Source organism: Salmo salar, chromosome 15, assembly GCF_965601325.2.
Source record: "Salmo salar chromosome 15, fSalSal1, whole genome shotgun sequence".
Lineage (NCBI taxonomy): Eukaryota > Metazoa > Chordata > Actinopteri > Salmoniformes > Salmonidae > Salmo > Salmo salar.
In genome coordinates, this window is record NC_138305.1 from 60,739,007 (window position 1) to 60,811,095 (window position 72,089).

Sequence of the window (72,089 nt, forward strand, 5' to 3'; positions counted from 1 at the left end):
TTACAGACTGAATTCAAAATGGATCTTGCATCTACACACAACACCCCATCATGACAAAGTGAAAACATGTTTTTAGAAATGTTACAGCTGTGTCTTTTCTAGGTAAGTCTCTAAGAGCTTTCCACACCTGGATTGTGCAACATTTGCCTATTATTATTTTCTCAATACTAACACTCTGTCAAATTGGTTGTTGATCAATGCTAGCGTCTATGGGCTAGGTGGGACGCTAGCGTCCCCCCCGTGGTGCACTCCATCAACAGCAGGTGCATTTCAAGAGCGGCAAATTTGAATCCAAATAAATGTCAAAATTCAAATTTTTCAAACATACAACTATTTTACACCCTTTGAAAGATAAACATCTCCTTAATCTAACCACGTTTTACGATTTCAAAAAGGTTTTACGGCGAAAGCATAAATTTAGAGTATGTTAGGACAGTACATTTACAAGAGTTGTGTGTAATGTTTTGTCAATTCAAAGACAGGGTCACCAAAACCATAAAACCAGCTAAAATGATGCAGTAACCTTTTACAATCTCCATCAGATGACACTCCTAGGACATTATGTTAGACAATGCATGCATTTTTAGTTCTATCAAGTTCATATTTATATCCAAAAACAGCGTTTTACTATGGCATTGATGTTGAGGAAATCGTTTCCCTCCAATAACCGGCAGTCAAGTCAACAACACAAATTAAATAATTAAAATTAGAAAACATTGGTAAAATATTATATTGTCATTTAAAGAATTATAGATTTACATCTCTTGAACGCAATCAACTTGCCAGATTTAAAAAATAACCTTACTGGGAAATCACACTTTGCAATAATCTGAGCACTGCGCCCATAAAAATACGCGTTTCGATACAGACTAGACGTCATGTTGGGGAGATCTAAAATCGAAAATACTATGTAAATAAACCATTACCTTTGATTCTCTTCATCAGATGTCACTTCCAGGTATCACAGGTCCATAACGAATGTAGTTTTGTTCAAAAAAGCTCATCATTTATGTCCAAAAATCTCCGTCTTGTTAGCACATGATCTAAGCCAGCCGGACTTCTCGTCATGAACGAGGGGAAAAAATATATTTCCGTTCGTTCAAACATGTCAAACGTTGTATAGCATAAATCATTAGGGCCTTTTTTAACCAGAACATGAATAATATTCAAGGTGGACGAATGCATACTCTTTTATAACGTATTGGAACGAGGGTACCCAACATGAACTCGCGCGCCAGGTGTCTAATGGGCCATCATCGTTCCATGGCTCTTGTTCGGTCAGATCTCCCTCCAGAAGACTCAAAACACTTTGTAAAGGCTGGTGACATCTAGTGGAAGCAATAGGAAGTGCCAAAATATTCCTCAGCCCCTGTGTTTTTCAATGGGATAGGTTTAAAGGTAATACAACACATCAGGTATCCACTTCCTGTCAGAAAATGTCTCAGGGTTTTGCTTGCCAAATGAGTTCTGTTATACTCACAGACACCATTCAAACAGTTTTAGAAACTTTAGAGTGTTTTCTATCCATATATAATAAGTATATGCATATTCTAGTTACTGGGTAGGATTAGTAACCAGATTAAATCGGGTACATTTTTTTTATCCAGCCGTGCAAATACTGCCCCCTAGCCCTAACAGGCTGGACAACCATTTTCAGGTTTTTCCATAGATTTTCAAGTTGATTTAAGTCAAAACTGTAGCATGGCCACTCAGGAACATTCACTGTCGTATTGATAAGCAACTCCAGTGTAGACTTGGCCTTGTGGTTTATCTTATAGTCCTGCTGACAGGTGAATACCCATAAGCATACCCATAACATGATGCAGCCACCACTATGCTTGAAAATATGGAGAGTGGTACTCAGTAATGTGTTGTATTGGATTTGCCCCAAACATAACACTTTGTATTCGAGACAAAAAGTGAATTGCTTTGCTGCATTTCTTGCAATGTGTCACGTCCTGACCAGTAAAAGAGGTTAGTTTGTTATTGTAGTTTGGTCAGGGCGTGGCAGGGGGTGTTTTTTATGTGGTTCGGTGTTTTTGGTTTATGTTCTATATTTTCTATTTCTATGTGTATATCTAGTTTTCTATTTCTATGTTGGGTTTTTGGCAATGACCTCCAATTAGAGACAGCTGGTTGTCATCGTCTCTAATTGGAGGCCCTTTTAGTTGGGTTTGTTTTCACTTGTGTTTTGTGGGTGGTTATTTTTTGTATAGCCTGGGAGCCTTATGGAACTGTTTTTCATCGTTTGTTTAAGTGTTTTCTTTAAATAAATTAAGAAGATGAGCACTTTACCAGCTGCGCCTTGGTCCAATCCTTACGACGCCTATGACACAATGTTACTTTAGTGCCTTGTTGCAAACAGGATGCATGTTTTGGAATATTTGTATTCTGTAAAGGCTTCCATCTTTACACTCTGTCAATTAGGTTAGTATTGTGGAGGTACTCCACTCCAATGTTGTTGAGCTATCTTCAGTTTTCTCCTATCACAGCCATTCAACTCAGTAACTGTTTTAAAGTCACCATTGGCCTCTTTCTCTCCGGCAACTGAGTTAGGAAGGACGCCTCTATCTTTGTAGTGACTGGGTGTGTTGATACACCATCCAACGTGTAATTAATAACTTCACCATGACTAAAGGGATATTCAGTCTGCTTTTTAAAAATTCTACCAAAAGGTGCCCTTCTTTGCAAGGCGTTGTTTAACCTCTTACATCTAGACGTTCCGCTAGCGGAACACCTGCTCCAATATCCAATGATCGGTGTGGCGCGAATTACAAATTCCTCAAAAATACAAAAACTAAAATTTTTCAAACATATGACTATTTTACAGCATTTTAAAGACAAGACTCTCCTTTATCTAACCACACTGTCCGATTTCAAAAAGGCTTTACAATGGAAGCAAAACATTAGATTATGTCAGCAGAGTACCCAGCCAGAAATAATCAGACACCCATTTTTCAAGCTAGCATATAATGTCACAAAAAACAAAACCACAGCTAAATGCAGCACTAACCTTTGATGATCTTCATCAGATGACACACCTAGGACATTATGTTATACAATACATGCATGTTTTGTTCAATCAAGTTCATATTTATATAAAAAAACAGCTTTTTACATTAGCATGTGACGTTCAGAACTAGCATACCCCCCGCAAACCTCCGGTGAATTTACTAAATTACTCACGATAAACGTTCACAAAAAACATAACAATTATTTTAAGAATTATAGATACAGAACTCCTTTGTGCAATCGAGGTGTCCGATTTTAAAATAGCTTTTCGGTGAAAGCACATTTTGCAATATTCTGAGTAGATAGCCCAGCCATCACGGCTAGCTATTTAGTCACCCACCAAGTTTAGCCCTGACCAAACTCCGATTTACTATTAGAAAAGTTTGATTACCTTTGGTGTTCTTCGTCAGAATGCACTCCCAGGACTGCTACTTCAATAACAAATGTTGGTTAGGTTCAAAATAATCCATTGTTATATCCAAATAGCGACGTTTTGTTTGTGCGTTCAAGACACTATCCGAAGTGTAAATAAGGGTCACGAGCATGGCGCATTTCGTGATAAAAGATTTCTAAATATTCCATTACCGTACTTCGAAGCATGTCAACCGCTGTTTAAAATCAATTTTTATGCCATTTTTCTCGTAAAAAAGCGATAATATTCCGACCGGGAATCTGCGTTTAGGTAAAAAGACGAAAGAAAATAAAGCATGTGGTCGACTCGGGCACGCGCCTGAGTCTCACAGTACTGTGAGCAGACACTATCCAAACGCGCTACTTTTTTTCAGCCAGAGCCTGCAAAGCCACAATTCAGCTTTTTGCCGCCTTCTGAGAGCCCATGGGAGCCGTAGGAAGTGTCACGTAACAGCCGAGATCCCCTGTATTGGATAGAGATAATCAAGAAGGGCAAGAAATTGTCAGACAGGGCACTTCCTGCATGGAATCTTCTCAGGTTTTGGCCTGCCAAATGAGTTCTGTTATACTCAATGACACCATTCAAACAGTTTTAGAAACGTTCGAGTGTTTTCTATCCAAAGCTAATAATGATATGCATATTCTAGTTTCTGGGCAGGAGTAATAATCAGATTAAATCGGGTATGTTTTTTATCCGGCCGTGAAAATACTGCCCCCTAGCCATAACAGGTTAATCTGTGTTTGAAATTCACTGCTCAACTGAGAGACCTTACAGATATTAGGTAGTCATAAAAAAATCATGTTTAACACTATTATTGAACAGAGGCTTATTATGTGACTTGTTAAGCTCTTTTCTCCTTAACTTATTTAGGCTTGCCATAACAAAAGGGTTGAATACTTATTAACTCAAGACATTTATAAAACGTAATTCCATTTTTACATTATGGGGTATTGTGTGTAGACCAGTGACAAAAAATCTAAATGTAATGATTTATAAATTCAGGCTGTAACACAACAAAATGTGGAAAAAGTCAAGGAGTGTGAATACTTTCTGAAGGTACTTCTTCCACATCCACTTCCAAATGTGTCAGGTGTAGTGTTTTGTCAAAGCTGCTAATTGCTTAGGCTTGACATTTACTTCAGTTCGCATCAACGCTCAGGGAAACAAATACACATATAATTTCCTGCTCTTCTTCTGCCCATCCCTGAACACGTCCCCAGAGCAAGTAAAGTTGTCAATCTTCAGACAATTTACATTTTAGTCAACACATACGTTGTTATCCTTATTCAAGCATACATATCCAGGCATATCTGAGTCTGAATAGGTCTTAAGGTGTTAGTTTAACTTATCTATCTGTGGCTTATTAAATAGAGTCTTCTAAAATTATTTTCAGCCAGTTTTATGCTGAATGAAATGGAGGCATGAGGTACATCTGCCATAAGAGCAGACTCATGCACACAGACATGTTCTACTACACACACACACACACACACACACACACACACACACACACACACACACACACACACACACACACACACACACACACACACACACACACACACACACACACACACACAGGAGTGGTATTAAGAGGTATTATCCTAGTTGAGTGGAGTAGGTTTATATGAATGTTTTTGTAAGCGTATTTATGTGACCCTTAACCATAAACACCTGTTCTCTGTCCAGCAAGTGGTCTCTGCAATCAAATGCTAGAATTTTCTCCATCTCCTCCTGATTTCAAAACTCAGTCCTCCAGAAAGTGGAGAAAAACAGTTTTCAGTTCTACTTCGGGATATCTTTAAAAAAAGCTGCGTTAGAAAGGATTACCTAGATATACTGACCAGCTCATGTTATAGGCAGAAGCGTGCTACGTGGCAGACCAATCCAAACTCATACCTCGGCATGTCAAGCCCATCAATTATCTCAGCCAGTCATGACTAGCGGGAAGGTTCCTGTTTTTTTCCCGTGGCTAAACCAACAAGTTTCGTAATTTAACAATTTTATTCTTATTTACAGATTGCATACACGCTTGTTACTAAGCCACATGAAAGTTCACGTTCCAGTCGGCATTTCTGGCAAAAAAACGCATTTTGATAAAAAATAAAACAGTTTAGTTAAGTTCAAATGGCTCTCCTGTGATGCGTGACATATGCCTAGTTTTATGTTTTTTGAAGCTAGTAGCATCCCACAACTGTCCCAGACTATGGAATATTTCTTTCTCACACAGGACAAGTTGACCAATAGAATGGGTCAACTTCTGTATTATGAGGGATAGGAGATTGACATAGGCTAGTGCTTTTGCTGTTCGTTAGGCCTACTCATCTTGTTGGCTGACGAAAAGTAAATGTGGACAGTTCTTACAACATCTTCATTATACGCCTCAGAATTCCATAAGGATGTGTATGTCGTTGGGGATGTGAGAAGGACCCGATCATGTGACAGTCATTGGCTAATAAGATGTGATGGGATTTGGCTAATAAGAATTGAGATATCTAAGAGAGTCGAGTGTGTATGAGTGTGTGGGTGTATTTGCGTATCCTACAACTGTTGACAAGAAGTAAAAGATGTTAGGGACAATATAGGATGATTCACAATAATGGTTTGCTAATATAATAATTTCTTGTAATAATGTAATTTTGGTAATGGCGAGATTGGTGAGAGGTAAAATCCTTTGCATAAATTGCCTACGTTACTACAAATATGAATAGCAAATGATGGAACTATAAAATATGAAATATAAAATATATATATTATTTTTTGATGGCTATATATAATACAAATCGAGGTGAGGGCGATGGAAATGCATTTGGCGGTTGATCTACTTCTGTTCTGTAAATGGCACTGAGTGCTCTTTTCGAAGGATGGATCCCAGTCTGTTCAGGGCTATGGGATACGGGGGATCAGGGGTGGTCTGCCGGGCATTGGGATGACAACCCAACTCGGGATGAGGAGAGCTTTTAGCGGGTGGAATAGTGGGGACCAATTGGAGGTTTACTTAGTAGCAATGCAAATATCATGGTACAGCTATATAGACACTCAATCATCATGTTACTTTTTACTGGTACATTTACAAACATATATTTGATAAATAGAATTGAAAGTTGTGTCTCATTATGGTAAGTGGTGAAATAAGTATAGCCAGTAACAATTGTAATGGCCTAGCAGATAATAAGAAAAGACAATCAGTATTTACCTGGATAAAAGAGAAGGAATATAATATCTATTGTTTACAGGAAACTCATTCAACAATTTGAGATTAAGTTTTGTGGAAAAAGGACTGTGGGGGTGCAATATATTTCTCCCATGGGCAAAGAAATTCAAAAGGGGTGATGGTTTTAATTAAAAGTAATTTGGATCCAAATGTACAAATTGTCCAAACAGATCATCAAGGTAGATGGATTATTTTAAATATGTTATTGGAGAATAAACCAATATGGCTTATTAACCTATACGGTTCAAATAATGATGATCCAAGCTTCTTTGAAAATATATAGAAGAATTTATCAACTCTACAAGCAACACTAGACTCTGTTATTATGGTGGAAGATTTTAATACGGTCTTAAATACCTCTATGGACCGGAAAGGAAATCACACTACAAACTATCACCCTCAGGCACTTAAGGAAATCATGAATGTCATGGATATATTGGAATTAGTGGATATATGGAGACTTAGATACCATGACCTAGTGAGATATACATGGCGAAGGCTTAATCAAGCTAGTCGTCTTGACAACATTCTTATGCCATTCTCTCTGACACCAAAAGTTAAAAAAGTGTTGATAGGGGACAGAAGGCGGTCGGATCATCACATAATTGGCATATATATTACTCTTACAGAATTTCCACGTGGGCGAGGATATTGGAAATTGAATCAAAGCCTACTAGATGATAAATTGTTTAGAACTAGGACAGAAGAATTCATACTGACCTTTTCAGACATAACATAGGTACAGCAGATCCCCTCACTGTGATGATCAATTTGAAGAAAGTTCAATAGCAGTATATAACATGGTCGTTGTGGATGTTGTTTCAAAGTCTAACACAACGAAATATATCTTTTCTATTTCATTCAGCAAAGTGAATTATATTCTTCTTACTATAAAATCATATAATATAAAATAATGGCACGGGACTTATAAGCATATCTTGTCAGCTAAATGAACAAGCTTACAGCCTATGACATGGAGCATAGTTAGATAACATACAGTCGTAAATATATTGTAAATATATTGTTTAAATTACCACAGTGTGGCAGGGCCTTGTGAGATGCGACTGCCAATGGACCAGAGCTAGGAGGGGAGTCACGGTACACAGGCTCATTGATGCAGGATTAAGGTCCTACATTTTTTACTCATTACTAAATATCAAATCCAGATTTTACATGTAATATTTCACAAAGACCCAAGTAATGAGTAAAAATGTAGGACCTTAATTCTGCATCACTGAGCCTGTGTACCGTGACACCCCTCCTAGCTCTGGTCCGTTGGCAGTCGCATCTCACAAGGCCCTGCCACACTGTGGTCATTTAACCTCTCTTGGGTAGGGGGCAGTATTTTCACGGCCGGACTAAAAATATACCCAAATTAAACAGCCTACTACTCGGGCCCAGGAACTAGAATATGCATATTATTAGTAGATTTGGATAGAAAACACTCTGAAGTTTCTAAAACTGTTTGAATGATGTCTGTGAGTATAACAGAACTCATATGGCAGGCAAAAACCTGAGAAAAAAATCCAACCAGGATGTGGAGGATCTGAGGCTGTAGTTTTTTCAAGTGATTGCCTATCTAACACACAGTGACTTAGGGTTCATTTTGCACTTCCTAAGGCTTCCACTTGATGTCAACAGTCTTTAGAAAGTTGTTTGAGGCGTCTATGGTGAACAGAGAGCCAACAAAGGAAGTTGGAAGTTGTTGACTCAGGAAAGCACATGAGTTCATTGGCGTGCATTCACGAGAGGGGTAGCTGTGTTCCAAAACATTTTTCAAGACATTGGAATCGTCCGGTTGGAATATTATTGAAGTTCTAAGTTAAAAAGGCCCTAAAGATTGATGCTATACAACGTTTGACATGTTTGAACGAATGTAAATATAACTTTTTTAAACTTTTTGTCGTGACATTTTGGCCGTGCTTCCTACACTTGGAGTAGCTTACTGAACGCGCAAACAACAAGGAGCTATTTGGACATAAATTATGGACTTTATCGAACAAAACAACATTTATTGTGTACCTGGGATTCCTTGAAGTTCCTTCTGATGAAGATCATCAAAGCTAAGTGAATATTTCTAATGCTATTTATGATTTTAGATGACTCCAAAATGGCGGGTATCTGTATTGCTTGATGTCTTTTTCTGAGAGCAGTACTCAGATTATTGCAAAGTGTGCTTTACCCGTGAAGCTTTTTTGAAATCTGTCACAGCGGTTGCATAAAGGAGATGTTCATCTATAATTCTTTGAATAACAGTTTAATATTTTATCAACGTTTATGATGAGTATTTTTGTAAATTGTAGTGCTGATTCACGGACAGTATTGGAGGCAAAATATTTTCTGAACATCACGCGCCAATGTAAAAGTCTGTTTTTGGATATAAATATCAACTTGATTGAACAAAAAATGCATGTATTGTGTAACATGATGTCCTAGGAGTGTCATCTGATGAAGATCGTCAAAGGTTAGTGCATAATTTTAGCTGGTTTTCTGGTTTTTGTGACGCCTGTCCTTGCTAGGAAAATGGCTGTGTGGTTTAGCTAGCGTCCCACCTCCCCAAGAGAGGTTAAACAATATATTTACCTTTTTTTTATTAGAGTCAGCGACTATCCATTGAAGAGCACTGTATCCCATTGTTTATTGGACCCTAACTGTGTCCTCCTCTCTTGCAGGCAGGCAGGATGCGGGACAGGCTGTGTCACATGCAGACTATCAGCAAGTAGCAGGATGACTTTGAACCTGAGACAGAGCTGTATGGACCAGAATATGACGTGAACAAGGTGGAGATCACCCAGGAGGCTGTGGTCTTCCAGGCCTCTTTCTTTTCCTCCCCCACCATGGACAGTATCCTGGAGGAGGCCCACTCCATACGCCAGGAGATCTCCCTGCTCCACCTGGAGGTGGAGAGCCTGGTCAAGCACAATGAGCGCATTGGCACCACAGTCCACAGTCTGACCATCATCAAGCATGACTCCAACTCCATCACCAGGGGGATCCACCAGCATGGCGAAGCCCTGTACGTCAGACTCCAGGCCCTGGGGGTGCAGAGCTGTGAGCTGGAGGAGAAACACGGACCCAATGCCGCCATGTCCCGCATCGCCAACACCCAGCACGCCAACCTCACCCAGGCCTTCCATGCCACCATAGCAGGATACAACCAGGTCGAGGAGGCCCAAAGAGAAATGTGGAGCTCACGCTTCCAGAGACAGGCCTCTATCATGGGCAAGGAGGTGACCGAGAAGCAGCTGGACACGCTGACAGAGAATGGGGGTGAAGGCTGGGGGGAGCTGTCCCAGAGCCTGCAGACCGAGGGGCAGTCATCCCGCTGGGCTCTGTGTGAGATAAAAGGAAGGCAAAAGGAGTTGGTAGAGCTAGAGACCAGGCTGAGGGAAGTGCATGATCTGTTCCAGCAGATGGCCATGTTGGGAGGGTTGGGGGGGCACACAATGCAAATAGTCGGCTACAGTAAAAACTGTTGAGAAGCCTTTTATTCCTAGACTTGGCACTCTGGTACCGCTTGGCATGCGGTAGTAGAGAGAACATTCTGTGACTGGGATGGCTGGGGTCTTTGACAATTTTTTAGGGCCTTCCTCTGACACCGCCTGGTGTAGAGGTCCTGGATAGCAGGCAGCTTAGCCCCAATGATGTACTGGGCCGTACTCACTACCCTCTGTAGTGCCTTGCGGTCAGAGGCCGAGCAATTGCCATACCAGGCAGTGATGCAACCAGTCAGGATGCTCTCGATGTAGCAGCTGTAGAACCTTTTCAGGATCTCAGGACCATGCCAAATCTTTTTAGTTTCCTGAGGGGGAATAGGCTTTGTTGTGCCCTCTTAACCACTGTCTTGGTGTGTTTGGACCATTCTAGTTTGTTGTTGATGTGGACACCAAGGAACTTGAAGCTCTCAACCTGCTCCACTACAGCCCTGTCGATGAGAATGGGGGCGTGCTCGGTCCTCCTTTTCCTGTAGTCCACAATCACCTCCTTAGTCTTGATTACTTTGAGGGATAGGTTGTTATTCTGGCACAACCCGGCCAGGTCTCTGACCTCCTCCCTATAGGCTGTCTTGTCATTGTCGGTGATCAGGCCTACCACTGTTGTGTCGTCTGCAAACTTAATGATGGTGTTGGAGTCGTGCCTGGCCATGCAGTCATGGGTGAACAGGGAGTACAGGAGGGGACTGAGCACACACCCCTGTGGAGCTCCAGTGTTGAGATCAGCGTGGCAGATGTGTTGCTACCGACCCTCACCACCTGGGGGCAGCCCGTCAGGAAGTCCAGGATCCAGTTACAGAGGGAGGTGTTTAGCCCCAGGATCCTTAGCTTAGTGAGGATCTTTGAGGGTACTATGGCGTTGAACGCTGAGCTGTAGTCAATGAATTGCATTCTCACATAATTGTTCCTTTTGTCCAGGTGGGAAAGGGCAGTGTGGAGTGCAATAGAGATTGCATCATCTGTGGATCTGTTTGGGCGGTATGCAAATTGGAGTGGGTCTGGGGTGTCTGTGATAATGGTGTTGATGAGAGCCATTACCAACCTTTCAAAGCACTTCATGTCTACGGATGTGAGTGCTACAGGTCTGTAGTCATTTAGGCAGGTTCCCTTTGTGTTCTTAGGCACAGGGACTATGGTGGTCTGCTTGAAACATGTTGGTATTACAGACTCAATCAGGGACATGTTGAAAATATCAATGAAGACACCTGCCAGTTGGTCAGCACATGCCCAGAGCACACGTCCTGGTAATCCGTCTGGCCACGCAGCCTTGTGTATGTTGACCTGTTTAAAGGTCTTACTCATGTCAGCTGCAGAGAGCATGATCATACAGTCGTCTGGAACAGCTGATGCTCTCATGCATGCCTCAGTGTTGCTTGCCTCGAAGCGAGCATAGAAGTGATTTAGCTCGTCTGATAGGCTTGTGTCACTGAGCAGCTCGTGGCTGTGCTTCCCTTTGTAGTCTGTAATAGTTTGCAAGCACTGCCAGATAAGACAAGCATCGGAGCCGGTTTAGTATGATTCAATCTTATCCCTGTATTGACGCTCTGCTTGTTTGATGGTTCGTCGCAGGGCATAGCAGGATTTCTTCGAAGCTTCCGGGTTAGAGTCCCCCACCTTGAAATCGGCAGCTCTACCTTTTAGTTCAGTGCGAACGTTGCCTGTAATCCATGGCTTCTGGTTGGGGTATGTACGTACAGTCACTGTGGGGACAACATCCTCGATGCACTTATTGATAAAGCCAGTGACTGATGTGGTGTACTCCTCAATGCCATCAGAAGAATCCCGGAACATGTTCCAGTCTGTGATAGCAAAACAGTCCTGTAGTTTAGCATCTGCTTCATCTGACCACTTTTATATAGACCAAGTCACTGGTGCTTCCTGCTTTAATTTTTGCTTGTAAGCAGGAATCAGGAGGATAGATTTGTGGTCGGATTTACCAAATGGAGGGCGAGGGAGAGCTTTGGAGTACAGGTGATCTCAATTTTTTTTCCCTCTGGTTGCACATTTAACATGAGGGGTTCTTGGCTGAGATGAGATAAACTGCCAGAAGGAAAACCGGGTCTACAGCGCTTCACAAATCTGGGCTTCATGGGAGAGTGGCGTCTCGGAAGCCTCTGCTGCCAAACAGGCAAATGACAGCATGCCTGGAGTATGCAAAAAGGCATGTGAAAGACACTGAGATCATAGGGCAAAATATTATGTGGTCTGATGAGACAAAATTTGAACTTTTTGGCCTGAATGCAAAGCACTATGTCTGGAGAAAACCAGGCACAGCTCTAACACCATCCTTACTGTGGTGCATGGTGGTGGCAGTATCATGCTATGGGGATGCTTTCAACAGTATGGACTGGGAGACTGTTAAGGATAGAGGGAACAATGAATGGAGTTAAATAAATGCAACTCCTTGATGAGAACCTGCTTCGACCTTACCCTTTGAACACACCGACTGCTTCATTGCATCACTGCTGCATAACATTTTGCGCAGCTAGGCAACTATACTGATGCAGGTACCTTTTGCAGCTGGTCACATGCAGTTGGACACATGGAGGAGAGAATCATTTTCGCAGTATCCTCAAAACCGTGTCTTTTTGACACAATTGCTGACAGCTACAGGGGCATAAACACAAAAAATGCTGCTTGGAGGCAAGTGTCCACGATAGTAGGATTGTCAGGTCAGTTTAGTAGTGAGCTTGTGCTAGATGTGGCTAGTTAGCTAGCTAGCTAACCTAGCTTGCTAACCTAGCCAATGAGGTGTGTGTGTGAAAGAAATAGTCCAATAAATTATGCTAGTTACTACCCCTGATAACTTTACCAAATAATCATGTTTGGAAGAGTTTTACTTACACTTGTATGTTTACTTCTCAATATTAATGTTGGTTTTAATTTGGAGTTTTCTTAGCAGTTGTACAATCATCACGAATTGAATTCTGGGGTGTTACAGGCTCTGGAGTGAACATAATTGTACACTCGCAAACTCAATCAAAATGAGGGCTGAGAGGCTTACATTGATAACTTCCCTTGCTTGGCTAATCATTTGGCCCAACAACAAAGATGGCCGCGGGGATTCCCCCTAGGGCACAAGGCTAGGGTAAGTGGAGGGTGTGTTTTGTTATGAGTTTGAAACGCAGCCCTGGAATGTCTTAATGAACAAGAATGTGAAAGTCCTTAAGTCGCCCAGCAAAAGCCCAGATTTGAATCCCTTTGAAAATCTGAGGAAAGACGCTCCCGATTTAACGTTAAGATAGATCGGGAGTGGTGGTTCACAGCAATCTTCAAGTCTTTCCACAAAAGAAAAGATCTGCAAGGAGTAATTGGAGAAAATCCCCAAATCTAGATGTGCAAAGCTCATACAGACATACCTAAAATGACTCAAAGCTGTAATCAGCGCCAAAGGTGCTTCTAAAAGTATTGACAAAGGGCCATAAATAATTATGTAAATTAGATATTTCTGAATTTCATTTTCCAAAAATGTGCAAACGTTTCACTTTGTCAGTATTGGGTATTGTGTGTAGACGGGTGAGAAAAAAAATCTATTTAATCCATTTTGAATGCAGGCTGTAACACAACAACATGTGGAATTAAGTCAAGTGGTATGAATACATTCTGAATGCCCTGTATTTATTTATTTAACCTTTATTTATATATGCATAGTCACTTTAACTATACATTCATGTACATACTACCTCAATTGGACCGACCAACCAGTGCTCCCGCACATTGGCTAACCGAGCTATCTGCATTGTATCCCGCCACCCGCCAACCCCTCTATGCTTCTGCTACTCTCTGTTCATCATATATGCATACATCTAGACGTTCCGCTAGCGGAACACCTGCTCCAATATCCAATGATAGGCGTGGCGCGAATTAAAAATTCCTAAAAAATACAAAAACTTCAATTTTTCAAACATATGACTATTTCACAGCATTTTAAAGACAAGACTCTCCTTTATCTAACCACATTGTCCGATTTCAAAAAGGCTTTACAGCGAAAGCAAAACATTAGATTATATCAGCAGACTACCCAGCCAGAAATAATCAGACACCCATTTTTCAAGCTAGCATATAATGTCACAAAAACCCAGAAGACAGCTAAATGCAGCACTAACCTTTGATGATCTTCATCAGATGACACACCTAGGACATTATGTTATACAATACATGCATGTTTTGTTCAATCAAGTTCATATTTATTTCAAAAAACAGCTTTTTACATTAGCATGTGACGTTCAGAACTAGCATACCCCCCGCAAACTTCCGGGGAATTTACTAACAATTTACTAAATTACTCACGATAAATGTTCACAAAAAGCATAACAATTACTTTAAGAATTATAGATACAGAACTCCTCTATGCACTCGATATGTCCGATTTTAAAATAGCTTTTTGGTGAAAGCACATTTTGCAATATTCTAAGTACATAGCCCAGCCATCATGGGCTAGCTATTTAGACACCCGGCAAGTTTAGCCTTCACCAAAATCAGATTTACTATAGCAAAAATGTTATTACCTTTGTTGTCTTCGTCAGAATGCACTCCCAGGACTGCTACTTCAATAACAAATGTTGGTTTGGTCCCAAATAATCCATCGTTATATCCGAATAGCGGCGTTTTGTTCGTGCGTTCCAGAAACTATCTGAAATGGTAAATCAGGGTCGTGCGCATGGCGCAATTCGTGACAAAAAAATTCTAAATATTCCATTACCGTACTTCGAAGCATGTCAACCGCTGTTTAAAATCAATTTTTATGCAATTTATCTCGTAAAAAAGCGATAATACTCTGACCGGGAATCTCCTTTTCGGCAAACAGAGGAAAAATCACAAAGACGGGGGCGGCCAGGGCACGCGCCTAAGCCCACTGTCCCTTGATCGGCCACTTGAGAAAGGCGATAATGTGTTTCAGCCTGGGGCTGGTATGACGACATTCAGGTTTTTCCCGGGCTCTGAGCGCCCATGGAAGACGTAGGAAGTGTCACGTTAGAGCAGAGATCCTTTGTAAAAGAAGTTCAAGAAATGGTCAGACAGGCCACTTCCTGTAAAGGAATCTCTCAGGTTTTGACCTGCCATTTGAGTTCTGTTATACTCACAGACACCATTCAAACAGTTTTAGAAACTTTGGAGTGTTTTCTATCCAAAGCCAATAATTATATGCATATTCTAGTTACTGGGCAGGAGTAGTAACCAGATTAAATCGGGTACGTTTTTTATCCAGCCGTGAAAATACTGCCCCCTAGCCATAACAGGTTAACCATATCTACATGTGCATACTACCTCAATCAGCCTGACTAACCGGTGTCTGTATGTAGCCTTGCTACTTTTATAGCCTCGCTACTGTATATAGCCTGTCTTTTTACAGTTGTTTTACTTCTTTACTTACCTAATGTTCACCTAACACCTATTTTGCACTATTGGTTAGAGCCTGTAAGTAAGTATTTCACTGTTAGGTCTACACCTGTTGTATTCGGAGCGCGTTACAAATAAACTTTGATTTGATTTGATTTAACCAGCCGAGTCTTAAGAACAAAATACACTGCTCAAAAAAATAAATGGAACACTTAAACAACACAATGTAACTCCAAGTCAACCACACTTCTGTGAAATCAAACTGTCCACTTAGGAAGCAACACTGATTGACAATAAATTTCATATGCTGTTGTGCAAATGGAATAGACAACAGGTGGAAATTATAGGTAATTAGCAAGACATCCCCAATAAAGGAGTGGTTCTGCAGGTGGGGACCACAGACCACTTCTCAGTTCCTATGCTTCCTGGCTGATGTTTTGGCCACTTTTGAATGCTGGCGGTGCTTTCACTCTAGTGGTAGCATGAGAAGGAGTATACAACCCACACAAGTGGCTCAGGTAGTGGAGCTCATCCAGGATGGCACATCAATGCGAGCTGTGTCAAGAAGGTTTGCTGTGTCTGTCAGCGTAGTGTCCAGAGCATGGAGGCGCTACCAGGAGACAGGCCAGTACATCAGGAGACGTGGAGGAGGCCGTAGGAGGGCAACAACCCAGCAGCAGGACCGCTACCTCCGCCTTTTTGCAAGGAGGAGCAGGAGGAGAACTGCCAGAGCCCTGCAAAATGACCTCCAGCAGGCCACAAATGTGCATGTGTCTGCTCAAACGGTCAGAAACAGACTCCATGAGGGTGGTATGAGGGCCCGACGTCCACAGGTGGGGGTTGTGCTTACAGCCCAACACCGTGCAGGACGTTTGGCATTTGCCAGAGAACACCAAGATTGGCAAATTCGCCACTGGCGCCATGTGCTCTTCACAGATGAAAGCAGGTTCACACTGAGCACATGTGACAGACGTGACAGTCTGGAGATGCCGTGGAGAACGTTCTGCTGCCTGCAACATCCTCCAGCATGACCGGTTTGGCGGTGGGTCAGTCATGGTGTGGGGTGGCATTTCTTTGGGGGGCCGCACAGCCCTCCATGTGCTCGCCAGAGGTAGCCTGACTGCCATTAGGTACCGAGATGAGATCCTCAGACCCCTTGTGAGACCATATGCTGGTGCGGTTGGCCCTGGGTTCCTCCTAATGCAAACAATGCTAGACCTCATGTGGCTGGAGTGTGTCAGCAGTTCCTGCCAGAGGAAGGCATTGATGCTATGGACTGGCCTGCCCGTTCCCCAGACCTGAATCCAATTGAGCACATCTGGGACATCATGTCTCGCTCCATCCACCAACGCCACGTGGCACCACAGACTGTCCAGGAGTTGGCGGATGCTTTAGTCCAGGTCTGGGAGGAGATCCCTCAGGAGACCATCCGCCACCTCATCAGGAGCATGCCCAGGCGTTGTAGGGAGGTCATACAGGCACGTGGAGGCCACACACACTACTGAGCCTCATTTTGACTTGTTTTAAGGACATTACATCAAAGTTGGATCAGCCTGTAGTGTGGTTTTCCACTTTAATTTTGAGTGTGACTCCAAATCCAGACCTCCATGGGTTGATAAATTGGATTTCCATTGATTATTTTTGTGTGATTTTGTTGTCAGCACATTCAACTATGTAAAGAAAAAAGTATTTAATAAGATTATTTCATTCATTCAGATCTAGGATGTGTTGTTTTAGTGTTCCCTTTATTTTTTTGAGCAGTATATAAACGCAACATGCAACAATTTCACAGGTTTTACTGAGTTACAGTTCATATAAGGAAATCAGTCAATTGAAATAAATTCATTAGGCCCTAATCTATGGATTTCACGTGACTGTGAATACAGATATGCATCTGTTGGTCACAGATACCTTAAAAAAAAGGTAGGGGCGTGGATCAGAAAACCCGACACATCTCCTTTGCATAGAGTTGATCAGGCTATTGATTGTGGCCTGTGGAATGTTTTCCCACTCTTCTTCAATGGCTATGCGAAGTTGCAGGATATTGCTGGGAACTGGAACACGCTGCCATACACGTCGATCCAGAGCATCCCAAACATGCTCAATGGGTGACATGTCTGGTGATTATGCAGGCCATGGAAGAACTGGGACACTTTCAGCTTTCAGGAATTGTGTAAAGATCCTTGCGACATGGGGCTGTGTATTATCATGCTGAAACGAGGTGATTGAGGCGGATGAATGGCTAGACAATGAGCCTCAGGATCTCATCACAGTATCTCTGTGCATTCAAATTGCCATCAGCAAACCACTCGCCCACACGACGCCATACACGTGGTCTGCGGTTGTGAGGCCGGTTGGACATACTGCCAAATTCTCTAAAACAACATTGGAGGCAGCTTATGGTAGACAAATGAACATTTAATTCTCTGGCAACAGCTCTGGTAGAATTCCTACAGTCAGCATGCCAATTGCACTCTCCCTCAAAACGTGAGACATCTGTGGCATTGTGTTCTGTGACAAAACTGCACATTTTAGAATGGCCTTTCATTGTCCCCAGCACAAGGTGCACCTTTGTAATGATCATGCTGTTTAATTAGCTTCTTGATGTGCCATACTTGTCAGGTGGATGGATTTCCTTGGCAAAGGAGAAATACCCACTAATAGGGATGTAAACAAATTTGTGCGTATGGAACATTAATGGGATCTTTTATTTGAGTTCATGAAACATGAAACCAACACTGTTTCGTTTATATTTTTGTTCAGTATACAAAGATGGCCTGGCAGATATACACAAATAAAAAACAGTAGTAACAAACACTGGAAGCTGTCCTTGGCAGCATATAAAAAATATTATTAATCATAATAGTAGTATTGTCAATGGCAATTTGTACGCCCCTTGGACCAAACATGTTGATCAATCACCCAGTTCCTTTTTAATCCAATATAAATCAGATGTACTTCAGACCACCATCACAGATTAGGCATATTGATTTGTTGTTTTGTTATTCCCTCCTGATAAGAGTTGTTTGTCCTTAGAGGTCTGATGACTTAATTGATTCATCACAGTCAAGTAAAATAGCTTTTGTCAAGCTAACAGACACTGAGGAAGTGTGTAATGATGTTCAAATACTACATAGTACTTGACTTCATATCAAACCTGTGCTCTGTACCAAACTACACTATAGGATTCCATTTAGAACAGACTCTGCATTCCTGTTCAGCCTCCACCCCCCAGTGTTGACATGCACTAAAGCACCTTTTCTCCTCTATGTATACATTTAAGGGTCATTGGTGACGTATACATTTATTGTAAAGTGAAACACATACATTGAGTATTCTATACAGACAGTATATGTTACAAGGAATAGAGACTAACAATAATGCCATCCTAAATTACAAAATACAATAAGGGTCAATGGTAAAACCATATCTTTGTCCAGCATGAGACATTGCATCCAACATTTTTTATTAATTAATCTTTATTTTGGGCACAACACACACATACAGCTTTCAATGAGCACACGTGTCAAGTTACACAGGTGTGTGTGTAGGAGAGTCTGTTCATATTCACACGTTTCCTTCATGCCTCTCTGTGTTGTACAGTATTTCTTACTTTATTAAAGTGCCAGAGCAGCCACCAGAGGATTCTGTGAAGCCAGCATGGAGAAATCAGAGCCTTAGTAAAAAGTAGTCAGAATCTGACCATGTGTATTAATGGCTTTGGGCATAGTCTCATCCCTACCCCTACATTGCTTTCAGAGTCTTAAAGGTAAGGGGTAAACCAAGGTCACCAAGAAGTACTCTGATCTGGATAAATATATCAGTGAACCCGTGACCTCTGACTCACTTGGTCTGGTTCAGGTTCTGGTTCAAGTCAGAGGTTTTTGTCCCAGCCGGAGAACTCCTCATCAGCCAGAGCCTGGTCGAAGGGGAAGCGATCAAAGTTGATGTAGCACGGACCCTGGAGGAAAAGAGGGGGGGAAGGGGAGCTCATATCATTGGCTGCCTGGGAATGACGGTCACACTGGATATGACAGTTAACAAATGGCAGCTACTTAAGGACAAAACACATTTACTGAGGTCCAAAATAGGGGAGGGTTATCAAACATATTTTTTTTGCTTTGGGGAGGGTTGTGTTTTTTTTATTGGGCACAGGGGAGGGTAGTGTGTTTTTTCCCTGGTTTACATTAGCTCTTTTGCAGATTTCTTATATAATTTCTTCCATCCTAGCCAAATTTCCTTATCTGCTTGCATGCGCCTCCCATACATTAATGTACACTATGCTTTTCCACGCGCTAACTTTTACTATACCATAATATTGTCAACCAGTCTAACTGTCTATCCTGCCCTCTATCCACCATTCATAGTGTCACACCCTGATCTGTTTCAACTGTCTTTGTGCTTGTCTCCAACCCCTCCAGGTGTCACCTATCTTCCCCATTATCCACAGTGTATTTATACCGGTGTTCTCTTTTTGTTTGTTGCCAGTTAGTTTTGTACGTCAAGCCTACCAGCAGTTTTCCCCTTGCTCCTGTCTTTTTCGAGTTTTCACGGTTTTGACCATTCTGCCTGCCCTGACCCTGAGCCTGCCTGCCATTCTGTACCTTGTCACACCACCCTGGATTATTGACCTCTGCCTGCCCTGACCCCGAGACTGCCTGTCGTTCTGTACATTTTGGACTCTGATCTGAATTACTGATCTATTCCTGCCCTTGACCTGTCGTTTTGCCAGCCCCCTGTTCTATTAATAAACTTTTGTTACTTCGACACTGTCTGCATCTGGGTCTTCTCCTGAAACGTGATACATAGTGACAATAGTGGTAGGTGGATCATTTGTCCAGACCTGCGGTAGGCTAACTAGCGATCATACCACGCATAAAAGCATTCAAAGCTGCATCAATTATCATTATGAATCCACAAGAACAAATAGGAATAACTGATATCCACCTGAGAGGCCAGGTGCATCATTGTGCATAAAAGAACAGTGAAGACATGCAGCTGAAAAAGCTCCCCTATTGATCTTGTTTAGAGCCAGTACAATTATCCTGCCTAGACAAGCCTTCCACACCAAAATGCTATGAATAATTGCATTGTTGTTTTCAAGTGAGTACAAAATTCTACTCTTGGTTGCAGTGAAAATGCCATTTGAATAACGACGCAAAAGCCATGTGATTTGAATATTTCACTACATTTCTACTGTGTGATTTTAGGTATGCTCCTTCTAATTCTCTCTCTCTCTCTCTCTCTCTCCCTTCCCCCCCCCCCCCCCCCCCCAGGGGACCTGAGCCCTAGCACCATGGCCTGATGACTCCTGGCTGTCCCCGTCCCCAGTCTAACTGGTCCATCTGGTCGTGCTGCTGATCCAGTTTCTGCACTTCTGCCATTGGCTATGGAACCCTGACCTGTTTCTCTCTAGGTTTATTCCTAGGTTGCTGCCTTTCTAGGAAATGTTTTCTAGCCACCGTTCTCCTACATCTGCATTGCTTGCTCTTTGTGGTTTTAGGCTGGGTTTCTGTATAAGCACAACTGCTGCTGATGTAAAAAGAGATTTAAAAATACATTGATTGATTCACCAGCAGCCCCAAACATCTAAAGAATAAACTACAGACCAGCCAAAACAAGCTTGTAAGAATTGTACTCCCCCCTCATAGTCATAAGGAAGTCGGGCACATTTTTGTCTGTATATCTGTAATGTGTCTGCATGTCATTGTATATTTATCTAACAAATATGGACCACAATAGACATAAGTCCCTGAATGTATTGTGCAATCCCAGTCACTTTTAAACATCTTTGTAATGTGTGTATATGTATTTCTTTAGGACAAATAAAATCTATCAATCCAAATTTGATGAATGGCAAGAGACATCTGTTACAAAATAACAAAACGTTTAATGACATTCAGAGATTGTCAAGCCAAGTCTTGGATACTAGGTAGGCCTACAAGGTAGGGAGGGAAGTATTTTCTGTTTGTCGAGATTTACATAGTCTATTTCAAATCAAATCAGATTTTACTTGTCACATACACATGGTTAGCAGATGTTAATGTGAGTGTAGCAAAATCCTTGTGCTTCTAGTTCCGACAGTGCAGTAATATCTAACAAGTAATCTAACTATTCACCAACAACAACCTAATACACACATCTAAATGGGTGAATGAGAATCTGAACATTTATGTATAAGCAATGGCCGAGCGGCATAGGCAAGGTGCAATAGATGGTATAAAATACAGTATATACATGTGATATGAGTAATATAAGATATGTAAACATTATTAAAGTGGCATTATTTAGAGTGACATTGTATAAAGTGACTAGCGATCCATTTATTGAAGTGGCATTGTTTGGGTCACAATATAGGCAGCAGCCTCTCTGAGTTGGTGAATGCTGTTTAGCAGTCTGATGGCCTTGAGACAGAAGCTGTTTTTCAGTCTCTCAGTCCCAGCTTTGATGCACCTGTACTGACCTAGCCTTCTGGATGGTAGCGGTGTGAACAGGCAGTGGCTCGGGTGGTTGATGTCCTTGATGATCTTTTTGGCCTTCCTGTGACATCGGGTGCTGTAGGTATCATGGAGGGTAGTTTGCCCCCGGTGATGCGTTGTGCAGACAGCACCACCCTCTGGAGAGCCTTGCGGTTGAGGGTGGTGCAGTTGCTGTACCAGGCTGTGATATAGCCTGACAGGATGCTCTCGATTGTGCATCTGTAAAAGTTGGCAGGGTATTGGGGGACAAGCCAAATTTCTTCAGCCTCCTGAGGTTGAAGCGGTGCAGGTGCGCCTTCTTCACCACACTGTCTGTGTGGGTGGACCATTTCAGTTTGTCTGTGATGTGTACACTTAGGAACTTTCCACCTTCTCCACTGCTGTCCCTTCGATGTGGATAGAAAGGGTGCTCCCTCTGCTGTTTTCTGAAGTCCATGATTGATTTAAATGTTTTACTCACATCAGCCAGGGAGAAGTAGAGGTGGGGGCGCAGTCCTTGTTAGCGGGCCGCGATGGTGGCACTGTATTATCCTCAAAGTGGGCAAAGAAGGTGTTTAGTTTGTCTGGAAGTGTGACGTTGGTGTCCGTGACGTGGCTGGTTTTCTTTTTGTTGTCCGTGATTTCCTGTAGACCCTGCCACATGCGTCTCGTGTCCGAGCAGTTGAATTGTGACTCCGCCTTGTTCCTGTACTGGCAGTTCGCTTGTTTGATTGCCTTGCGGAGAGAATAACTACACTATTTATATTTAGTCATATTTCCAGACCTCTTTCCATGGTTAAAAGAGGTGGATCGCGCTTTCAGTTTTGCGTGAATGCTGCCATCCATCCACGGTTTCTGGTTAGGGTAGGATTTAACAGTCAGAGTGGGCACAACATCTCCAATGCACTTCCTTATAAAAGCACTCACCGAGTCAGCGTATAGGTCGATGGAAAAGCACGGTGGCGGAAATGATTCCGACAACATATCGCGAGAGAGACATTTTTCCGTGAAGCAGAGAATGTTACAATCTCTGATATCTCTATGGAAGGCAACCCTTGCTCGAATTTGTGGTGTTGAAAACGCAAACCAATATTAAAGTCCTCGAAGACGGTATGCTTAGTTTATTGTTTGTGCATTGGCACAGAAATCTGTTGGTGAAAAATGAATTTCATATATTTTATATAATTATAAACATGGCATCAAAATCATTGTCTGCTGCCGGCTCTGATCGTAGTGTAATGAAACAGGCAGGGACAGTGAGCCCGTCTGTGGTGGTCGGTGAACCCTCAACCTTCTGGCTTGTAGCCCTGCATGGCATCGACTGTGCCACAAAAGCATGCTGAAGTGGCAAAGTCAATATTCATGTTTATAAACACAGGCTCGATACTGTTATTTGTATTTGTGGTCACCGCCCCCCACCAGTACATTTCTGACTATCCCTTACCAATCAATCTGTAAGATCAATGTTACTTGATCTTTAGAAAGTGTGAAAACCTATTGCAGGAAAAATGTGTTCACTAAAAAGACAACAGCTGTTGAAAATAAATTTGGGTTGACTCGTGGCCTTTGGGAAACCGTAGGTGTAAGAGTCCGCTGTGGTGTTAATACGTCGCTGCATCAAAACCTTTCTTGTGGTGGTGGACTGCTATGTTATAGGGGCAAAAAACCCTGGTTCGAATCCAGCCTGTATCACAACCAGCTGTGATCGTGGAAGCAGAACAACTCTGTCTCTATATAGGCAGGCCTTTTTTTACCATTCATCCAGAATGAGCAGCAGCAATGTTTAGCTACATACAGACCATTATTGGATTTCCCACAAGAGAGTAACAGTTAATTTATTTAACCAGGCAAGTCAGTTAAGAACACATTCTTATTTTCAATGACAGCCTAGAAACAGTGGGTTAACTGTTCAGGAGCAGAACTACAGATATTTACCTTGTCAGCTCAGGGATTTGAACTTGCAACCTTTTGGTTACTAGTCCTGCGATCTAACCATTAGGCTACCCTGCCACAATGTGATTGGATGTTAATTACTTGACTAGGCTACATATTTGACATAGATGGTTTATTTTTATTTTTTTTGGCAGTGAAACGAGGCTACTAAGGTGAGAAAAACAAATCTAAATAGACTATTTGAAAATGTCAATCACATTTTTATTTGGCATACCCCGACTATTGCGTGTAACCCAGTTTAGGAATAGCCATTATAGACCATATACTGTATAAACTAATGTCCCTATAAATTATAAAGTATTCATACCCATTTATAAATCCTTCGAAGGACACCTTTAAAGTTACCTGCTGTGGCTAGACTGACCTTGCGTATGAGTCTGATTGTAGGAGCCTCCACCTGGCCCACACGCAGCTTGTGCCAGTTCATACTGCTGAACCACCTAGAGGGGAACACAGGAAATGGGGAGCGGGTGAGAGTCCTCAGAGAGAGAGAGACCAAATAATGGGTCATACACACTGGACGGTTGGGTCATCATTGTTACCTGTGATGGCGTACATCTTTAATCCCATTCTTGGTGTTTCCCAGCCTCTGACCCGGCCGAGGCCTATGGGCCATAACACAACATCAACAACCAATCAAAACACTTACACTTAACTGAGACAGAGTTAGAACAGCACCTAACACCCCAGAACACAGGGTGGCCCATCTCTCACCTACACAGTTTACTGATGAGGGACTTGGCCCCCTCGCCCATGTAAGGGGGGAACTTGAGCACCCCATCCAAAATTTTAGGGTAGATCTTTGCAGGCTCAGAACTGGAGAATGGAGGGCTGAAAGGTAAAACAGTCTGAGGGTAAAACAGTATTTTAGATAATACTTTACTAAAATGAAGAATTGTTAACTGAAATACCTATCTGCTTTAAATCTTTCTGTGTGGATGTGTACAGTACCTCCCCACCAGCAGCTCATAGACCAGGATACCCAGGGACCAGAAGTCAGCAGCGAAGTCGTGTCCCTGGTTCTGGATGATTTCTGGGGCCATGTATTCAGGAGTACCACAGAATGAGTAGGTCCTATCACCGTGCACTAACTCCTTAGCAAAGCCAAAGTCCACCTAGGTGTAAAAACACACACATTCAAACCCCCACACATACCCAAAACACAGAGTTATGAATGCATAAACTATTTGGCGTTGCAAGTACATAGTCTCTTGTGACATACATTAATGTTCATAGCTGGCCACTTCACATGAAAGCAAGATTTCCTTCTGGATGCCGAGATTAGAAGGCACGTACACAGAAACATATGACAAGAGAGAAAAAGTACAAGAGATTGAAGCAATGAAAGAGGGAAAGCGTAATGTAGCACCTACCAGTTTAACGTAGCCCTTGGCATCCAGCATCAGATTCTCAGGCTTGAGGTCTCTGTACATGATGCCCTTCTTATGGAGGTAAGCGTAGGCCTCCACTACACAGGCAGTGCAGAAAACAGCAATGGGCTCATCAAAACGTCCACTGTAAAAAACAGAGACAATGCAGATAATACAGTTTTGATCTTAATTAAATGTCTTGAAGAATCTACAACCTCAGTTGTGTTCATCTGAATGAGAACACTTAGGGGGATTTCACTCCAAAATGGTTTGGTTAGTTTTTTTCAAAACTCTGGTGCATTTACTCCCTTAGTTCGGCACTTTGGAGCTCATTAAACAGTGCATCATGGTTCACTCAAAAACGGTGGTCTCGGTCCGATTTAATTCGTACCGTGGTGTGGTTCGCTGCTGGTGAGAACGCAGTCCGGACCAAACACAGGAAAAGAACCAGAGTCGCACATTATTATTGGTTGTTGAACTCCCAGCATTTTATGAAATGCACGCAGCATCATAACTTCAGATCTCTGAAACATTCTGTGAGTAGCAACGCATTTATAAGTGTATCCGATGCTCCCGCAATTTGTTGGAAAACCAAAGCGAAAGTAATATGAAGATTGGGAATCACAAGTGATGCTTCATTATAATCATAAATGGAGAAACGTGAGAATGTTTGTCCAATAGCAAATTACTTGCATGGACACGTGGTTTTGTTCAGACATTTTTGTTCATTTGACATTTGGCAATGTGAAACTAATGGAATCAAATGAAAAAAATACAATGTAAGAAATAGTCAAACTCTGATTCTATAGCTCAAAACAATGTGTGAAAACGTCCTTAGTCAGCCATGTTTCCTCACACTTCTTTGAGCTTGGTCCAGATCTCCCCTCCTACACAGAACTCCATAATCATGTAGATGTAGCGAGTGTCTTTGAAGGCAGCATGGAGCCTGAACATCAAGAGAGAGAAAACAGGATTAAAGCTGGTACAGTATCCTCAGTCCTCCTGGATCTTTGAGGGCTACAGCAGTGTCTGCTGATTTCCCATTATATTTCATGGTACTTAAGTGACCAATGAAAGCCATCGATTGACAAGGGAAGAAAGAGGATTTAAGTGTGAGCTTAAATAATGATGCTTCTATGTTAAAGGTTAGAGGTCAGCGGTCACCTAACACCCCACAATCACCTGACAATGAAGTCACTCTTGATGGCTTTGAGGATCCTCTTCTCAAACAGGACGTGCTCCTCCTGTCGCTTGGCAACAATGTGTTTCTTACTGACCCGCTTCATGGCAAAGTACTTTCCATGATGCAGAGTGGTCACCTGCGGAAAACAACAATAACAACAACAAAAACAGTTATAAACTATTGATCTAAAAAGAGCCATTTAACATTGAATTTAGCTTTCTAGCATGTTAAAGAGGACAGTAAGCTTTCATCAGTTGATAATCCGAAGATTGTGTGATCTGTTTTATTAGACTTCAATGCAGCCTTTGCTGCTTCCATTAACCTGTTAGGGCTAGGGGGCAGTATTTGCACGGCTGGATAAAAAAAATGTACCCGATTTAATCTGGTTACTAATCCTACCCAGTAACTAGAATATGCATATACTTATTATATATGGATAGAAAACACTCTAAAGTTTCTAAAACTGTTTGAATGGTGTCTGTGAGTATAACAGAACTCATTTGGCAGGAAAAACCCTGAGAGATTCCTTTACAGGAAGTGGCCTGTCTGACCATTTCTTGAACTTCTTTTCCATCTCTATCACTTACTAAGGATCTCTGCTCTAACGTTACACTTCCCACGTCGTCCATAGGCGCTCAGAGCCCGGGAAAAAACAGAATGTCGTCATTCCAGCCCCAGGCTGAAACACATTATCGCCTTTCTCAAGTGGCCGATCAAGGGACACTGGGCTTATGTGCGTGACCCGACCGCCCCCGCCTTTGGGATTTTTTCCTCTGCCGAAAAGGAGATTCCCTGTCGGAATATTATCGCTTTTCTACGAGAAAAATGTCGTAAAAATTGATTTTAAACAGCGGTTGACATGCTTCGAAGTACGGTAATGGAATATTTAGAATTTTATTGTCACGAATTGCGCCATGCGCGCGACACTTCTTTACTATTTCGGATAGTGTCTGGAACGCACGAACAAAACGCCGCTATTCGGATATAACGATGGATTATTTTGGACCAAACCAACATTTGTTATTGAAGTAGCAGTCCTGGGTGTGCATTCTGACGAAGACAACAAAAGGTAATCAAACTTTTATAATAGTAAATATGATTATGGTGAGTGCTAAACTTGCCGGGTGTCTAAATAGCGAGCCCGTGATGCCTGGGCTATGTACTTAGAATATTGCAAAATGTGGTTTCACCAAAAAGCTATTATAAAATCGGACATATCGAGTGCATAGAGGAGGTCTGTATCTATAATTCTTAAAATAATTGTTATGCTTTTTGTGAACGTTTATCGTGAGTAATTTAGTAAAATGTTAGCGAATTCCCCGGAAGTTTGCGGGGGGTGTGCTAGTTCTGAACGTCACATGCTAATGTAAAAAGCTGGTTTTTGATATAAATATGAACTTGATTGAACAAAACATGCATGTATTGTATAACATAATGTCCTAGGGTTGTCATCTGATGAAGATCATCAAAGGTGAGTGCTGCATTTAGCTGTCTTCTGGGTTTTGGTGACATTATATGCTGGCTTGAAAAATGGGTGTCTGATTATTTCTGGCTTGGTACTCTGCTGACATAATCTAATGTTTTGCTTTCGTTGTAAAGCCTTTTTGAAATCGGACAGTGTGGTTAGATTAACGAGAGTCTTGTCTTTAAATAGCTGTAAAATAGTCATATGTTTGAGAAATTGAAGTAATAGGATTTTTAAGGTTTTGAAAATCGCGCCACAGGCTGCCAGTGGCTGTTACGTAGGTGGGACGCAAGCGTCCCACCTAGCCCATAGAGGTTAAGGGGAAACATTTAAATGTCTTGGAATGGCCTAGTCAAAGCCCAGACCTCAATCCAATTGAGAATCTGTGGTATGACTTGAAGATTACTGTACACCAGCGGAACCCATCCAACTTGAAGGAGCTGGAGCAGTTTTGCCTTGAAGAATGGGCAAAAATCCCAGTGGCTAGATGTGCCAAGCTTATAGAGACATTCCCCAAGATACTTTCAGCTCTAATTGCTGTGAATGGTGGCTCTACAAAGTATTGACTTTGGGTGGGGGAATAGTTATGCACGCCCACGACTGAGGCAAACAGTGGACTGTTGCTCCCAAAACGCCGTAGCCCAGGTGAGTGCCCTCCCGGACATGAGGTACGCTATTTTTGAGCGGTTCGAGGGGAACGAAGTAGTCTGCAGCTCGAAGATGAGGGACCACTGGAAGAGAAAAGCCTGGCAGGATCCAGAATCTCCAGCGTAGCGCTCCAGAGGAGGTAAGTGAGTTTTTCGGGACACCGGGGTAAGCCTGGAAGAAGCGTTGCTGGTGGCGGGGTTTCTGGGGGATTACTGTTGTGCTTGCTGCCTAGTAAGGAATCCTCAGAATTGCTCCAGCAATGTATTGAATGCATGGTCATGTTCTTCTGCACTCCATAAGGCTTTGCAGTAACTCCTCATGTCTTCCAATGTCAAGGCAGGCAAAGAGTTGTAACCCAAATCAGATTCAAGCAGGTACAGGACAGCAGGCAGGATCAGGGTCAGGACAGGCAGAAAGGTCAGAACTGGGAAGACTAGGAAAAACTAAAACTAGAGCACAGGAAAGACGGGAACACGCTGGTGGGACTTGATGGGACAAGATGAACTGGCAACAGACAAACAGAAAATGCAGGTATAAATACACAGGGGACAATGAGGGGAGATGCGAGACACCTGGTGGGGGATGGAGACAAGCACGAATACAAGTTAAACAGATCAAGGGTGTGACAAATACTTTGTCTGGCATGAGACTCTAATGATGATTCGAAAAAAGTCGCTTGAATGGCATGAGCTGCGCTTTGTTTTTTTTGCGCAGGCTTTACACACTCCAATAGTAACTAGATAGCAATAGATAATGCCTCAAATTTCACAGCGGCATACCCTTTGTGGCAGTAATGCACCCTAAAAAAATCCATGCCTTTTACAGCCGGGAGTGCTGCGTGGTGCCCTTCTCCCTGTGTGCGTCGCAATCTGAAGCGTCTCTCACTCACACGGCTCTCTGTCACGTGACCGGGTCTTTCTCACAGGCTACAAGTTAAGACAGACACATCGGGGATGCAACTGCATGCGTCCTTATCCAATTCCGAGGTGCATATTGAAGATATTGGAAGAAACTTTCACATTTACTTTGTCAGCTAACAAGAAGAGTAGGCCTAACGAACAGCAAAAGCACTATCCTATTTCAATCTACGATCCCCCATAGTACAAAAGTCTACCTATACTATTCAGTGCGAGAAATAAAATTAAAACATTTATCTTCCCCATACTTAAAACTCACACGCTACGAATTTATGCCAGTTAGGCTCTACACCCCTTGTAAAGCGGATTAATGTGCTTAATTTTAAGTTATTTGGACACTTTTGTTGCGATACAAACCTTATTAAAACATATAGGCCTATGGGCTAGGCTACATGAGGCGTGCGACTATGATTGAACAAGTCACAAAAAAGGCATTGTTTCTTATGCTGGCCATCATTCACAAGTGATAATATATAATTAACAAGTGATAGGCTAATATTGTCACCCATCAGACTATTCTTGACTTATGTGTCTTTACATATACTAAATATATACTAAATAATATGGTGACTTTGATTTAGAATGGACAATTATCATGCACCTGTATCGAAACAGGGGCAGCGGGAAAAATACATGTCATCTATGAAATTAAATAGCGACAGGAGGACGCATTTCCCCGTGGTTTATTTTCATGCCAGACAGGTAGGCTATGTGCTTAAAATTAGGAAAGTTGAGAAATAAATATAGTAGGCCTAGCCTATAGAAAACTGATGGAATTCTCCTCTTTTTATTAGCGGACATCACTCTGTATAGCCTATAGAAATGTTGCGCAACATGAGCTCATGGGTTCTCATGGAGTGTTTGATTGGATTTCCGAACACATTTGCATTGATGTCAGAGAGATTAGAGGGACAATAGAGTGCTGAGTACCAGGCAGTTAGTACGTTTGGTATGCTACTAATGACCGGCAGCAGAATCACAGCTTGGAGAAGCCTAATTACCGTGACTAAACCATCATGTGGAATTTGACTGCCTTCAAGACTCGTGACTGCTGGTGTGGCGGTAATATGGTCACCGCAACAGCCCTAACCTCAACCCAATTGAGATGGTTTGCGATGATTTGGACAGCAGAGTGAAGGAAAAGCAGCCAAAAAGTGCTCAGTATATGTGGGAAATCCTTCAAGACTTTTGGAAAAGCATTCCTCATGAAGCTGGTTGAGAGAATGCCAAGAGTGTGCAAAGCTGTCATCAAGGCAAAGGGTGGCTACTTTGAAGAATCTGTTTAAATACTTTTTTTACTCGTTTTTGGTTACTACATGATTCCATATGTGCTATTTCATAGTTTGGATGTCTTCACTATTATTCTACAATGTAGAAAATAGTAAAAATAAAGAAAAACCCTGGAATGAGTAGGTGTGTCCAAACTTTTGACTGGTACTGTAAGTATTCACAACCCTGAGTGGGTATATGTTCGAATCACATTTGGCAGCAATAGCAGCTGTGAGTCTTTCTGGGTCAGTCTCTAAGAGATTTGCACACCTGTATTGTACAATCTTTGGCCATTATTCTATTCAACATTTTTCAAGCTTTGTCAAATTGGTTGCTGATCATTGCTAGACAACCATTTCCAAATCTTGCCATACATTTTCAAGCAGATTTAAGTCAGAACTGTAACTGAGGAATTCCACTATGGATTTGGCCTTGTGTTTTAGGTTATTGTCTTTCTGAAAGTTAAATTAATCTCCCAGTGTCTGGTGGAAAGCAGACTGAACCAGATTTTCCTCTAGGATTTTGCCTGTGCTTAGCTCCATTCTGTTTATTTTTTATCGTCAAAAACTCCTCAGTCCTTAACGATAACTAGCATACCCATAAAATGATGCAGCAATCACTATGCTTGTAAAATAGAGAGTGGTACTCAGTAATGTGTTGTATTGGATTTGCCCTAAACGTAATACTTTGTATTCAGGACAAAAAGTGAATTGCTTTGCCATATTTCTTTTGCTTTAGTGCCTAGTTGCAAACAGGGTGCATTTCTTTGAACATTTTTATTCTGTACAGGCTTTCTTCTTTTCACTCTGTCAATTAGGTTAGTATTGTGGACTAATAGCCATTCAACTCTGTAACTGTTTTAAAGTCATCACTGGCCTCATGGTGAAATCCCTGAGCGTTTTCCTTCCTCTCCGGCAATTGAGTTAGCAAGGACTCCTGTATCTTTGTATTGACTGGGTGTATTGATGTCACGCCTACTCCCACTCCCCCTCTCCAGCGCACCTCATCGCCAATCTACTAACCACCAGCCCTGGCAACCATTACTACGCACACCTGCTCCCCATCATTATGCACACCTGGACTTCATCATCACCTTGATTTACCTCTCCTTTATTTAGCCCTCAGTAGCCTCAGTCTTTAGGCAGTATTGGTTTGTTTTGATTCACGGTCTGTACCCTTGTCATGTTTATCTGCATATATCATTAGTGAACTCACCTTCTTCACCTGCTTCCTGACTCCCTGCGTATATGGAACAATTGATACACGATACAAGTGTAATTAATAACTTCACCATGCTCAAAGGGATATTCAATGTCTGCTTTTTTATTTTTACCCACCTACCAATAAGTGCCCTTCTTTGCGAGGCATTGGAAAACCTCCCTGGTCTTTGTGGTTGAATCTGTTTTTGAAATTCACTAATCGATTAAGGGATCTTACAGATAATTCTATGTGTGGGGTACAGAGATGAGGTAGTCATTCAAAAATCATGTTAAACACTACTATTGCACACAGAGTGAGTCTATGCAACTTATGTGAATTGCTAAGCAAATATTTACTCCTGAACTTAGTTAGGTGTGCCATAAGAAAGAGGATGAATACTTATTGACTCAAGACATTTCAGCTTTTCATTTTTTATTACTATTAAACATTTCTAAAAACATTATTCCACTTGGACATTATGGGGTATTGTGTGTAGCCAGTGACAAAAATGTTATCAATTTTAAATTCAGGCTACAAAATTTGGAAAAAGGGTGTGAATACTTTCTGAAGGCGCTTTGAATATCTCCAAACGTAAAAGCATAATTTTTGGGAGAAATAACCCTACATCTCATCTGGCTCTATATTTGAATAATGTGGCTATTGAGCAAGTTGAAGAAACTAAACTGCTGGGTGTCACCCTAGATAGCAAGCTACCATGGTCAAAACATATAAACCCAATGTCACTAAAATGGGAAGAGGTCTGTCCGTGATCAGGCGTTGCTCGGCTTTCTTGATATCTCAGTCAACCAGACAGGTCCTACAGTCCAGTAAAGGGGGCTTTACTATTCTTAGGTAGTGGGTTTTATGATGAACAAGCCATCTGATTCCATGAATTATGGAACTGAGTTTGCCTTTTTGACCAAAATGTTATTTAAGGTGCTCCAAAGCTGTTTACTATCATTCTTTATATAATTTCTTTGTTTTAATATTATAGTTTCTTCTTCTTTTTATTTACATGATTTCTCAATTTGCAGTACACTTGCTAATCGGTTCTGCTGCCTGATATATTTGCCATACCTTTTGCCTCATCCCCCTCAACCATAATTTTTTTTTTTATTACTCATCAATCCATGTGGATTTACCCGTTTTTACAGTAATTTTCTTAATGGGTGCAGACCACCAAATATTCTTTACATCATCAGCATAAGAATCACCTACAAAACGTATTGTACTGTATGACCGCTTATAGATGTGTTGAAGATACCGAACTGTCTGTTCAAGGAGTTGGCACACAGCTCAGACACTCATCGATATCACACAAGACATGCAACCAGAGGTCTATTCACAGTCCCCAGGTCCAGAATAGAGGCTGGGAAACACACATTATTAAATAGAGCCATGACTAAATGTTACTCTCTGCCACCCCAGGTAACTCATGCTAGCAATAAAACCAGATTCAAAAACCAGATAAAAGAACACCTTACGGCACGACAGGGATTGTGAAGAGACAGACATTTGTATGCATGTTATATTGTATTATGTATTGACTATCTTAAGATGAATGAACTAGATGTGGGTTGCTCTGGATGGGAGCGTCTGATGAATGGCTACATTGTAATGTAAATGTAGTGCTATGTATTTATATATATATATTATGTATTTAATGTTGTGTTGTTTCCTGTTTGGACCCCAGGAAGAGTAGCCACTGCATCGGTAGCAGCAAATTGGGGATCCTAATAAATATGAAATACTTAATCAGTTGGTTTCAGCCTCTAACTTGCCAAACACAACTACAACACCAAACTCACACACATACCAGTTCAACGCGACCAAACCCTCCCACTCCGAGAGTGACAGGTTCTCCCTGGTAACGCCCCTCCTGGTACAGTACAGGGATCAGGTCCTTCAGTCTCAGATAGGAACTAGGACTGGTCTTCTCTGGAGCATCTGGCTCCTCCAAAACCTTAGAGCTGATGCTGGAACACAGACAACAGTTACACAGCTTGACTAGACTAAAGTGGTGAAAATAGAACTAGGTGGAGAAGGGTACTGCTAAAAGGGGCAAGAGTGTCTTTGTACTCACTCATCATGGAGCTCCAGGTGTTCAATGGGGATCGTCTCCTCAAACACCCTAGAAGTGTAACATAACAGACCATTAGTCATTCAATCTATCCATAAACCAATCGATTAAGAAATGTAATATTACTTGTTCAGACTCACTCCTTATCGATGGAGAAGCAGGTCACAGGGCCAACAGCAGTACATGTTGCAGTCCTCAGGATTTCACTGCAGGTTACATACAGATCCACACTTATGAGCAGCCACATTAACTAATAGCTACTGCACACCAGGGTCATTTTAATGAACAACATAAGGTATATTTATAGCCTTAGCTACTAATGTATCCATGGTTACCGTATCAGGGCCAATTCCCCAAAATGCTCCCCTTTGCCCATCTTGCGAATCTGTTTCTCCTGCCCATTCAACTTCTTAGTCACCTTGACCTGAGGGCAGACACACACACGTGCCCACATGCATGTACACACATCCGCACACACACATACGCAGGCATTATTAGCACGCACACATACACACACACATTTTTGTCATTAGTAAACACATGGGTTGGTAAGCACAGGTAGGAGAATTGTAGACTCCAATCCTCCACTAGTGTAGTAAGTTGTTGTTCACTATGATCATCAAACAAAGGGTGTACAAAAACAGTGGAGTCTTACTTGCAAACATAAACATAAAGTTAAACAGCTTCTCACGCTGGAAACGTGTATCACCCAATTAATATAGTTGATTTACTTGCATGTGACAAAACGCTAAATTGTATCTGGTCCCATCAGATAACATGATACAAGTTAGCTCTATGCTAACTTTACCAGGTGGCAGTGATTACATCCTGGCACAACTTCTGCTTCCAACCCATCAAAGATCTTAGATTTTCAAGAAATAGGTCAACCTTAGCCACTAGAGGGATATTTTAAATCTACAAATTCAAGGTTTACTTGATCTGTTGGTCTGTAACAAAATGTGATGTGAAATATTGCTCTGACGAATCCTTGACTATACAAATAGCTACTACTAACAATAGACAACATTTAAAAATGTTACAGTGTAGACATTATTAATGTTGTAAATGACTATTGTAGCTGGAAACGGCAGATTTTGTATGGAATATCTATAATGCCTTGCAAAAGTAGTCATCCCCTTGGAGTTTTCCTATTTTCTTGCATTACAACCTGTAATTTGAATGGATTTTTATTTGGATTTCATGTAATGGACATACACAAAATAGTCCAAATTGGTGAAGTGAAATGAAAAAAATTACTTCTTTCAAAAAATTCTTAAAATAAAGAACGGAAAAGTGGTGCATGCACATGTATTTGCTACATTGGAGAATGGAGTATCTGTCCATAGGACTACTTTAAGCCATACACTCCACAGAGCTGGGCTTTACGGAAGTGGCCAGAAAAAAGCCATTGCTTAAAGAAAAAAATAAGCAAAGCCGTTTGGTGTTCACCAAAAGGCATGTGGGAGACTCTCCAAACATATGGAAGAAAGTACTCTGGTCAGATGAGTCTAAAATTGAACTTTTAGGCCATCAAGGAAAACACTATGTCTGGCGCAAACCCAACACCTCTCATCACCCAGAGAACACCATCCCCGAGAACACCAGCATCTTGCTGTGGGGATGTTTTTCATCTGCAGGGACTGGGAAACTGGTCAGAATTTAAGGAATGATGGATGGCGCTAAATACAGGGAAATTCTTGAGGGAAACCTGTTTCAATCTTCCAGAGATTTGAGACTGGGACGGAGATTCACCTTCCAGCAGGACAATGGCCCTAAGCATACTGCTAAAGCAACACTCGAGTGGTTTAAGGGGAAACATTTAAATGTCTTGGAATGGCCTAGTCAAAGCCCAGACATCAATCCAATTGAGAATCTGTGGTTTGACTTAAAGATTGATGTACACCAGCGGAACCCATCCAACTTGAAGGAGCTGGAGCAGTTTTGCCTTGAAGAATGGGCAAAAATCCCAGTGGCTAGATGTGCCAAGCTTATAGAGATATACCCCAAGATACTTTCAGCTGTAATTGCTGCAAAAGATGGCTCTGTAAAGTATTGACTTTGGGGGGTTGAATAGTTATACATGCTCAAGTTTCCTGTTTTCTGTCTTATTTCTTGTTTGTTTCACAATAAAACATACTTTGCATCTTCAAAGTGGTAGGCATGTTTTGTAAATCAAATGATACAAACCCCCCAAAAATCTATTTTAATTCTAGGTTGTAAGTCAACAAAATAGGAAAAATGCCAATAATGTCGAAAAGCGCTAGACATTTATGGCAATTTAGCTAGCTAGCTTGCTGTTGCTAGCTAATTTGTCCTGAGATATGAACATTGAGTTGTTATTTTACCTGAAATGCACAAGGTCCTCTACTCCGACAATTAATCCACACATAAAACAGTCAACCGAATCGTTTCTAGTCATCTCTCTTCCTTCCAGACGTTTTCTTCTTTGGACTTTATATGGCGATTGGCATCTAACTTTCATAGTTACCACAACGACCACTGACCTCAGTTCGTCTTTCAATCACCCACCTGGGTATAACCAATGAGGAGATGACGTGTGGGTATCTGCTTCTATAAATCAATGAGGAGATGCGAGAGGCAGGACTTGCAGCACGTTCTGAGCCACAAATAGAAGCAACTTCTATTTTAGCGCCTGGCAACGCAGATGCTCTATTTTAGCGCCTGGCAACGCGACACGAGCGTTGTGGTCAGCATGTCAGTTCTGCGACCCCAGCACTTATGACAAAATCAACAGCACAACACCGAAGATGTTGATCTGTTTAAAATAATTGATCTTTTGTCATCATGTTCACTACATAGCCCATCTGTAAACAGCCCATCCAACTACCTCATCCCCATACTGTATTTATTTATTTATTTATCTTGCTCCTTTACACCCCAGTATCTCTACTTGCACATTCATCTTCTGCACATTCTACCATTCTAGTGTTTAATTGATATATTGTAATTACTTCACCAGCATGGCCTATTTATTGCCTTACCTCCCTTATCCTACCTCATTTGCACATGCTGTATATAGACTTTTCTACTGTATTATTGATTGTATGTTTGTTTATTCCACGTGTTACTCTGTGTTGTTGTATGTGTCAAACTACGTTGCTTTATCTTGGCCAGGTCGCAGTTGCAAATGAGAACTTGTTCTCAACTAGCCTACCTGGTTAAATAAAGGTAAAATAAAATAAAACTATACTTTTTTCACATCCCCAATCTGAGGTGAAAAGGATGTGTAATTCCCCCCAATTCGATGGGGTCAGCTTTTGTAATGTAGTAACAAATACTTTCCACATCATGGAAAGCAACTTAATATAAATTAATATAATATCTTCGTTTAGGATGACAGTAAATGAAGAAAAACTAGTGGGAAAAATCTGAGTTAACTATTAAGAGATTTAAAATAAATTATAAACCACAATTTAACTGGGTGCTCTAGAAAGAGCTCTCACAGTGACTGTGTAGCAGCCCATTTGTGTGTCATAACTTTCCTAGTTTTGGATCACTGTAACCACCAAACATGTCCCCTGTACCTCTCCTTTGAGAATGATGTAGAACGTGTTGCCCTCCGCCCCCTCACGTACAATGACATCATTGTTCTGGTACTTCACCTACAAGAAGGAACAGATTTCATATGGATTTGGATGTTAATGCTCTGGAAAATGTATCTAGTATGGAGAGGTGTGTCAAATGGCTGAGTACAAACCTCCTCCATGGAGTCAATTATCTTAGAGAGCTGACTGTCATTTAGGGCCTTCAGAGTCTGAGACCTGATACATAAGCATATCAGAGCAGAATTAGCAGAGTGTGCTGGTGGGTGGGTGCATGTGCGTGTGACCAAGAGAGTGCAAGTTGGAAGGTTAAGTGTGTAAACTCACGTTTTTAGGAAGCCCATTAGCTGTTCACGTTTCTTCTTGGACTTGTTGGTCATGATGGTTCTATACATCTGTCTCTCCATATACCACAGACGCACCACTGTCTTGGCTACGATGATGGGAGTGAGGGGGACAATTCATTCATAACAACAAGCAATATTCGGTACGGCACACATGCATAATACAGAATGTAGGAAGGTACACAGTTATTTACCATATTTATAATAGCATCTCACCTTTGACTGTGGCTGTGCGTTTGCAGTTATACAGAATAGCCAACTCTCCAAAAACATCCCCACAGGTCAGGGTTCGAAGGTTACGATCTGCTTGACTGACAAGGAGCTCACCCGCTGAAGGGAGAGATAGAGGGGGGACATTGAGGGGTGAGGGTTATCATTTAATTGGGAATAGTAAGCAGACATAGCAACCCTTATTTGGGAAATGTGTGTTGTGTATCTCCGTATATGGTTGAGAAATTCACACATACCTGCTACGATGTACATGCTGTCTCCCTCAGTGCCCTCCTTGATTACATCATTTCCTGGTTTGAAGTCGATGGCCACCAGGAGCTCCACCATCATGGTGATCTGCTCATCATCAAGGCGACTCAGGAAGTCATTCTTCTGGATGGCCTTGACAATCAGACTCGTCTCACTGTGGAACGAGACATACTGTATATATTCACACCAGCATACTCTACTGACCTTACATAACACATGATACTGTACATATCATGATGCTGCATGCATAGCCCTAGCCAATCACCTGACGGTCTTCTTGACTTTAGTCTTCATGATCTCCTGCTGATCCTCTGGGATTGGCTCAGGGGCCATGACAGCCGCTCTGCTCTTCCTGACCACAAGTCCCCCTTCATTACTGATCCTCTGATCAGGGAACTCTGGAATAGATACACACCACACACAGGACATGGGGTTAATATGCATGCTGCTCTTTGGTTAGTGATCTGACACAAATGGCTGCCGTTCATCACCCAGGGGATTGCCATAGTCACATTTAGCCCTTTACCCAGGTCATGGTAATGACTCTGTAGCTCCTGCAGAAACTTCTCCGTCTTCTGCAGTCTTCTTTCTAGAGGTGAAAGGAGATCATTGGCTGTGATAGTTGTGGTTTAGATCATAGTTTATTTTATGTCTGTAGTCTTGGTTGTGATCATAATCATGGTCAGGGTCGTGATTGTGGTTGTACCCAGGTCATTGTTGTGGTTCTGCAGCTCCTGGTTGATCAGGGTCTGTTTCTCCAGCTGCTGCCTCAGCTCCTCCACCTGGCACTCCATGGCTGAGGGGAGGGGTAGAGGATGTGTGAGGAGTCACAGGATGGAAAACAAATTAACATGTAGGCTTACACACAAAATGTAAGTGCTTATGCACACATGTACTCATACAAGCTGCATAAAACATGCACCCACCCATGCGTGCGCACGCACTCGCACACACCCTGGGGCTGCCTCATCTGTCATTAAACTGGCACACAGCCAGCATTCAGCGAGAGGTCTCTATACTGTCATCATGAATAATGCACACAAATGATGGGCTACCAACAGGAGGTACTGTAAATACCATCACACCCTGGGAAGACAACGCAAAAAGAAACTTATCACTAACGCAAAGTCCTGTCCTAATTAAATGGTCACGTAGTGTTTATATTCACTTAAACACTCGTGACTAATATTTGTGTACCTTTTTGCAGTCTCATAAATCAGACAATTGTTTCTAAAATCAAAGCTACCTTTTGGTGTGTGCAGGAATAATTTGCTGGTGCATGTCTTAAACACAAACCCACTCTCTCATGGGAACACTAATTGTTTGTGTTTTCTTGAATGTGTCTGTGCATATACAGTACATCTCCCTGGGCCATTCAGATGTATGAGTATGCATGCACACGCTAGCAGGGACACACACACAGCTGTGAACAAAAAATCCTACCCAAATACACTGATCAGTTTACAATAGCACTGATTGCGAGGGCTAATTTAGTAGTCAATAAAAAACTGCTTTGGCAAACAAATCACAGGGTTAGCCTAGCAATTAGCCTAGCACACACATCCCCATCAAATCTAGTTTTATCTGTCACATGCGCCAAATACAACAGATGTAGACCAGTGGAGGCTCCACAGAGGAGGAAGGGGAGGACCATCCTCCTCAGTGAAATTTCCTAAAATTAAAAACATTAGAAACATTAAAAAAGTTATAATTTTTAGATACAACTATAGTAAATATACTCATATGTCACCAAATAATTGAGTAAAATACACAGTTTTGCATTGAAAGTCTACAGTAACTTCAACAGCACTGTCTGGGGTAGCACCATGGTGTAGCTGGAGGACAGCTTGAAGAACCCCTTTCATTCTCTGGGGTACACAGAAAAGATGCGAATTAAAAGTGAGGGTCGCAGTGATGCCAACTTAACATTTTTTTTCAGACTACCCTGGCAACTTCTTTTTCAAATAGCAACTAGCAACAAATTTAGCTACTTTTAAAAATGTATTTTGAACTTTTAGCAACTTTTGAAAAGTGACTCAAACGCTTAAATGCACGCATTTACCCTCTAAATTACACAAAAACGATTTTCTCTGTCACACACTCATTCACAACACACGTGCCTGGCTGCAAAAGTGCATTGTGAGTGACATCAGCAGCAGGCGCTCAGCTCGTGCACAGGCAGCAACAGGCCAGCAGCAATTTCAGCAAATTGCAAATTGTTTTCTGACTGCAGCAGCAGTAGTACGGGTTCGACGAGCCAAACCCAATGAATATTGTTGGTCACGAATGTTTGATCTTGAACAGAACTTACAACATCAATCAACATGTCTCAATCCAAATTGTACAGCCAGAAGTACAGAAAAGAGTGGGAGTCTGTACCTGAACAAATGTCAAATCATATTTTTCGCTGAGATGGCCAGTCAATTTGAGTAACATTATTGTATATTCTACGTAATGACGCAGTTTTACGTTATCACGCAATGACATCACAATGTCTTTTAGCAACAAATCAACCTGCCTCTAGCAACTTACCCTGAAAATTAGTTGGTAACACTGGAGGGTCGACTTCTGCCTGAGATCAGTTTCATGAAGAAGGATGAAAAGGTGAGGGCGTTCAATATCAACTGGTATCAATATTATAGCTGGTTAACAGGGAGCCATTCATCAAGCCACCTGTATTGCTGGCCTTGCCTGCTTTTTGGAAAGTCTGAGCCTTGGTTGAAAGGTGTGTACAGTGACCTGAAGAACATCGTTTGTTCAGCTAAACGGCAAAACAAAAGCAGTGAGCATATGAATGCCCACATATCGAACTTGTGACTGTCTTTTCCGAATGATTTGATAGCGTCCATCCATGCATGAGAATGTAGATTAAAGAGAGAGGTTGACGCAGCGCATTTTTTCACGTTTGTTCAAGTAGGCTTTCCACTTTCCTCCAGTATTTATTTAGCAAAGATGATAACACATAATCACTCTGGACAGACCCAAGCAAAAACTCTACACCTAAACATCAGAAATCTGACATGCTGTATGGTGTCACGTCCTGACCATAGTAAGAGGTTATTTTCTATGGTAGAGTAGGTCAGGGCGTGACATGGGGTGTTTTGTGTTTTTCTATGTTTTGTATTTCTATGTTTAAGTTCTAGTATTCTATTTCTATGTTGTTTTTTTGGGGGGTTGATCTCCAATTGGAGGCAGCTGGTCCTCGTTGTCTCTAATTGGAGATCATATTTAAGTAGGGGTTTTTCTTCCTGGGTTTTGTGGGTTGTTATATTTTGAGTAGTGTTTGTTTCTCTCTGTGTCACGGTTTCTTGTTTTGACATTTCAGTTATTTATGTATTGCAAAGTTTCACGGATTTAATAAAATGTGGAACTACAACCACGCTGCACTTTGGTCCCCTCTCTACGACAGACGTGACATATGGGATGAAAATGAGACTATTTTTCAGTCTGATCAACTGTAGGATACTAATAAGAGCAGCTACATAATGTTACATCTTATCTACCCTGTCCATCTGGTCAGGGTAAACTAATTGGTAACGTTAAGTATTTATAGTCCATTTATGTGTCAAGAGAAAATGTGAATGTGATCAAATTTAGTTTATATTCAAAATTGGGCTGGCTAGCCTGCCTATATGTTTTTAATCCAAAATTAATCAGTCAACATAATAGTGATGACAGATGTGAGTAAATGTTTTATAAGGCCTAGAGTTGCATAGGCCTGCATGATGCAAACATGCATTAAGCAAGCTCAGCCCTGTGAGTTCTGTTGTCTATGTGTCTGGGTAGAGGAAATCCCTCTCCTTATCCGGTCTAAATATAATTTATATGAACAAATATAAGGTAGCTGCAGTTTGACGGGTTTCATCCCCCCAGGGTCAGGAGTTTTTTTAAAACCATGTGACCTGATTAGGAAAAACTGGTCCCATAGCCCATATGAAACCTTTTTACAACTGATTAATCACTGTCATACCTTATAGGGTCCAGAGTTTTCCTAGTTAGGTTAACATAAGGAAAATCTCCAGGCCCTAGGGGGTAAAAATTGCCCCACCGCTCTGGGACCTATGGTGCCACCAGTCTGCTTGCAGTTGTCAGTTATTGTCAGGTATGTGGATGATCAGGGCTTTATTCGGGAACGTTTCTTGGCCTACTTTGAAGTGGGTGAGACGCGCAGTCTGTGTTTGACTTCATAGAGAAACTTGCTGTCCAAACCTACGATTGCACAGCTGTAATGGAATGTATCTGCTATTTGTATTTTTGTCTATTTCTCGGTGGTTGATTGGTGGAGAAAAACAAGTCTACATAGCCTACTGTAGGCTACATTACTTTTTTGAAGTCAACATTTGTTCAGAACAATTTGCTTGACAGCAAGATAAAATGTTGCTCTCAAAAAGTATCAAAAGAAAGGTGGATAATAAAAATCGTAGTTTCAGTGCAGAATGGACAGAGAGATATGCGTTCATCTTAACATCTTTTCCCAATGCCAAGCCAGTGTGTATTATTCAATGAAAATGAAATGAAATAAAAATATCGCTGTTTGCAAATAGTTCAATCTCAGACGTAATTATGAATCTAAGCATATAACTTTCAGTGGTATAACCGCCCCATATAGTGGCCCGACACAGAAACATTGAATCGTTAACTGCAAGCTGCACACACAGCTTTTTGTGTGGACATATTCTGTAAAGTAAACGGGTTAAATCTGCAGTTACAAGGAAGATGGAAACAGTCTGGACCTGGTGGAGAAATTTGAGTAAAGACTAGGAAGCTTGAGTTGTTTGATTTGGACCAGGCGGCAGCATTGTCACAGAGGTGATGGAAGATTTCATCAAGCAGCTGAGGGACAATTTAACCACCAGATTTCATTGTGTTTGTCGTGATCCTCTCACAGTCCGCCCAGGTGGAGAATACTCCTCCCTTGCTAAGAAAACTATACCCTCACTGGATGAGGCTGCAATTCAAACTGAACTGATCGAATTCCAGACATCGAGCCAAATCAGGGATGTGCTCAGAAGTGCCGAGTCCTTGTGTGCGTTGTGGGTGGCATGCTCAGATGTATACAGCACAATAAAGAAACCTTCATTTTATGTGCTAACAATGTTTGGATCGACTTACACCTGCGAGTCCTCATTTTCCTCTATGAATGCAATATAGACTCACTACAGGAAGAAAATAGAAAAATAACAAATAATTAAAGAGAAACAATAAAATAACAGCAGTGAAGCTATATACAGGGGTACCAGTGGGTACCAGTACAGAGTCAATGTGCGGGGGCACAGGTTAGTCGAGGTAATTGAGGTAATATGTACATGTAGGTAGAGGTAAAGTGACTATGCATAGACGATAAACAGTGACAAGCAACAGCGTAAAATAGTCCGGGGAGCCATTTGATTAGCTGTTCAGGAGTCTTATGGCTTGGGGGTAGCAGCTGTTGAGGAGCCTTTTGGTCCTAGACTTGGCACTCCGGTACCACTTAATGTGTGGTAGCAGAGAAAACAGTCTATAACATAGGTAACTGGAGTCTCTGACAATTTTATGGGCTTTCCTCTGACACCGCCTGCTGTAGAGGTCTTGGATGGCAGGAAGCTTGGCCCCAGTGATGTACTGGGTCATACGGACTACCCTCTGTAGTGCTTTGCGGTCGGAGGCCGAGCAGTTGCCATACCAGGCAGGATGCTGTCAATGGTGCAGATGAAGAACCGTTTGAGGATCTGAGGACCCTTGCCAACTTTTTTCAGTCTCCTGAGGGGTATTAGGCATTGTCATGCCCTCTTCACGACTGTCTTTGTGTGTTTGGACCATGATAGTTTTTTGGTGATGTGGACACCAAGGAACTTGAAGCTCTCAACCTACTCCACTACAGCCCCGTCGATGAGAATGGGGGCGTGCTCGGTCATCCTTTTCCTGTAGTACACAATCATCTCATTTGTCTTGATCACATTGAAGAAGAGGTTGTTGTCCTGGCACCACACGGCCAGGTCTCTGATGACCTCTCTATAGGTTGTCTCATCGTTGTCTGTGATGAGGCCTGCCACTGTTGTGTCGTCGGCAAACTTAATGATGGTGTTGAAGTCGTGCTTGGCCATGCAGTCATGGGTGAACAGAGAGTATAGGGGGCTACTGAGCACACAACCCTGATCCAGTATTAGAGGGAGATGTTTAGTCCCAGGGTCCTTAGCTTAGTGATGAGCTTTGAGGGCACTATGATATTGAACGCTGAGCCATGACCAGACTTTCAAAGCATTTCATTGCTACAGACGTGAGTGCTACGGGTTGGTAGTCATTTAGGCAGGTTACCTTAGTGTTCTTGAGCACAGAGACTATGGTGATCTGCTTGAAACATGTTGGTTTTTCAGACTCCGTCAGGTAGAGGTTGAAAATGTCAGTGAAGACACTTGCCAGTTGGTCAGCGCATGCTCGGAGTACATGTCCTGGTAATCCGTCTGGCCCTGAGGCCTTGTGAATGTTGACCTGTTTAACCTGTTAGGGCTAGGGGGCAGTATTGACACGGCTGGATAAAAAAACATACCCGATTTAATCTGGTTACCACTCCTACCCAGTAACTAGAATATGCATATACTTATTACATATGGATAGAAAACACCCTAAAGTTTCTAAAACTGTTTGAATGGTGTCTGTGAGTATAACAGAACTCAAATGGCAGGTCAAAACCTGAGAGATTCCTTTACAGGAAGTGGCCTGTCTGACCATTTCATGAACTTCTTTTCCATCTCTATCTTTTACTAAGGATCTCTGCTCTAACGTGACACTTCCTACGTCGTCCATAGGCGCTCAGAGCCCGGGAAAAAACAGAATGTCGTCATCCCAGCCCCAGGCTGAAACACATTATCGCCTTTCTCAAGTGGCCGATCAAGGGACTCTGGGCTTACGCGCGTGACCCGACCTTTGTGATTTTTTTCCTCTGTTTGCCGAAAAGGAGATTCCCTGTCGGAATATTATCGCTTTTCTACGAGAAAAATGGCGTAAAAATTGATTTTAAACAGCGGTTGACATGCTTCGAAGTACGGTAATGGAATATTTAGAATTTTTTTGTCACGAATTGCGCCATGCGCGCGACCCTTCTTTACCATTTCGGATAGTGTCTGGAACGCACGAACAAAACGCCGCTATTCGGATATAACGATGGATTATTTTGGACCAAACCAATATTTGTTATTGAAGTAGCAGTCCTGTGAGTGCATTCTGACGAAGACAACAAAAGGTAATCAAACTTTTATAATAATAAATATGATTATGGTGAGTGCTAAACTTGCCGGGTGTCTAAATAGCTAGCCCGTGATGCCTGGGCTATGTACTTAGAATATTGCAAAATGTGCTTTCACCAAAAAGCTATTTTAAAATCGGACATATCGAGTGCATAGAGGAGGTCTGTATCTATAATTCTTAAAATAATTGTTATGCTTTTTGTGAACGTTTATCGTGAGTAATTTAGTAAAATGTTAGTGAATTCCCCGGAAGTTTGCGGGGGGTATGCTAGTTCTGAACGTCACATGCTAATGTAAAAAGCTGGTTTTTGATATAAATATGAACTTGATTGAACAAAACATGCATGTATTGTATAACATAATGTCCTAGGGTTGTCATCTGATGAAGATCATCAAAGGTGAGTGCTGCATTTAGCTGTCTTCTGGGTTTTGGTGACATTATATGCTAGCTTGAAAAATGGGTGTCTGATTATTTCTGGCTTGGTACTCTGCTGACATAATCTAATGTTTTGCTTTCGTTGTAAAGCCTTTTTGAAATCGGACAGTGTGGTTAGATTAACGAGAGTCTTGTCTTTAAATAGCTGTAAAATAGTCATATGTTTGAGAAATTGAAGTAATAGGATTTTTAAGGTTTTGAAAATCGCGCCACAGGCTTCAAGTGGCTGTTACGTAGGTGGGACGAATTCGTCCCGCCTAGCCCATAGAGGTTAAAGGTCTTACTCACATCGGCTATGGAGAACGAGATCACACAGTCGTCCTAAACAGCTGCTGCTCTCATGCATGCTTCAGTGTTGCTTGCCTCGAAGCGAGCATAGAAGTAATTTAGCTCGCCTGCTAGGCTTGTGTCACTGGGCAGCACGCGGCTGTGCTTCCCGTTGTAGTCCTTAATAGTTTGCAAGTCCTGCCACATCCAATGAGTGTCAGAGCCAGTGTTGTACGATTCAATCTTAGTCCTGTATTGGCGCTTTGCCTGTTTGAGGGCAGTCGGAGGGCATAGTGAAGAGCATAGTGGGATTTCTTAGAGTTAGAGTCCCGCTCCTTGAAAGCGGCCGCTCTACCCTTTAGCTCAGTGCGGCTGTTGCCTGTAATCCATGACTTCTGGTTGTGGTATGTACGTACGGTCACTGTGGGGACGACATCGATGCACTTATTGATGAAGCCAGTGACTGATGTTGTCTACTCATCAATGCCATCAGAAGATTCCCGGAACATTTTCCTGTCTGTGCTAGCAAAATAGACCTGTAGCTTAGCATCTGCGTCATCCTTTTCGGTCAAAGGAGACGGTAGCAGAAACATTATGTACTAAATAAGTTACAAATAACGCGACAAAGCACACACAATAGCACAATTGGTTCAGAGCCCATGAAACGGCAGCCATCTCCTCCGATGCCATCTCGCACTGCCTAGCGCCCGCTCTTCACGTGACCCCAATTACCTTTACTTCACCCTGAACATTGGACAGGGCAGAGATTAGACATGGTATTACAGTGATTGTAAAGTCACCCAGCAAACAACTAACAATAATAAAGTAGATAAAGAGACTACATTTTCCACTCTGTAATTATAGACAAAACTATTTCATTTCTAAATGGAAAATATGAATTCATTGGTGTGAAGTGCATGTCAGTCATGTTTAAAAAGTCCACTGGCCCCCAAGCCAGTCACTAAAGTCACAACCCGAGCTCACAAAAACTAGATGCACATAGTTGCAACTGGGTTCTGATGTTACTCCAACAGGTCTCATTTTGGCACAAATACATTGATGCAACAGGGGAAAAGACTTAAGTTAGACTCACCTGTAGTCTGTGAAGAGAGGAGGGGTAGGACGGAGGGTGAGTCTGTGTAGCTGCTAGGGTGACCACATGGATCTTCACATGAGGTTCAAGACCTTCCTCCAGCACTCTGTAACTCCAGCTAAGGATAAGTGTTGTGTAGGTCCTGTATCAGGCTTTCTCCACCTGTAGCTTGAAGGGAAATCCTATTCAGTCCACTCACCTGTACAGACACTAACACACTGACTCCTATCTCTCTGTTTACCTACTATTACCTAATCCTTTATCTTTCCTCTCCCTCATTCTCCACTCTCTGATCTCACCTGGCTCCCCCCATGCCTCTTACTCTTACTTCTCTCTCTCTCTTTCTCTCTCTCCTTTTCTTCCACTCCCCCTGTCTCTCTTTATCTGTCTGTGTGCTCAGCAGCTCCAGTGTTGTATCATTAACCAGACCCCAGAGGCACCTCCTATCACACCAGATAGAGGAAGACAGGGTAGAACCGAGGAGGAGGGATGGGTGGGGAGGGAGGGAGGAGGAAAAGTGCAGGAACTCAGGGAGGTTGAAGTAGAGGGGGCTAGGAAAAAAGAAGAGGTGGAGGGGGAAAATTAAGGGGAGGTCAGAGGAGCGTGGAACAGAGGAATGAAGAAGGAGTGGGAGGGAAGAGGAATACTCCTCATACTTCGTCTTGATCTCCATTTGTAAGAAAAAAAACATCCATGAATACACAGGCCTTTTGACACAGGGTTAGAGAGAGAGCGGTAAAGACAAAGAGATCAATACCGAACCACATTGTATTAGCACTAAATTGTGCCAGAGCAGGTTCAAAAGATAGAAGTGATAGAAAAGTGAGAGTCAAAGGCACGTATTACTATAAGTCCTAAATAGCACCTTGCAAAACACATCATCACCAGAGACTTTCAACCACTGATTTCAACTAGCGGAAACTAGCATTAATCGTACAATAAACTGATATACGCTGAGGTTAAAACAAGGTGGAAAAAGCTGCTGCTACTTTCATGTGCTGTTTTTCCACAGAAAGCCACAGTGAAATCATTGGATCTTTTCCAGCCCAGCATCCTTTAAGGAATGTAAATGAGGCTGAAGGGTTCGCATTGTGACAGAGGGATTTTTACTGTCTTCAGTTAATTATTGATACCCTTTCTGTTAATCAATACCCAATGACATTAATAACAACCAGATGAAAGAGGTTTAGACCTGGAGCACCAAATGACAAGCAGTACTGTTTTACCACTGAGACACCAACACAGTGATATAATAAAACAATCCAAACAAATGGATGTGCTCTTACTTGTGGTAAATACAGCAGTACTGTATTAACTGAAAAACAGAATATTGACAGACACATTAACAACTATTTCATATTGTTACTTACTTTTTTTATTGAGGAATACAACTCAATCAGTGTCTTAATTAGTGTCATGGTAACAGATAGAAATGGAGAGTGGAAGGACTAAATTACTTTAGATTGTTATTGCCATCGCAGTGCAGCTGGTATAGTGGTCAGTCAGTGGTATATGGGGCCTTCCTCCCAAAGTCCAGGTGGTGTCATAACTCTCCTGTGACGATCTGAAGGATCAGATTACAGGGGGGTCCGCTCTACACCATGCTCTCTCTCATAGAGGGGGAGAGCGGGAAGTCAACTGTTTTATGGTCGGTCATAAAATACGCTGTCCCTATCAAAAGTTTGAATAATTAAACAATGTGTCTACTTTTGAGAATGTGGGAATGGTCCGTGGACACTTAATGGACAGTCATGATGAATGTTTCATTTGGTGATCTCATGAAGGACAGGAAACACACACAACTGTATCTCTTAAAGTGTACATTTCCCAGCTGTCAGGTTGATGTCTAAATATTGTGAAACGTGTGTGATTAAATATGAAACAATTTGTGAAAAGCTGTAATGTGATGTTAACCTTCTAAATGAGAGTATGGATTTTCATATAAAGATTAACTAGTCAGTGGCCACTCCCCTGTGAGCCCAGACATCACATTAGGCGTCATAGAACAGCCCCTTCTTCCACAGAGTATAAAAGTCACTTCCTACAAAATATACATTGTCAGAGAATGCCGGGACAGAGTCCCTACGTTGGAATGGCTACAATTCTATAGGCCACGGAGACCATACAGCTGTAGTTTTGGCTACACTGCTGGAAATGGTTAAACTCTGAGACTATCGATCACTACAGAATAAGAGCAAATCTGAGACGTATAATTACTAGTCTGCAGCTAGAAATTACGTAAGTATAGTACAAGAATACCAACAACCGGTGAAACATCTATTCTATGCAACGACCTTCAGGTCTGACGCATCCATTACAACAGACACTATCCAGAGCTGCGGAGAAAGCTACAACCACAAAGGACATTGTGACTTCTGGGGAAGTTAACCAGAGACTCTCTGATGAACTGACTCTCCAGCAGACGGACAGGCGATTCCAACAGAGAAGACAACAACGACATATGGGCGTAAATATATACATTATATATAAATATATACATTGAAATTATTTCATGTGCAAAGGATTAGCATTTCAATTAATATAATTATCAACTCTGTGTAGTGAATCCATTTAGTCTTTCCCACTTTTTCTCCGTCCCAACCCCTTTCCTTTGTCTTCCAAGCCGTCATATTGGCTTCGTCCACTAGGGACTTTTTATTTGTATCATGTAGTAACCCAAATATCTAATGTTTGCTATGTAATTATTTAGTTAGTTAGTAAATAAATAATTAAACCAATTTGTATATCGCTGATTCATGAATTAGGCTAGGGTTCATGCAGATATCCAAGGGTTTGCGACGTTCAGTGAAGAGAACTGATGAGGTAATAATAATAGGTTAATGAGAATAACTAATCGATAAGATATGAAAATATCTGAAGAGATATATTCAGGAAATTGACACTATAAACAAAAATGTTCCGTAGTGCCCTGACTTCCTAGTTAATTATAGTTACATGATTAGTTTAATCGTGTAATTAAATTACACATAGAGAAATTATTTGATAAAATAAGTCTTCAAGTTTAACGATAGTCACAGACCCGACAGTGGTCTTATGCCAGCAGATGTTATTACTGTGTAATAACACACATGTGTATCAAAGTTTAATAGAGCTGCGGATGTAAGTTATCGTAGAAATAGTTACAGTAGGTTACCATACAATATTTTAACTTCGTTTTTACGGTAATTTACAGGCAACTGGCTGCATGTAAGTTACAGTAAAACAACAGCACAGTGCATTACCGTAATCCTATTATGTTAATAGCAATGAATAGAGGAATTCATTAATTAAATTAAATTCATTGAGGGGAGATGGCGTTTGTATTTTACAGTATTTTACCGTAATTACATGGGATTGGTGCAAGCATCTTGACTGCTGGGTAATGTGTATACATATTACAGCATATCAATGAATGCCAGTTCGGAAGCCTATTAAGGCTTCCAGAAGTGCAAGTGTTATAAAAGACAAACTGTTGATCCTTAACAAAGCTGTCTCTGGAAGCAACGGCAGCACAGTGACTACAGGGTAAAACAGATCAAAGGACATTAAAAATACTCAACCATTAAATGTTTATGACTTGCTGCCTTCCAATATGTCCCCTATGTACATTTAAATCATGGGGCACTACACCACCTATTTGTTAAATTGGCACAGCACTCTCACAAATGTAGCCTCTTACAAGGCATGCCTCAAAATACAATATATGGCCAAAAGTATGTATTCAAATTAGTGGATTCAGCTATTTCACAGCCACACCCATTGCTGACAGGTGTATAAAATCGAGCACACAGCGATGCAATCTCCATTGACAAACATTGGCAGTTGAATGGCCTGTACTGAAGAGCTCAGTGACTTTCAACAAGACCTTCTAGAGCTGCCCGGTCAACTGTAAGGGCTGTTACTGTGAAGTGGAAACATAAAGGAGCAATAATGGCTCAGCCGCGAAGTGGCAGGCCACACAAGTTCAAAGAACGGGACTGCCTAGCGCTGAAGCGCGTAGCATGTAAAAATGGTCTGTCCTTGGTTGCAACACTCACTACGGAGTTCCAAACTGCCTCTGGAAGCAACGGCAGCACAAGAACTGTTCGTTAGGAGCTTCATGAAATGGGTTTCCATGGACGAGCAGCTTCACACAAGCCTAAGATCACCATGCGGAATGCCAAGCATCGGCCGTAGTGGTGTAAAGCTGTATTTTATGTACCATATTTTACGGTAAAGTCCAAGGCTGTTGAATACTTCCCAACACTAAAATGTAATTTACCGTAGTCTACTGTATTCAGTTTATACAGTGTGATAGTTGATTATACAGTAATGTATCGTAAAAATAACAGGATGGTTTTACAGTGTGGTTTACTCCTTGGGAAAATTCAGAGCTTACAATGCATCTTACTGTCACGACTTCTGCCGAAGTCGATGCCCCTCCTTGTTCGAGTGGTGCTCGGTCGACGTCACCGATCAGTGATGGCGGTCGACGTCACCGGTCTTCTAGCCATCACTGATCCATTTTTCATTATCCATTGGTTTTGTCTTGTTTTCACACACCTGGTTCCAATCCCATTCATTACCTGTTGTGTATTTAACCCTCTGTTTTCCCTCATGTCCTTGTCCGAGATTGTTTGTATGTTATTTTGTGTCATGTTTTTTGTAGTAGTGAGCTACGTGTATTGTTGCCCATGTTATTTTATGTACATTTTGGTTTTGGAGTTCGTTGTTTGTTTATTATTTTATTAAAACAACTCCAGTATTACCAAGTTGGTTTCTCTTGGGCCTGACTTCCCTGCCACCTACACACACGGCGATGATGCATACATTTGATAATATTTTAGACAGAGTCAGAGCTTTGTGCGAATATCCTCCATTCAACAAAAAAACTGCAAATCAAATAAACCACCTCAAAATATTTTATGTAAAATCATGACTGAGTGGAGACTGAGACGGGTGGATCGGGGCACACTTTGGCCCTGTCCAACGATACCCCCGGACAGGGCCAACCAGGCAGGATATAACCCTACCCACTTTGCTAAAGCACTGCCCCCACACCACTTAAGGGACATCAACAGACCACCAACTTACTATCCTGAGACAAGGCTGAGAATAGTCTGTTTCACCGCACAAGCCCGAGGGGGGCGCAAAACCAGATAGGAAGATCACGTCTGTGACTCAACCCACTCAAGTGACCCACCCCTCTTAGGTACGTCATGGAAGAGTACTAGTAAGCCAGTGACTCAGCCTCCATAATAGGGTCAAAGGCAGAGAATCCCAATCGAGAGAGGGGAGCTGGCCAGGCAGAGACAGTAAAGGCAGTTTGTTGCTCTAGTGCCTTCCCGTTCACCTTGAAATCAGCCCTAGCCTTAACAGGAAGCCGATGTAGAGAGGCTGGAGTAATATGATGCATTTTTTGGTTCTAGTCAGGATTCTAGCAGCTGTGTTTAGCAATAACTGAAATTAATTTAGTGCTTTATCTGGGTAGCCGGAGAGGAGAGCATTGCAGTAGTCTAATTTAGAAGTGACAAAAGCAGGGATTAGCTTTTCTGTATAATTTTGGGACAAAATGTTTCAGACTTTTGCAATGTTACGAAGATTGAAAAACTGTCCCTGAAATATTCTTGATATGTTTGTCAAAGGAGAGGTCAGTGTCCAGAGTAACTCCAAAGACCTTCATTGTTTAATTTGAGATGACTGTACAACCATCAAGATTAATTGTCAGATCCAACAGCAGATCTATTTGTTTCTTGAGACCGAGAACTAGCATCTCTGTTTTGTCCGAGTTTAAAATAAATAAAATGCCGCCATCCACTTACTTATGTCTGAAACACAGGCTTCCATGGTAGGCAATTTTGGGCCTTCACCATGTTTCATTGAAATGTACAGCTGTGTATCATCCGCATAGCAGTGAATGTTGACATTGTGTTTCCGAATGACATCACCAAGATGTAGAGTATATAATCAAAACAATAGGGGTCCTAAAACGGAACCTTGAGGAACGCCGAAACTTACAATTGATTTATCGGAGGACAAACCATCCACAGAGACGAGCTGATATCTTTCCGACAGATAAGATCTAAACCAGGCAAGAACTTGTCCGTGTTGGCCAATTAGTGTTTCTAATCTCTCCAAAAGAATGTGGTGATCGATGGTGTCAAACGCAGCACTAAGGTCTAGGAGCACGAGGACAAATGCACAGCCTTGGTCTGACGCCATTAAAAGGTAATTTACAACCTTCACGAGTTCAGTCTCAGTGCTATGATGGGTCTAAAACCAGACTGAAGCATTTCATATAAATTATTTGTCTTCAGGAAGGCAGTGAGTTGCTGCGCAACAGCTTTTTAAAAAAATGTTGAGAGGATTGGGAGATTCGATATAGGCCAATAGTTTTTTACAGTCAAGGTTTGGCTTTTTCAAGAGAGGCTTTATTACTGCCACTTTTAGTGAGTTTGGTACACATCCGGTGGATAGGGAGCCATTTATTATGTTCAACATAGGAGGGCCAAGCACAGGAAGTCATAAAGTTAATTTACAAAAATCGCTGACGAGCTAACATTAGCCAGCTAGCTAGCTAGTGTTATGACATGAGTATGAAATTGTAAATCGTGTTGTTTAATGTTTTAGGGACTCCTGAGAAAACCAGCAAACCAGGCTTCCATCTTGTGAAACAGTGGATGTAAAGAATCTAGCTAGCGAAAGCATTTACTGAAAATTGAATGAACAATTGTGTAAGCTTGCCTTGCTTATATTTGCCATGCAATACAGCTGAAGTAACATAGCTAACTAACTATTTACTTGCTTATTGTGTAGTGGAGGATAAAAAATAACTATGCCTATGGATGTGTAGCTAGCTACGGTATGTAGCCGATCTGTGTATTGACCCTAAAACATTTGGTATGAATATTAGTTCAGAACCTATTTATGAACCTCAGCTATCATAGCTGTTGTATCGACTTCAATTCTGAATGGCATTTATGAAGCTTATGGATAGAGTAGAATATAATAACTTTATTGTGTCAAGGATGCAAGTCCTATATACAGTGCCTTGCAAAAGTATTCATCCCCCTTGGCGGTTTTCCTATTTTGTTGCATTACAACCTGTAATTTAAATAGATTTTTATTTGTATTCCATGTAATTGGACATACACAAATTAGTCAGAATTGGTCAAGTGAAATGAAAAAAATAACTTGTTTCAAAAATTTGAAAAAAATAGAAAAATGGTGCGTGCATATGTATTCACCCCCTTTGCTATGAAGCCCCACAATAAGATCTGGTGCAACCAATTACCTTCAGAAGTCATATAATTAGTTAAATAACGTCCACCTTTGTGCAATCTAAGAGTCACATTTTCTGTCACACGATCTCAGTATGTATACACCTGTTCTGAAAGGCCCCAGAGTCTGCAACACCACTAAGCATTGGGCACCACCAAGCAAGTGGCACCATGAAAACCAAGGAGCTCTCCGAACAGGTCAGGGATAAAGTTGTGGAGAGGTACAGATCAGGGTTGGATTATAAAGAATATCCGAAACTTTGACATCCCATGGAGCCCATGGAGCACCATTAAATCCATTATTAGGAAATGGCAAGAATATGGCACCACAACAAACCTGCCAAGAGAGGGCCACCCACCAAAACTCACGGACCAGGCAAGGAGGGCATTAATCAGAGAGGCCAAAGATAACCCTGAAGGAGCTGCAAAGCTCCACAGAGGAGAGTGGAGTATCTGTCCATAGGACCACTTTAAGCCGTACACTCCACAGAACTGGGCTTTACAGAAGAGTGGCCAGAAAAAAAGCTATTGCTTAAAGAAGGAAATAAGCAAACACGTTTGGTGTTCGCCAAAAGGCACGTGGGAGACTCCCCAAACATATGGAAGAAGGCACTCTGGTCAGATGACACTAAAATTTAGCTTTTTGGCTATCAAGGAAAACACTACAGTGAGAGAAAAAAGTATTTGATACCCTGCTGATTTTGTACGTTTGCTCACTGACAAAGAAATGGTCAGTCTATCATTTTAATGGTAGGTTTATTTGAACAGTGAGAGACAGAATAACAACAAAAAAATCCAGAAACACGCATGTCAAAAATGTTATAAATTGATTTGTGTTTTAATGAGGGAAATAAGTATTTGACCCCCTCTCAATCAGAAAGATTTCTGGCTCCCAGGTGTCTTTAATACAGGTAACGAGCTGAGATAAAGAGCACACTCTTAAAGGGAGTGCTCCTAATCTCAGCTTGATACCTGCATAAAAGACACCTGTCCACAGAAGCAATCAATCAATCAGATTCCAAACTCTCCACCATGACCAAGACCAAAGAGCTCTCCAAGGATGTCAGGGACAAGATTGTAGACCTACACAAGGCTGGAATGGGCTACAAGACCATCGCCAAGCAGCTTGGTGAGAAGGTGACAACAGTTGGTGCGATTATTCGCAAATGGAAGAAACACAAAATAACTGTCAATCTCCCTCGGCCTGGGGCTCCATGCAAGATCTCACCTCGTGGAGTTGCAATGATCATGAGAACGGTGAGGAATCAGCCCAGAACTACACGGGAGGATCTTGTCAATGATCTCAAGGCAGCTGGGACCATAGTCACCAAGAAAACAATTGGTAACACACTACGCCATGAAGGACTGAAATCCTGCAGTGCCCGCAAGGTCCCCCTGCTCAAGAAAGCACATATACATGCCCATCTGAAGTTTTCCAATGAACATCTGAATGATTCAGAGGACAACTGGGTGAAAGTGTTGTGGTCAGATGAGACCAAAATGGAGCTCTTTGGCATCAACTCAACTCACCGTGTTTGGAGGAGGAGGAATGCTGCCTATGACCCCAAGAACACCATCCCCACTGTCAAACATGGAGGTGGAAACATGCTTTGGGGGTGTTTTTCTGCTAAGGGGACAGGACAACTTCACCGCATCAAAGGGACGATGGACGGGGCCATGTACTGTCAAATCTTGGGTGAGAACCTCCTTCCCTCAGTCAGGGCATTGAAAATGGGTCGTGGATGGGTATTCCAGCATGACAATGACCCAAAACACATGGCCAAGGCAACAAAGGTGTGGCTCAAGAAGAAGCACATTAAGGTCCTGGAGTGGCCTAGCCAGTCTCCAGACCTTAATCCCATAGAAAATCTGTGGAGGGAGCTGAAGGTTCGAGTTGCCAAACGTCAGCCTCGAAACTTTAACGACTTGGAGAAGATCTGCAAAGAGGAGTGGGACAAAATGTATGCAAACCTGGTGGCCAACTAGAAGAAATGTCTGACCTCTGTGATTGCCAACAAGGGTTTTGCCACCAAGTACTAAGTCATGTTTTGCAGAGGGGTCAAATACTTATGTCCCTCATTAAAATACAAATCAATTTATAACATTTTTGACATGCGTTTTTCTGGATTTTTTGTTGTTGTTATTCTGTCTCTCACTGTTCAAATAAACCTACCATTCAAATTATAAACTGATCATTTCTTTGTCAGTGGGCAAACGTACAAAATCAGCAGGGGATCAAATACAGTGCCTTGCGAAAGTATTCGGCCCCCTTGAACTTTTCGACCTTTTGCCACATTTCAGGATTCAAACATAAAGATATAAAACTGTAATTTTTTGTGAAGAATCAACAACAAGTGGGACACAATTATGAAGTGGAACAAAATTTATTGGATATTTCAAACTTTTTTAACAAATAAAAAACTGAAGAATTGGCCTTGCAAAATTATTCTGCCCCTTTACTTTCAGTGCAGCAAACTCTCTCCAGAAGTTCAGTGAGGATCTCTGAATGATCCAATCGTTGACCTAAATGACTAATGATGATAAATAGAATCCACCTGTGTGTAATCAAGTCTCCGTATAAATGCACCTGCTCTGTGATAGTCTCAGAGGTCCGTTTAAAGAGCAGAGAGCATCATGAAGAACAAGGAACACACCAGGCAGGTCCGAGATACTGTTGTGGAGAAGTTTAAAGCCGGATTTGGATACAAAAAGATTTCCCAAGCTTTAAACATCCCAAGGAGCACTGTGCAAGCGATAATATTGAAATGGAAGGAGTATCAGACCACTGCAAATCTACGAAGACCCGGCCGTCCCTCTAAACTTTCAGCTCATACAAGGAGAAGACTGATCAGAGATGCAGCCAAGAGGCCCATGATCACTCTGGATGAACTGCAGAGATCTACAGCTGAGGTGGGAGACTCTGTCCATAGGACAACAATCAGTCGTATACTGCACAAATCTGGCCTTTTTGGAAGAGTGGCTAGAAGAAAGCCATTTCTTAAAGATATCCATAAAAAGTGTCGTTTAAAGTTTGCCACTAGCCACCTGGGAGACACACCAAACATGTGGAAGAAGGTGCTCTGGTCAGATGAAACCAAAATCGAACTTTTTGGCAACAATGCAAAACGTTATGTTTGGCGTAAAAGCAACACAGCTCATCACCCTGAACACACCATCCCCACTGTCAAACATGGTGGTGGCAGCATCATGGTTTGGGCCTGCTTTTCTTCAGCAGGGGCAGGGAAGATGGTTAAAATTGATGGGAAGATGGATGGAGCCAAATACAGGACCATTCTGGAAGAAAACCTGATGGAGTCTGCAAAAGACCTGAGACTGGGACGGAGATTTGTCTTCCAACAAGACAATAATCCAAAACATAAAGCTAAATCTACAATGGAATGGTTCACAAATAAACACATCCAGGTGTTAGAATGGCCAAGTCAAAGTCCAGACCTGAATCCAATCGAGAATCTGTGGAAAGAACTGAAAACTGCTGTTCACAAACGCTCTCCATCCAACCTCACTGAGCTCGAGCTGTTTTGCAAGGAGGAATGGGCAAAAAATTCAGTCTCTCGATGTGCAAAACTGATAGAGACATACCCCAAGCGACTTACAGCTGTAATCGCAGCAAAAGGTGGCGCTACAAAGTATTAACTTAAGGGGGCTGAATAATTTTGCACGCACAATTTTTCAGTTTTTTATTTGTTAAAAAAGTTTGAAATATCCAATAAATTTCGTTCCACTTCATGATTGTGTCCCATTTGTTGTTGATTCTTCACAAAAAATTACAGTTTTATATCTTTTTGTTTGAAGCCTGAAATGTGGCAAAAGGTCGAAAAGTTCAAGGGGGCCGAATACTTTCGCAAGGCACTGTAAAGAGACTGTGTTCAACAGGAATCTGTGTGTGTGTGGTCTCACCTGGTGTCCACACTAGGTGGCTACAGAGTATTTTATGCTGAAAAACAGACTCATGAGGACAAACAATAGAAGATAATGTCATTATTAGACTTACATTACCAGATCATTGTGAATTACTAAATTATAATATCTCTTATAACAAATCATGATATCATTGGCTAGATAGACATGTGCATGTGTAGCCTGGATCATATCAAGAAAAGCGTCACAAATGAATACATTAATACCACTTCAAGCTTGATGATGACTTGTTCATTTGAATCAGCTGTGTAGTGCTAAGGCAAAAACAAAAATGAGCACCCCTTTGAGTACCCAGGACCAGGACTGAGAACAGATGCTCTTCATTGGGACTTCTAAATCTGCAGACAGGCTTTCACAGCTCTCTGTATCGGCGGACAGAATACCTGACAAGAAATAGACTTCATTATACTCAAATTAGACAGCACTGAATATGATGTTCTCTGTCCTCACATCTAAGGACTGGAACTAGACTAAAGTACCTGATCTATCCAGAATAGCCTACTCTATCACTTTGACAGCTGGGCCTGCTTTCCTTTCACCCTCCTCCATGGCTGTTAGCTAGCTACCTACACATGTATTTTACAGTGGTAAATATATCAAGATAGCTAGCTAATATGAAGTTAGGTAGCTGGTCAAATGTAATTAATTTAGCTAGCTATCTATACAATATGTAAACTAGCTAGCCACGTTAGCAGCTCATTTGAGTTAAAATGCACTGTTACTAGTTAGCTAATAATACATGGTTTTTTTTTTTTACATTTATGAAATGTATTTACTTACTTGAATAGGTTCTCCCAGCCATGTGGATGATTGAAAACAGAGCAGCAAAGTTTGTCACCAGAGCAGTTTAGAGCATATTACTTTTTACCTGTGAATAACCAGACCTTCATACAAACTTGCCATGCTGAATTCTTGACGCACAACTGAAGATGCTGCCATATCCTGCCATCACGCCCACAAGCGAGCCACTCAGGTGGAGATGACGCATGGAAGAGGGCGAGGAACGAGATGGGAGTAACAATCCAGGCTATTTGCTCTGAGATCGGCGTAATAATGTAATGAAACAAGCAGGGAGCAGGTTTCGAACCCTCAACCTTCTAGCCCGACTGTGCACCAAAAACATTGTGGCAAAAACACTTTATCAATTAGATATTCTGTGTTTCGACAGCTGGAGGCATTTTGTTTTTCACAAGCGTACTGTAGCAGGTTGTGAATTCTGCAAACAATGTTTCAAGGATGGGCTATTAGCTGAACAATAGACTATTCAACCTATACTAAAGAATTGTCTAATAGCCAAGCTAGGTGTGAAAAAATCCCCTCCCCAACTGGCAACAAATAATTTGTATCTACCTTTCCACATCTACCTATACACATGTATCTACCTACACACGGTTAATGTTCTGAAAAAATATATATATATTTATAGGTCATGGCTCCCGAGTGGCGCAGTGGTCTAAGGCACTGCATCTCAGAGCAAGAGGCATTACTACAGCCCCTGTTTCGAATACAGGCTGTATCACATCTGACCGTGATTGGCAGTGCCATAGGATGGCGCACAATTGGTCCAGCGTCATCCGGGTTTGGCCTGGGTAGGCTGTCATTGTAAATAAGAATTTGTTCTTAATTAACTGACTTGCCTAGTTAAATAAAGGTTACATTTGAAAAACAACTGGAGGCAACTGCAGTGCAATCAATAGGAGGTGAACAGTGGCTGGTGCTGAAAAGCTAACTTGTTATGCAAGTGTTGCACACAAACAGATAGCCTACACCAGTCGAGCAATTCATTTCAACAATAATCTTCATTTTAATTTGACTTTACAAACAACAAGAGGGCTTAATTGCAGTCTATTTCTTCGGAGCTTAAACCTTCAGTATATAAAATAAGTTAGCCTACCTCAGGCAGTAATGAGGCTTAACAGCCTAATAGAAGTAGGATTTTTTTTATTAGGCCTACTTACAATTGCAACTGGTCAAAAATGTTGCGTTCAACATAAAACAATAATTTAAAGAAAAGTCTACACGTTCGAACTAAAACAATGTAACTAATAATGAAAAGTGCACATTTTGTAAATCCCAAAATCTAAAAGTAATTGGAGAGTTAGATACAAATTATTTGTGACATCGTGGTTACAATAATGAATGTAAACAAGATGCTGTGTTTTTATTTACGGTAGTGACGGACAACTGGAGGCATTTTGAAAACGGGTTTTGAAAAACTTGTTTTTCACAAGTGTATTGTAGCAGGTGTGGCCCATCATGCAAACAATGTTTCCTATTAACAGGACAATAGACTTTTTATAGCCCGGCTACTGTTGTGAAAATCCCTCAACTTGCAATGTATTTGATTAGCATTGCTATATTTTGGCCTTTATAGATATTATTTTGGCCTTTATTCAGATTACAATCGCTCACTGTCGTTTTTTTTAAAACAAAAACAATCTCCAAAACATCTTACATCTTAGTCATTTAGCAGACGCTCTTATCCACACCGACTTACAGTAGTGAATGCATACATTTCATACATTATTATAATTTTTTTGTACTGGCCCCACGTGGGAATTGAACCCACAAACCTGGCGTTGCACACACCATGCTCTACCAACTGAGCCACAGGGAAGACCAAAATATTGTTTTATATAGCCTTCCCGCTGTGGACGTCTATTTCAGCACCGTTTTACGCTGCTCTGAGACAGGCATGGAGAAACAAATGTTTAATTATATATATAGTGTGTGTGTGTGTGTGTGTGTGTGTGTGTGTGTGTGTGTGTGTGTGTGTGTGTGTGTGTGTGTGTGTGTGTGTGTGTGTGTGTGTGTGTGTGTGTGTGTGTGTGTGTGTGTGTGTGTGTGTGTGTGTGTGTGCTGACTGAATATAAGCACGTGATGTGTACTAAATAATCCAGTTGATGGCGCAGTCATATAGCCTCGGCACCTAAATAAAGCTGCGTGTGGGCGGCGCACAACTGCACTACTCTGACTCTGGTCACCTCCACCTGCCTCTCTCACACTGGACACTTCCGATACCCATCAACATGGGCACCCCTACAGTTGACACACACAACTAGCCCAAACCTTTCAAAACGAAATGCCTAGTTTCAGATGCTACAGATAGAAGTTGGCAGATCGGGTGTACCGACTTCTAACGAGGTTCCTGACACTTGTGGAGGTCATAAAGCAAAACGGAGAACACCATCGTGTTCATGAGTCTCATCTTTCCATAGTTTGTAGGCCAAACCATTCAGACGCTACAGACGATTTTGTGGGAAGAATGATTTTCGGGATGTCTCATTGTCTGACAAACCACCTTTCACCGCATATGTGGAAGTGTGACGTGGTGGAATGAAATGCATACAATAAAAAAAAAAGATATCTCGAGCTTAAACTGACAGATTTTTATGGGGATTTTTTATTATCACTACAATTATGCTTAATATTGACTACGGCCTCTCCACATGCTTTTGATAGCAATGTTTTTACCCCCAAGTTGCATCTCTTGAAGATGCTGTAGGAAACTGCACGTGAGGAGGTTATGCAGGCAACCAAGTAGCTCATTATAACTTTGGACCTTGTGAGCAGAGCCGGAGCCCACTGATGAAGAGCCAGAACCCTCACAGCCAAAGAGACCAACAGTCACATATAGTGAGTTCTCCGACTTGGAGAATGGAGCAGATATCATTACACCCCTGTCAAGACCACTGGAAAATGAAATAAAATACACTGTATGAAAAGCAGAGTTTCTGAGTGAAATCAGATCTGCTATATTCCTGTGAAATATATGTGATATGACAGTTTCTGGGATAGTAAATTCCCAATTATGCATTCAAAAGTTTCTGCAAATTGTTGTACTGTGCACATCACGTACTGTAAATGTTCAACGGCTGTAAGCGTGTGAATCCCTATTTCGTTATGGGGTAGAAGACAAGCCGAGTGAAAGAAGTCAACTCTCAGTGTCTGCTTATTTGTGACAAGATTCAGGAAATTAGACGTATGTCACAAGTCACAACTTCACAGGAGAGCAGTTTGAACGTACATTATTTATTTTTTTAAATGCGTTTTTTTGGCCGAAATGCCTTCTCGAACATGTGGACTTTCATGTGACTTAATATCAAACTTGTGTGCCATCTGTAAATACAAATACCATTTTTTAATTATGAGCCCAGTTGGTTTAGCCACAGAAAAAGCGAGCAACCTTCGCACTAGCCCATGATTGGCTGAGATAATGAGTGGACTGGACATGCCGAAAGATGAGTTTGTTGTGATGAACTACTTTCTGGAGGACGATCGTGCCATGCTGAATCTCTCTGACTCTGAAAATGAATCAGTCTGCTGTGAAGCTTTCATCTATGTATATGGGTATGAATCTAACATGGAACCTGTTTGGTTAACTTTAGCTTGCTATGACAATCGGTTTGTGTTGCTAGTTAAAGCTTGCTGTATTGCTAGTTAAAGCTTGCTGATCAGGCCTACCACAACAGTAGGAAGGATAGGGAGGAGGTCAGAGACCTTGATTGTGTGGTGCCAGGACAACAACCTCTTCCTCAACGTGATCAAGACAAAGGAGATGAATGTGGACTACATGAAACGGAAGGCCGAGCATGCCCCCATTCTCATTGACGGGGCTGTAGTGGAGCAGGTTGAGAACTTCAAGCTCCTTGGCGTCCACATCACCAACAAACTAACATGGTCCAAGCACACCAAGACAGTCGTGAAGAGGGCACGACAAAACCTATTACCCCTCAGGAGACTGAAAAGATTTGGCATGGGTCCTCAGATCCTCAAAAGGTTTTACAGCTGCACCATCGAGAGCATCCTGATGGGTTGCATCACTGCCTGGTATGGCAACTGCTCAACCTCCGACCGCAAGGCACTACAGAGGGTAATGCGTACGGCCCAGTACATCACCGGGGCAAAGCTTACTGCCATCCAGGACCTCTATACCAGGCAGTGTCAGATGAAGGCCCTAAAAATTGTCAGACTGCAGCCACCCTAGTCATAGACTGCTCTCTCTGCTACCGCACGGCAGCGGTACCGGAACGCCAAGTCTAGGTCCAAGAGGTTCTTAAATAGCTTCTACCTCCAAGCCATAAGACTCCTGAACAGCGAATCAAATGGCTACCCAGACTATTTGCATTGCCTGCCCTCTGGATCGCTGCTGCTACTCTCTGTTACAATCTATGCATAGTCACTTTAATAACTCTACCTACATGTACATATTACCTCAATTACCTCGACACCGGTGCCCCCACACATTGACATTGACTCTGTTGCCGTTCCCCCTGTATATAGCCCCGCTATTGTTATTTACTGCTGCTCTTTAATTATTTGTTATTCTTATCTCTTACTTTTGTGGGGGATATTTTCTTAAAACTTCATTGTTGGTTAAAGGCATTTCACTGTAAGGTCTACACCTGTTGTATTCGAAGCATGTGACACATACAATTGGATTTGTGAGCTAGCCAGCTGGAGTTTGATGGCTGGCGTGCTAAAGTCACTCTATGGATTGGGATTTTAGCTCATTTTTTAGCTAGCTAGCTAACGTAACATTACATGTCTAAACAAAAGACTGCAAGTTAAAGCTTGCTGTTAGCTAACGGATGTTAGATGACTGGCTTGCTAGCAAACATTGAACCTTTTTGGTTAACTTTAGCTAGCTATGACAATCGGTTTGTATTGCTAGTTAAAGCTTGCTGTTAGCTAGCTAACGTTAGCGGAGGTTAGATGGCTGCTTGCTAGCTAACATTGAACCTGTTTGGTTAACTTCAGCTAGCTATGACAATCGGGTTGTATTGCTAGTTAAAGCTTGCTGTTAGCTAGCCAACTGGAGTTCGACGGTTGGCTTGCTAACATTACTCTATGGATTGGGGTTTTAATTCATTTTTTAGCTAGCTAGCTAACGTTAACGTTACATGTCTAAACAAAAGACCCCAAGTTAAATCTTGCTGTTAGCTAGCTAACGTTCGCGGAGGTTAGATGGCTGGCTTGCCAGCTAACATTAACTTAAATGTATGAAGTTTGTGTAACGTTAGTATCTGGAATTTGTCTTTCAGCATCAGTAGACCACGCCTGACTCTCTTCCACCAGTCATACAAGGAGAATGGTCTAATGCCTCCCATCAAAAAGGGAGCTGGCCCAAGCAAGCACCGGTTACACCTGTGAAGTACAGCACTGTGACAGGGGTCAACATCCCACAGCTGGTTGGACTGGAGGATGGTACGGTGCTGGTGGAAAGCTATAGCTGGCAACAACACCTCACTCCGTACTTCAGGCCTCTGCCACAGATCAAACAGTACAAGCACTTCAGGTTCATATAATTTTCATTGCATTGTATTAGGTTATTATTCTTATCTAAACTTGGGAGGTGAATTGATGTTGTGCAAGGTTGTAATGTCTTACATTTTTTGTTGTTGTTATTTCCTGTTTTACAGCTTCGATGCTCTGGAGCCTGGTGTTGTTGTCGCCAAGGATCGTTCGGACTCAGTCAGGATCAGGTTTCAGCTGCTGCGCAACACTGACATCCTTCCTCCCATAGATGGTCTGCCTGTACAAACACCACCTGGACTGGACACAGCTAGACAAACTTATGTTTTTAGAAGAGTCAAGGACAGGACAGAAACAGGCTCTCTGAATACAGATACCCTTGTTCATGCGTGGTTCGGACAGACCTGTCATCAGCACTATCTGCAGTGCCTCTATTCAAATGACTCTCTCCTAACACACATGCCATACATTGCTGATACTGTCACGTCCTGACCAGTAAAGGGGCTGTTTGTTATTGTAGTTTGGTCAGGGCGTGGCAGGGGGTGTTTGTTTAGGGTGTTTCGGGGTTGTTTGGGTTATCCTGTTAGGGATAGGGGGCAGTATTTACACGGCCGGATAAAAAACGTACCCGATTTAATCTGGTTATTACTACTGCCCAGAAACTAGAATATGCATATAATTATTGGCTTTGGATAGAAAACACCCAAAAGTGTCTAAAACTGTTTGAATGGTGTCTGTGAGTATAACAGAACTCATATGGCAGGCAAAAACCTGAGAAGATTCCTTACAGGAAGTGGCCTGTCTGACAATTTCTTGGGCTTCTTGACTCTCTTTATTGAAAACTGAGGATCTTTGCTGTAACTAGACACTTCCTACGGCTCCCATAGGCTCTCAGAACCCGGGAAAAAGCTGAATGATGTCTTTGCAGCCCCTGGCTGAAAAACATTAGCGCATTTGGATGGTGGTCGATCAGAGTACAATGAGACTGAGGCGCGTGCACGAGGCGACCCCATGTTTTTATTTTCTCTGTCTTTGAACTAAAACAACGACTCCCGGTCAGAATATTATCGCTTTTTTACGAGAAAAATGGAATAAAAATTGATTTTAAACAGCGGTTGACATGCTTCGAAGTACGGTAATGGAATATTTCGATTTTTTTTGTCAAGAAATGTGTCGGGCGCGTCACCCTTATTTACCCTTCGGATAGTGTCTTGAACGCACGAACAAAACAGAGGATATTTGAACATAACTATGGATTATTTTGAACCAAACCAACATTTGTTATTGAAGGAGAAGTCCTGGGAGTGCATTCTGACGAAGAACACCAAAGGTAATAACATTTTTCTTATAGTAAATCTGACGTTGGTGAGGGTTAGACTTGGTGGGTGTCTAAATAGCTAGCCCGTGATGGCTGGGCTATCTACTCAAAATATTGCAAAATGTGCTTTCACCGAAAAGCTATTTTAAAATCGGACATAGCGAGTGCATAAAGGAGTTCTGTATCTATAATTCTTTAAATAATTGTTATGTTTTTTTGTGAACGTTTATCGTGAGTCATTTAGTAAATTCACCGGAAGTTTGATAGTATGATAGTTCTGAACGTCACATGCTAAAGTAAAAAGCTGGTTTTTGATATAAATATGAACTTGATTGAACAAAACATGCATGTATTGTATAACATAATGTCCTAGGATTGTCATCTGATGAAGATCATCAAAGGTTAGTGCTGCATTTAGCTGTGGTTTGGGTTTATGTGACATTATATGCTAGCTTGAAAAATGGGTGTCTGATTATTTCTGGCTGGGTACTCTGCTGACATAATCTAATGTTTTGCTTTCGTTGTAAAGCCTTTTTGAAATCGGACAGTGTGGTTAGATTAACAAGAGTCTTGTCTTTAAAATGGTGTAAAATAGTCATATGTTTGAGAAATTGAAGTAATAGCATTTCTAAGGTATTTGAATAACTCGCCACGGGATTCCACTGGCTGTTGAGTAGGTGGGACGATTTCGTTATTCAAATACCTTAGAAATGCTATTACTTCAATTTCTCAAACATATGACTATTTTACAGCATTTTAAAGACAAGACTCTCGTTAATCTAACCACACTGTCCGATTTCAAAAAGGCTTTACAGCGAAAGCAAAACATTACATTATGTCAGCAGAGTACCCAGCCAGAAATAATCAGACACCCATTTTTCAAGCTAGCATATAATGTCACAAAAAACAAAACCACAGCTAAATGCAGCACTAACCTTTGATGATCTTCATCAGATGACAACCCTAGGACATTATGTTATACAATGCATGCATGTTTTGTTCAATCAAGTTCATATTTATATCAAAAAACAGCTTTTTTACATTAGCATGTGACGTTCAGAACTAGCATACCCCCCGCAAACATCCGGTGAATTTACTAAATTACTCACGATAAACGTTCACAAAAATCATAACAATTATTTTAATAATTATAGATCTAGAACTCCTCTATGCCCGATTTTAAAATAGCTTTCGGTGAAAGCACATTTTGCAATATTCTCAGTAGATAGCCCAGCTATCACGGCTAGCTATTTAGACACCCACCAAGTTTAGCCCTGACCAAACTCCGATTTACTATTACAAAAGTTTGATTACCTTTGTTGTCTTCTTCAGAATGCACTCCCAGGACTGCTACTTCAATAACAAATGTTGGTTTGGTCCAAAATAATCCATTGTTATATCCAAATAGCGGCGTTTTGTTCGTGCGTTCTAGACACTATCCGAAGTGTAAATAAGGGTTACGAGCATGGCGCAATTCGTGACAAAAGATTTCTAAATATTCCATTACCGTACTTCGAAGCATGTCAACCGCTGTTTAAAATCAATTTTTATGCCATTTTTCTCGTAAAAAAGCGATAATATTCCGACCGGTAATCTGCATTTAGGTAAACAGAGGAAAGAAAACAAAGCATTCGGTCGACGCGGGCACGCGCCTGAGTCTCACAGTACTGTAACCAGCCACTACCCAAACGCGCTACTTTGTTTCAACCAGAGCCTGCAAAGCCACGATTCAGCTTTTTGCTGCCTTCTGAGAGCCTATGGCAGCCGTAGGAAGTGTCACGTAACAGCAGAGATCCTTTGTAATGGATAGAGATGGCAAAGAAGGCCAAGAAATGGTCAGACAGGGTACTTCCTGTACAGAATTTTCTCAGGTTTTGGCCTGCCAAATGAGTTCTGTTATACTCACAGACACCATTCAAACAGTTTTAGAAACTTTGGAGTGTTTTCTATCCAAAGCTAATAATTATATGCATATTCTAGTTTCTGGGCAGGAGTAATAATCAGATTAAATCGGGTACGTTTTTTATCCGGCTTTGAAAATACTGCCCCCTATCCATAACAGGTTAATGCATTTTTGTTTGTACTGGCCTCCCGTGGGAATCGAACCCACAACCCTGGCGTTGCACACACCATGCTGGCGTTGCAAACACCATGCTCTACCAACTGAGCCACAGGTTGATTGTATGCATACAACTACCTCGTCTATCATTACCGTTATTGATATTGTTCAGGTACATAGTGTCAATATCAATAAAATAATATACAGTATCTATTTCTGATATTGTCACGACTTCCACCGAAGTTGGCTCCTCTCCTTGTTCGGGCGGTGTTCGGCGATCAATGTCACCGGCTTTCTAGCCATCGCCGCTCCCTTTCTCATATTCCATTGGTTTTGTCTTGTTCCATTACACACCTGGTTTTCATTTCATAATTACTGAATGTATTTAGTCCTCTGTTCCCCTCCATGTCTTTGTGTGTAATTGTTTGTTTTGTTATGTGGATATTGTCAGGCGCTTTACTTTTGCTATGTTCCGTGTTTTTGGCACGTTATTGTTTTTATGTGCTGTCATTATTGGAACGTAATTAAAGTGCGCCTGTTCACTACACTCTGCTCTCCTGCACCTGACTTCGCCTCCCGTACACACCCTTGACAGATATTACTACTATGCAAGTAGCAGTGGAGGCTCCTCAGAGGAGGAAGGGGAGGACCATCCTCCTCAGTGACATTTCATAAAAATAAAAACATTAGAATCATTAAAAAGTTATCATTTTTAGATAAAACTATACTAAATATATTCATATGTCACCAAATAATTGATTAAAATACATTGCTTTTCAATGAAGGTCTACAATAACTTCAACAGCACTGTCTGGGGTAGCACCATGGTGTAGCCTGAGGACAGCTAGCTTCCGTCCTCCTCTGGCTACATTGACCTCAATACAAAACCTAGGAGGCTCGTTGGCCTTACCCCCTTCCATAGACATACATGATAATTATGACCACTTCCGGAGGACGTCCTCCAACCAATCAAAGCTTTTGCAGTATTAACTAACATGTTGTCCATCCAATCATAGAATTAGGATCAGAGATTGGGATTGTATTGGGATGATGCCACAGAGCATTATGGCTCTATGTTTTGAGAAGCTTGGTGACATTGTTGGATAGAGATTAAGAGTGAAGAGGGATAGTTGAGCATTTTTTGGATATTATTCAAATTTGTTTTTTCAAATTACAGGAGACGGAAGAGGAATATTATAAATTGTTTTCTTGGTTTTAGAACTTTATTTCTGTTTCCAGTTAGTGCAATTTATTAAAACATTTTAAAAGTTAGCCTTGTTAACTTCAGTAGCTAGCTAGCTACCAGCTCGAGTGTGCAGTTTTCTCTGCCAGAATGGTAGAATGGCCAACGCTGCAGAAAATGACTTTTTTGTTGAAAAACCCCTTTCACTCTCTGGGGTACACAGAAAAGGTGTGAATTAAAAGCGAGGGTTGACCTCTGCCTGACATCAGTTTCATGAAGAAGGATGAAAAAGTGAGGGCGTTCAATATCAACTGGAATCAAAAGTATAGCTGGTTAACAGGGAGCCTTTCATCAAGTCACCTGTATTTCTGGCCTTGCCTGCTTTTTGGAAAATCTGAGCCTTGGTCGAACAGTGACCTGAAGAACATTGTTCATTCAACTAAATGACAAAACAAAAGCAGGGAGCATATAAATGCTCCAGACCTCCAGTGCATCTCCAGGGTCCAGTTTACCCTGTTCCTGCTCCTCGCACTAGCCCTGAGGTGTGTGTTACTAGGCTGGCGCCTCCAAAGCCAGCCCCACGCATCAGGCCTCTACTGCGCCTGCCCAGTCCTGTACGTCCTGTTCCTGCTCCTCGCAATCTACTGCACGTCCCTAGTCTGGCGCCTCCAAAGCCAGCCCCACGCACCAGGCCTTTAGTGCGCAGTCCCCGTCTAGAGCTTCCGGCGACAGTGCCCCGTCTAGAGCTTCCGGCGAAAAGTGCCCCGTCTATAGCTTCCGGCGACAGTGCCCCGTCTAGAGCTTCCGGCGACGTCCCGCCAGTCCGGCGCAGCCAGAGTCGGCCCGCCAGTCCGGCGCAGCCAGAGTCGCTCCTCAGCCGAGAGCGTTCAGCGGACAGGTTAGGTTGGGGACTAGGGCCAGAACCAGAGCCACCTCCGTAGGGGGGAGTTTGGGGAAGGGGAGGTGTTTGCACAGGAACCGTCGGTGACGGTGGCCACCCTCCCTTCCCTCCCTTTAGTTTTTTTTTTTGTTGTTGTGGGTTATTGTTGGGGTCTTTTGGTTAAGGTGCATTCGGAGTCTGCACCTTTTGGGGGGTACTGTCACATCCTGACCAGTAAGGGGTCATTTTGTTATTATAGTATGGTCAGGACGTGGCAGGGGTGTGTTTGATTTATGTGTCATGGGTTTTGGGTAATGTTCTGTTTGAATGTCTATTTAGTCTATTTCTATGTTCAGGTTTGATCTTCAATTGGAAGCAGCTGTTCTTCATTGCTTCTAATTGGAGGTCATATTTAAGTAGGGGGTTTTTGTCACTGTGTTTGTGGGTAGTTTTCTGTCTTGTGTGTTCACCTGGCAGAACTGTTGGCTTTCGTTTTCTTGTTTTATTTAAAGTGTCATTAAAGTTAATATGAGCACTTACCACGCTGCATCTTGGTCCCCTCTGTCAGACGATCATTACATACATCTTATCTGCCCTCGGTAAACTTACGTTAGCTGCAGTTTGACAGGGGTTTCATCCCCCCAGGGCCAGGAGTTTTTTAAAACCATGTGACCTGATTTGGAAAAACTGGTCCCATCATAGCCCATATGAAACCTTTTTACAACTGATTAATCACTGTCAAACCTTATAGGGTCCATAGTTTTCCTAGTTAGGTTAACATAAGGAAAATCTCCAGGCCCTAGGTGGTAAAAATTGCCCCACCGCTCTGGGACCTATGGTGCCACCAGTCTGCTTGCAGTTGTCAGTTATTGTCAGGTATGTGGATGATCAGGGCTTCATTCAGGAACATTTCTTGGCCTACTTTGAAGTGGGTGAGACGCGCAGTCTGTTTGACTTCATAGAGAAACTTGCTGTCCAAACCTATGATGGCACAGCTGTAATGGAATGTATCTGCTATGTGAATTTTTGTCTATTTCTCGGTGGTTGATTGGTGGAGAAAAACAAGTCTACATAGCCTACTGTAGGCTACATTACTTTTTTTTAAGTCAACATTTGTTCAGAACAATTTCCTTGAAAGCAAGATAAAATGTCGCTCTCAAGAAGTATCAAAAGAAAGGTGGATAATAAAAATCGAAGTTTCAGTGTAGAATGGACAGAGAGATATGCGTTCATCTTAACATCTTTTCCCAATGCCAAGCCAGTGTGTATTATTGAATGAAAATGAAATGAAAATATCGCTGTTTGCAAATAGTTCAATATCAGACATAATTATGAATCTAAGCTTAGAACTTTCAGTGGTATAACCGCCCCATATAGTGGCCCGACGCAGAAACAATGAATCGTTAACTGCAAATCGTTAACTGCTAACTTTGATATGTTTTCTTCTTTTTCTTACAATTTTTATCCTGTTTTAGCATATAAAATATGCTTGGAAAGACCAGAGGTTGGACCTAAGCAAGTGTTTAAATACTTCCCTACACATATAGAATATTTGCTTTTTTTGTGGACATATTCTGTACCGTAAACGGGTTAAATCTGCAGTTACAAGGAAGATGGAAACAGTCTGGACCTGGTGGAGAAATTTGAGTAAAGACTAGGAAGCTTGAGTTGTTTGATTTGGACCAGGCGGGAGCATTGTCACAGAGGTGATGGAAGAGTTCATTAAGCAGCTGAGGGACAATTTAACCACCAGATTTCATTGTGTTTGTACGTGA

General features: G+C 41.8%; 2 protein-coding genes across 6 annotated transcripts; one reads left to right on the forward strand and one right to left on the reverse strand.

Annotated features, from left to right (window-relative positions):
- Positions 1 to 9,475: 9,475 nt before the first annotated feature.
- On the forward strand, positions 9,476 to 11,598 carry LOC106571771 (syntaxin-11-like). The gene is made up of 2 exons (XM_014145225.1): positions 9,476 to 10,068; positions 11,592 to 11,598. Exons 1-2 carry the CDS (start codon positions 9,476 to 9,478, stop codon positions 11,596 to 11,598), a joined length of 600 nt encoding a protein of 199 aa, XP_014000700.1.
- Positions 11,599 to 18,161: 6,563 nt separating this feature from the next.
- prkg3 (protein kinase cGMP-dependent 3) lies at positions 18,162 to 47,791 on the reverse strand. Of its 5 annotated transcripts, none has more exons than XR_014380646.1 (23): positions 47,422 to 47,791; positions 46,350 to 47,072; positions 39,109 to 39,198; positions 38,929 to 38,991; positions 38,668 to 38,800; positions 38,390 to 38,556; positions 38,139 to 38,252; positions 37,906 to 38,011; positions 37,734 to 37,797; positions 37,561 to 37,638; positions 34,351 to 34,439; positions 34,156 to 34,221; positions 34,019 to 34,066; positions 33,752 to 33,911; positions 26,436 to 26,572; positions 26,110 to 26,199; positions 25,257 to 25,398; positions 24,835 to 24,998; positions 24,602 to 24,714; positions 24,426 to 24,488; positions 24,248 to 24,323; positions 19,320 to 19,433; positions 18,162 to 19,119 (listed from the first exon to the last, which is right to left on the reverse strand). XR_014380646.1 is itself a non-coding variant. In XM_082961928.1 (23 exons), the coding sequence occupies exons 2-22, from the start codon at positions 46,405 to 46,407 to the stop codon at positions 19,347 to 19,349; spliced, it is 2,112 nt and encodes a 703-aa protein (XP_082818054.1). In that variant the 5' UTR covers positions 46,408 to 47,072; positions 47,422 to 47,791; the 3' UTR covers positions 18,162 to 19,119; positions 19,320 to 19,346. The 5 variants fall into 5 exon arrangements, 3 of the variants coding, with proteins under 3 accessions (XP_082818054.1, XP_082818053.1, XP_014000658.1); XM_082961928.1 differs by having other exon boundaries at positions 24,598 to 24,714; XR_014380645.1 differs by having other exon boundaries at positions 18,162 to 19,433.
- Between the last annotated feature and the right edge of the window lie 24,298 nt (positions 47,792 to 72,089).

Coding starts and splice junctions, on each gene's coding strand:
- prkg3 (XM_082961928.1), bottom strand. CDS start 46,407: ATGCATGAGAGCAGCAGCTGTTTAGGACGACTGTGTGATCTCGTTCTC. Junction 38,557..38,667: donor AAAGTCAAGAAGACCGTCAG/GTGATTGGCTAG, acceptor CTCGTTCCACAG/TGAGACGAGTCTGATTGTCA. Junction 24,489..24,597: donor CTCATCAGTAAACTGTGTAG/GTGAGAGATGGG, acceptor TATGGCCCATAG/GCCTCGGCCGGGTCAGAGGC.
- LOC106571771 (XM_014145225.1), top strand. CDS start 9,476: ATGGACAGTATCCTGGAGGAGGCCCACTCCATACGCCAGGAGATCTCC.